This window comes from Magnolia sinica, chromosome 7 (assembly GCF_029962835.1).
Source record: "Magnolia sinica isolate HGM2019 chromosome 7, MsV1, whole genome shotgun sequence".
NCBI classification, from domain to species: Eukaryota; Viridiplantae; Streptophyta; class Magnoliopsida; order Magnoliales; family Magnoliaceae; genus Magnolia; species Magnolia sinica.
In genome coordinates, this window is record NC_080579.1 from 49,815,498 (window position 1) to 49,887,586 (window position 72,089).

Here is a 72,089-nt window from a genome sequence, read left to right on the forward strand (position 1 = left end):
TTGCTCATTGGTCACTACGGGGAGGCTCGTCACCCCAGCGTAGGCCCACAGCTCGACCATGGTGTCCCATACCACCATGTCCGGCTCATGAGTCTTAGCGGATCAAGGTACAACGGTTTACAAGATTTCATCGGTAAGTTTGGTACCCTAGATTCAAACAATAGCGTCCATACATGGTGAACATACATCAGACAATCGGGTTACTTGACGAACTCGACTAGCACAAGCACATGTTGGGTTGAACGACATAGAGTGCGCAAACACTCCATGTGGCCAAACCACTGCCGACAACTCTAATACAACTCGAGTTCGTCTAATCACGTCCTACGTGGTGAAAGCAACCTCAGCCACAATCTCTAGGCCGATTATTGATTTCCTGGACTATTCGTAGTCCCAAACACATTCCATTATGACAGATATTCATACCAACAATTTAGAATAGTAATGGAACAACAACTCAAATCATGCGGTATGTAAGCACTTGAAGAATATCAACTCAACATGGATTTACACACAAGTAATGCTGGAAGTTAAACAACAAAGAATGTAACTTGCATGAAGGAAATCATACACACTAATAGGAGTATTGAGAATCGCTTCTCAACGCCCGCAATTAGGTTAATATGCAGCACTTTAGATCATTCAGACATTTCTACAAACACTTAGAATACATAATACAACATACATGACGTATGTTGAAATACATGCATTTGGACAATTCCTTTTGCCAAGGAGTTGACACACATACATCTAGCATACATACACGACAAATAATCATGGCAAACATATGTGCATATTTTATACGTATACGGTACTTCCTACATATACATAGAATACACGAATCATAATATAACACATGCATATCAGGAACGCAAGATAAACATAGCATTTGACATGTGAAATCTCATCCATAGCAAGAATAAACCATTAGCTAACATTGAAAGCCTTGAAAACCATAACCTATACGATTAAAGTCTGCACCTTAAACCAGAAATGGAACACCGAACTGATTCAGACGATATGTCTTCGTCAACGGCGACAAGACAACCTAAGACAAGGATAGAAATGAGATACAACAACACAAAGACTATTCTAAGCTCTAACACAGATTAGGGTTAGGTTAACTTACCCAAGGATGAACTTAGAATCGCCGGAATAACAATTCAAAAGTGATGGTTTAAGGATGAAGGAGAACAGGAAAGAATCTAAGATGATTCACCAACTTCTCTCTCACTTTCTCTCTCTTTTCCTCTCTCTTTCTTAGCTGGGGTTAGGAAATTCGTATGGAAAAGAGAGCTAGGGTTTTAAGGTCTATATATAGGCCTAACATTGATGAAAATAACCCCAGGGCCAAGGTATACTTAGGTTATAACCAAAACAGGTCTCTCGATCCAACGGAGCACTTTCGGTGGGCCTTTTTCCACGAGAGGTCGGACTTAAGCTCACTGACCATGGATCTAGGTCAAGTTGAGTTTTCGTACCGATCAGATCTTCAGATCAGCCGTGGCGGACCACACTCAATTCAACGGTCACCGAAACTCGATCAGGTCCACAAGCATAAAGACATGCCTGGGCCATCTTCCCTGATCAGAGGGTGAAATTGGGTCAGAATCCAACGATCAGATTGCTTAAAATCGTCGCGCAAGCGACACGACTCAGATTTCATAAAATCTCATTAATATCTCACCGTTCTCACACTCTTCACTCCGGACTCAAACAAATCGACCCAGAAAGTCATCTGGACTTGATTTTTGAGGTGATGGCCAAGTCCATCATGGTAACCAAAACAGCCTAAGATCATTGCTATCGGACTTATGACGCGCGGTCCAGGTCTGATCCAGAACTTCTAAAAATTCCTAAGAGCAACTGGATTTAACAATGAATCCCAGATTTCAGAGTAACCTAGCGCTAATGCTTCTACAGGTTTTGAGTCATGCAGATCAAATTTAAAGTGCTTGATGCAAATTTCACAAGCAATCAAGTTTAACGCTAAGTAACCCACAATCAACTTCTAAAGAGAAAGGAGGTAGTACTCGAGTCTTGGCACAAAATTTTCCAGGTCATTACAATCTACCCCCCTTAAAGAAAATTTCGTCCTCGAAATTCATACCTTCTCATATTCCTCAAGGATCTAAGGGTAGCTCTTTCTAACCTCAGCTTCAGATTCCCAAGTAGCCTCTTCCTCACCATGATGCGTCTATAGAAGTTTCACAAGAGGGATGATCTTGCTACGCAATACATGCTCCTTCCAGTCTAGAATACGCGTCGGTCGCAGTACATACGTGGCATCCTCACTCAACTGCACCTGCTCCCAACTGATAATATGCGAAGGATCAGGAACATACTTCTTTAGCATAGAAATATGAAATATGTTATGCATGCCCACAAGAGGTGTGGGTAAAGCAAGGCGGTATGCTACCGCTCCCACTCGATCCAGAACTTGAAATGGACTAATAAATCTCGGCGTAAGCTTTCCCTTCTTACCAAACCGCAAAACTCCCTTCATAGGAGAGACCTTAAGAAATACATGGTCTCCAACCTCAAACTCAAGCAGTCGTCGTCTCGTATCAACGTAACTCTTCTGCCTACTCAGGGCTGTTAGAAGTCGACGTCGAATAATGTCAACTTTCTCTGAAGTCACTTGCACTAATTCCGGGCCAAGCAAACTACACTCGCCAACTTCTTCCTAGCAATGCGGTGCTCTACACGGGCGACCATACAACACCTCATAGGGAGCCATGCCGATACTCGCCTGAAAACTGTTATTATACGTGAACTCTGCATACTGGAGACAATCGTCCCAACTGTCCTTGAAATCTAAAACACAAGCTCGCAACATGTCTTCCAGGATCTGATTCACACGTTCCATCTGCCCATTTGTCTGTGGATGAAACGCGGTGCTGAACTTCAATTTCACACCCATCACTTCCTGGATAGGAGTCCAGAAGATAGATGTGAAACGCGTGTCTCTGTCAGACACAATCTCCAAGGGAACTCCATGCAGACGCACAATCTCCTTGATATACAATCTAGCCAACTCATCTGCAGAGTTTGTGACTCTGATCGGTAAGAAGTGAGCTGACTTCGACAATCGGTCGACGATCACCCAAATAGAATCATGTCCCTTCTTCGTTCTCGGCAACCCAGAAATAAAGTCCATAGAGATGAAGTCTCACTTCCATTCTGCTATGGGCATGGGTTGAAGCAACCCAGGAGGTCGGCGATGCTCTGCCTTGACCTGCTGGCACGTGAGACAACGAGACACAAACTCAGCAATATGGACCTTCATGTTGTTCCACCAATAAGATCTTCTCATATCCTGATACATCTTCGTGCTACCTGGATGCATCGCAAGCTTAGAACTATGGGCTAACTCGAGAATCTCCCGTCTCAAGTCAGGAATGTCTGGAACACATAACCGGCCATGAAATCATAGGCCCCCATCAGAACTAACACTCCAGTCGGAGTCCTCATCTGTACCAACCCACTTTCTCATCTTCGCCAAAAACTCATCATCTGCTTGAGCTGCAACGATCTTCTCATCAATAAGGGGCTGTACGCGAATGTGTGCGATAACCTCATACGGCTCTTCCACCGTAAGTTTCTGCTCAAAGTCTCACACAAACTCCAACATATCCCACTTTGCTATCATCAGCGGAGCCGCAAACTCAGTAGCCTTCTTGCGACTCAACACATCTGCCACAAGGTTCGCCTTGCCCGGATGGTAAGAAACATCGAACTTAAAGTCTTTCAATGTTTCCATCCATCGGCGCTGCCTCATATTCAAGTCACGCTGCGTGAAAATATACTTAAGGCTCTTGTGGTCATAAAAGAGCTCGAACTCCTCTCCATAGAGGTAATGTCTCCAGAGGTTTAATGCGAAAATGACAGCTGCTAACTCCAGGTCGTGCGTAGGGTAATTCTCTTCGTGTTTCCTCAACTGACGCGAAGCATAAGCAATCACCCTGTCCTTCTGCATAAGGACACAACCCAGGCCAACGCGACAGGCGTCAGTATATATAATATACTTAACCCCTTGCTCTGGCAATACTAGCACAGGGGCGGACGTCAACTTGTCCTTCAGCTCTTGAAAAGCTTTCTCCGCCCTTTCATTCCAAGCAAACTTCAAATCTTTCCGTGTCAACTGCGACAACGGTCTGGCAATCTTCGAGAAGTCTTGTATGAAGCGTCGATAATAGCCTGTAAGACCTAAAAAGATCCTTACCTTAGTAACTGAACCAGGCTACTTCCAGTCCTGCACTGTAGCTACCTTAGCAAGATCGACAGCTATCCCTTCCTTGGACACCACATGTCCCAGGAACTTGACTTCCTCCTTCCAGAAATCACACTTCTTGAACTGCACAAAGAGATGATTCTTTCTAAAAGTATCCAAAACTGCTCTTAAGTACTCCTCGTGTTCTTCCCGACTCGTAGAATAAATCAAGATGTCATCGATAAAGACAATGACGAATCGGAACAAGAATGGCCGAAACACCCTGTTCATCAGATCCATGAACACGGCCGGTGCGTTCGTAAGACCAAACGACATCACAAGGAACTCATAGTGACCGAAGCTAGTCCTGAAAGCGGTCTTCTGCACGTCCTCATTCTTGACGCGCAACTGGTGATACCCTGACTGCAGATCAACCTTTGAAAAGTACCGTGCCCCCTTCAACTGATCAAACAGATCATCAATCCTGGGCAAAGGGTACTTATTCTTCACAGTTACCAGATTCAACCTGCGATAATCAATACATAATCGCAAGGAACCATCTTTCTTCTTCATAAACAAGACAGGTGCTCCCCAAGGAGACACACTAGGCCGAATAAAGCCCAAACTCAACAAACCATCTATCTGCTTCCTCAATTCCTCCATTTCACTTGGAGGCATACGATAGGTGGGCAAAGAAATGGGCGCCGCACCAGGCATGAGATCGATAGTAAAATCAATCTCACGCTGAGGAGGTAATCCAGAAATCAACTCAAACACATATTCAAACTCCCGAACTACAGGCATGCTTTCAAACACCGACTCAGCCATACTCTCCAACAGAGAAGTATAATAATCAAAACGAACAGGGTAACTGACCTTAACTGGGAAAGTAACTGTCTTGCCCTCAGGTCCATGGATTGTCACTGTCCTTGCTTCACAATCAATCTCTGCTCGCATCCTCGTGAGTCAATCCATACCCATAATAACATCGTAATGACAAAGAGGTGCGACAAAGAAATTAACACAAATCGATCCACTTCCTAGATCAACCCAACAATCCATGCAACGCTTGTTCATAGCAGAGGAAATCCCCATAGCAGTAGTGAGCGTCACTCTCTTCATAGAAATAGTACTCAAACTCAGACACTTAACTGCTGCATACGAAATAAGAGAAGTAGTGGACCCTATATCCACCAACATAGAAACGGGACTACCTTCAATGTGTGCTGTAACCTCGAAGGATCTCGGCAACACGTCAGACATAGGCGTTTCAGCTGAGAGCGCATGAACTTGAGCCTGCTACTGACGATTCGGTGGAGGAACCATGGGCCGCTGAGGTGGCCTGAAGCTAGGTACTGCAGGTCTGAAGGATGGATGAGCTGACACTGAACGAAGAGGTGGAGGTGAAATAACCTGAGGCATCGGACGGCTAATCCTCTACGGTGGAGTAAAACCACTGGCCCGCATACGCGAAAAGCAAAAACGATCCAAATGCCCCATCTTCCCACAATACGAACAGCGAAGATCAGCTCGCATCTGCTGAGCGGGCGGCGCTGGATGCCTAGGAGGAGAATCTGCCCGCGGCCTCTTGCCGAGAAAAGGTGCAGGTCTGGGAACCGTAGGTGCTTGCATATGGGACGACCTGTCCCCATCCTGCTCTGCTCGCAAGGACATGCTCACCAACTCCGCATAGGAAGAAATGCTAGCACAGCATATCTTCGATCGGATCTTAGGCCTCAATCCCTCAGAAAAGTGCCACATCCTCATCGGCTGATCACCCTGAATCAAAGGAACATACCGACCTAGCTCAGTGAACCGGTTCTCATACTCCATCACCGACAGCCCTCCCTGGCGGAGGCGAAGGAACTCATCTCCTTCTCATGTCAATACGTAACCGGAAAATACTTCTCGTGGAAGCGTGCCTCAAACGCCTGCCACGACTACTCATATCCTTCCTCGACAGTGCAAAGAACACTGTCCCATCATAGACTGGCCTCCTTCTTAAACATAAAGGAGGCAAGCTCGACTTGCTCGACTTCAGAGCAGTGCAGTGGTCTCAGCATCTTAGAGATGCGATCGATCCAATACTCGGCCTCCTCGGGTCTATGAGAACCCGCAAATGTGGGAGGTCGTAAGCGCTGGAATCGCTCAAAAGTGCCGCTCGCACTAGCGCTCCCAGATGGGGGCATAGGTGAAGCAGGTGGAGTCACCCCCACTGACTGAGCAAAGATGCCAGCCATGAAAGACAGGAACTACTGTTGCTACTGCTGCTGCTGCTAAATCTGCTGCTGCTGCATCAATAGCATCATCTGCTCAAACCTATCAGAAGGTGGAGCAGAAGAAGATGCACGGCTCGGCTCAGGAACCGAAGGCGTGACTGGAGGAGCCATAGGTGTCGGCCCAACACCGGCATGAGACGGGCCCGACTATGGATCCGTCTGGCTATCGCTCAGGGGAGGAACCTCAGCAAGCGACTCAACCAAGGAGAGACGGGCCGAAGTCTTCGAACCCTTAGGAGGCATACCCTATATTCAACAGAGGATGCAACCTATAAGATTCTACGACCCACATAATCCATCCACACAGCATTCACAACACAACTTCAAAGATAAACAACATGCATTCCATTAAACAAAATTTGTCGCAATACAAGTAGTGCAGCATTACATGATTCACGACAGGAAAAGCATGAGAACTATAACATCTAAAACTTCAAATAACAACAAACAACTCCCAACTACAAAGCCAACAACGGCTACACACAGAAAGAAACAACAAACAAAGCAAAAGATGACTACAATGACAACTACTCGTCGGAATCAGGAAATGGAGGCGGGGCACCCTTATCCTGTAAGCAACACAGGATAGACTTCAGAGTTCGAGTCACCTTCTTAAACTTATACTTCACAAGGCCTCGAAGATCCATAATATCCCAGCGTAGAGCAGCCTGCCCTTCCTCAAGCCAAGCGATACGGGCATCCTGGCAGCCTGATCTGCGCTCTGCTCTGGTGCCACAGGAGGAAAGCTCTCACTCGTATCCTGTGCTTCAACCTCTTCCTCATCCTGCTCTGTTTCTTCTTCAATCTCGGCACCACCTTCAGCATAACTCTCATCCTCATCACTCTCTGACTCATCCTCACGCTCTGAGGCCTGTCAACGAGGACCAATCTCCATCTGCTTAAGGGTCATCAGATTAATGTGACGAACAGGAACCGGCTTCTCTGCTCCAAGCCTATAGCCAAACTCATGTGCAAGCTTACAGATAAGTCGGCCAAATGGAAGCGATTCGGTCCTCTTAGTCGAGCGAGAGATAAGGATAATATGACGCAAGATGTACGTCGGCACACATAACTTCGCTTCTTGCCCCACCTGATACAAAAAATCTACCATCAGGCGCGTACACTCGCTGTGATTGCTCCACCTTGGATATACATTGAACGTACACATGTGGTGAAGCAAGCGGAAGTCGTCCGTCATGTTGGTAGCTAGAAGACTTCTATTAGGCTGTCATTCGACCAGACGACCACACAAGAATCGGGTGCGACGATCCCTCTCGCGCATACTGTTCAAATTCTTCTCACTGGCATGCACCTCACCAAGTGACACATTCAGGAGTCGGGATATCAAAGCGACGTTGACCGTGGCCTCCCGACCGCTACCACAAGGAATCTTGAACTGCAGAGGCTCTAGCGAAGGATCACGAATATTGGCATAAAAAGCTCGAATAGTACTTGCATTCGTGCGATACTCACCCTCAAATAAGGGACACCAACCAGCCCCTTCCAGGCGCTCCAACAACAGAAACTCGTCAAACAGCCACGGATCAACATGAGCCTCAAAAAGGATGTTACGGCCTTCATAGACTCCATGTGATAGCTCCGCCAACAAGGTTCGTCCAATGGGAGCTCGAGGATCAAGGTCCCGCTTGGTCTGGAATTCACGAGCGGCGGTCGTGCTCGCGGAGGCACCTCTCGGCCTCCGTGCACGGGTTGGGCGGCTAGGCCCGGCTTCATCCACGGGTGCTCTCTTCTTCCCCATCAAAGAAAGAAGGGTAGAAACGGAAAATAAGGCCGTGACAAACTCAAAGAGGGCCATGGGAAATGAGAGAAAGAGAGAAATAGGAAGAATGGTGAAGCTTCCACACATTTGAGATCCTAAAGGAGGATTTGAGAGCCCAAATGAGAAGAAAAGGAAGGGTAAACAGCAATGGAGGGTGAGGTTTAGAGATGGGTTGGATGGGTGTGCACGAAAATGGAAGAAGAAGAAGATTTGGAAGAGATTTGGTGGAGTTTTGAGAGAAGCTTGAAGGAAAGGAGAGCTTGGGAGGGAGGATTGTGAAGGAAGTAGGATTTAGGGATGGTTTTAATCAGCAAACCGTGGAAGGGTGGGCCACACTAGGCCCCAAACTCATCGGCCCGAGCCGGCCCGCCCGGCCAGGCCCGCTGATCGGCGAGGACATCGCCAGTCTCTGGACCGTCCGGCGTTGCCTCGCCATTTGGGCGAGGTCCTCCTAGTCCCTTATGCTCTAAAAGAGGTGGGTCCCCCCTGGGCCCCACTGGAATTGCCCCGATCGGCCCCTTTGCTTGGTTCGACGCCTATCGGGCCATTCGGGTTGAAATCTGATACAAACAGAGATTTCTAGACAATTGAAGGGTTAAGGTGGGAAGCTAAACCATCTAGACTCATTAATAGATGGTCTAGAAGAGATTTCGGGTCGCTGTGTGTGATCAGGAGAGAGCACAAACTCGATCTCGGCGATCGTTTTCAGTAAACTTTCGCCGATAGAAGTAACAGAACATAAACACACAATCTACGATAAACTCGCACCCAAAAATACTAAAGTGGCGACAGCGTGCGGTGTGTGACCATAACCCAGGTCCGGTTTAATCCAACTCATGCTCTGATACCAACTTGTAACGCCTTGAAATTCGGGGGTCGAACATAACTCAGCTCCCGAGTTTCAAAACATCACTTATGCAACATATTTGATGATGGATGTATGTTGTCTGTATGAGTGCATAAAACATGGAATAGATTAAGCCAAACTGCAAATATAATTCGGGGATAAGTGAAGAACATAAGCGGAAGACTTATAGAATCATATGTGTACATATGCAATTCCCTGAAAAACATATACATACCAGGTCGTTTTACAAGTGTTACTATCAAAATTACAAGTATTAAATTACATCATTTAATCCCAAAAGACATCCTAGAATCCCGCGCATCAGAACTAGGCTCACTAGAACCCGTCTGAAAACTGCATAAAAGATAAAGCAGCCTCATCATCCTCAATCTCCTGCTCTGCCTCAGAGGTTGCCTCAACATCTGTAACATCAGCAACTAAGACAGAGTCTGGTGGGTGTTTAACACTGCCCCAGAACGTGGGAGTGAGTGATCAACTCAGTGGAAGAATAAAGCACAGGTTAACATGTTATCAATTCAATCAAGCAGTAATGGTAAAGCAGAACAATCAAACATATCCTAAGTACTCTTATTAATGCAAAGATGTATGTAGAATGATGCGTGCCCTTACACGTACACCATCAGCGTCTTCATCTTACGTTACGCATGACATCGCCTCAAAGTGCGCCACTCTACAAAGCACATGTAAATACAGTGTATGAACATGTTTACCAAGTTGTTATTAGTCCTTTTCATACAGTAAGATTGGGAAGCTAAGGTACCTTCCTCATATCACCATCCAAACAGTGATCCATTCTAGGGGCATCAGTCCTAGATCATCTCATACGATTATATGGTTTTAGGTCGTTGCAAAGGACTCGTCACCAATCAATGCACGCCTATCATATCTTCGTTACTACAATAAGGTTCGTCACCTCAATGCGGTATCCAGGCATGCTCGAGGTCACTACAAAGGGCTCGTCACCAATCAATGTAGGCTGACAGCACGAATATAGTGTCCCATACCACCACAATTGGCTCACGAGTTTGGTTGCTCATTGGTCACTATAGGGAGGCTCGTCACCCCTGCGTAGGCCGACAGCTCGACCACGGTGTCCCATACCACCATGTCCGGCTCATGAGTCTTAGCGGATCAAGGTACAACAGTTTAAAAGATTTCATCGATAAGTTTGGTACCCTAGATTCAAACAATAGCGTCCATACATGGTGAACATACATCAGACAATCGGGTTACTTGACGAACTCGACTAGCATGAGCGCATGTTGGGTTGAACGACAAAGAGTGCGCAAACACTCCGTGTGGCCAAACCACTGCCGACAACTCTAATACGACTCGAGTTCGTCTAATCACGTCCTACGTGGTGAAAGCAACCTCAGCCACAATCTCTAGGCCGATTACCGATTTTCTGGACTATTCGTAGTCCCAAACACATTCCATTATGACAGATATTCATAACAACAATTTAGAATAGCAATGTAACAACAACTCAAATCATGCGGTATGTAAGCACTTGAAGAATATCAACTCAACATGGATTTACACACAAGTAATGCTGGAAGTTAAACAACAAAGAATGTAACTTGCATGAAGGAAATCATACACACTAATAGGAGTATTGAGAATCGCTTCTCAACGCCCGCAATTAGGTTAATATGCAGCACTTTAGATCATTCAGACATTTCTACAAACACTTAGAATACATAATACAACATACATGACGTATGTTGAAATACACGCATTTGGACAATTCCTTTTGCCAAGGAGTTAACACACATACATCTAGCATACATACACGACAAATAATCATGGCAAACACATGTGCATATTTTATACGTATACGGTACTTCCTACATATACATAGAATACACGAATCGTAATATAACACATGCATATCAGGAACGCAAGATAAACATAGCATTTGACATGTGAAATCTCATCCATAGCAAGAATAAACCATTAGCTAACATTGAAAGCCTTGAAAACCATAACCTATACGATTAAAGTCCACACCTTAAACCAGAAATGGAACACCGAACTGATTCAGACGATATGTCTTCGTCAACGGCGACAAGACAACCTAAGACAAGGATAGAAATGAGATACAACAACACAAAGACTATTCTAAGCTCTAACACATATTAGGGTTAGGTTAACTTACCCAAGGATGAACTTAGAATCGCCGGAATAACGATTCAAAAGTGATGGTTTAAGGATGAAGGAGAACAGGAAAGAATCTAAGATGATTCACCAACTTCTCTCTCACTTTCTCTCTTTTTTCCTCTCTCTTTCTTTGCTAGGGTTAGGAAATTCGTATGGAAAAGAGAGCTAGGGTTTTAAGGTCTATATATAGGCCTAACATTGATGAAAATAACCCCAGGGCCAAGGTATACTTAGGTTATAACCAAAACAGGCCTCTCTCGATCCAACGGAGCACTTTCGGTGGGCCTTTTTCCACAAGAGGTCGGACTTAAGCTCACTGACCATGGATCTAGGTCAAGCTGAGTTTTCGTACCGATCGGATCTTTAGATCAGCCGTGGCGGACCACACTCAATTCAACGGTCACCGAAACTCGATCAGGTCCACAAGCACAAAGACATGCCTGGGCCATCTTCCCTGATCAGAGGGTGAAATTGGGTCAGAATCCAACGGTCAGATTGCTTAAAATCGTCGCGCACGCGACACGACTCAGATTTCATAAAATCTCATTAATATCTCACCGTTCTCACACTCTTCACTCCGGACTCAAACAAATCGACCCAGAACGTCATCTGGACTTGATTTTTGAGGTGATGGCCAAGTCCATCATGGTGACCAAAACAGCCTAAGATCATTGCTATCGGACTTACGACGCGCGGTCCAGGTCTGATCCAGAACTTCCAAAAATTCCCAAGAGCAACTAGATTTAGCAATGAATCCCAGATTTCAGAGTAACCTAGCGCTAATGCTTCTACAGGTTTTGAGTCATGCAGATCAAATTTAAAGTGTTTGATGCAAATTTCACAAGCAATCAAGTTTAACGCTAAGTAACCCACAATCAACTTCTAAAGAGAAAGGAGGTAGTACTCGGGTCTTGGCATAAAATTTTCGGGGTCATTACACACTCACTTACCCCATGCCATCAAATGATCTCACAAATGGTTGGACGATTTGGATACAACACATGTATCATGGTGGGTCCCATAGATTGTCAATGTGGATGGAACAGGTGGGACCCATGGAACTTGCTGCCCTGTACAGCAGCTGGTGGTGGGGCCCACTTATTACCGTGAACAGCAGCCGGTCCTCAGACCTGCTGACGTTTAGTAGGCAGCTATATCGTTGTCGTACATGCAGCTTGGCTGCTTTTAAGAAAGCAGAGGTGGGTCCCACGTAGGGCCCACCCTTATATATTTGTATATAATATAATATATATGGATATATAACATAGTACAGGCAGCTTTTGCTGCTATTTAAGAGAAGCAGAGGTGGGTTCCACGTAGGGCCCTCCCTCATAAATGTATATATATATATATATATAACATATATATTATAATATATAATATAATATAATATAATATATTAATATTATATATAAATATCACCACGTCCAGGCCTGGATGGCCTGGATATACACGTGCATCATGGTACCCCACAAGTGGGGTGGGTCCCACCGTCCACGGATGGTGGAGACCTCACACGCACCATGGTGGGGCCCTTCTGAATGGATGGACGAGGTGGGCGGGTCCCACGGACCCCGCCGTCCGTCCGTACTTCACTAGCAGCCACCCGTACATGGGATCAGTGCCAAGACCTCAGCGTTGAAAGGAGGTATCTTTCACTCGGAGCTATGGACCTGGTGTGGATAGTGTACCAAGGAAGGCCCCACACGGACGTGGTCCCACCGTTCAGGGGCAGTGGACGGTTTGGATCAAACACATATACCATGGTGTGGCCCATTTGGATGGACGGACAGTGTGGTGCAAACCATACAGCAATGGGCCCCATGTCCAGTGCACTGCACACGTGCAGGCACGCCAGGTGGGTCCCGTGTGTAGGCCACCCTCCTCATGCAATATTATATTATTTAAAAAAAATTAAAAAAATAAAAAGGGGTAGCTGGATGTACACCCTACCATCAGTTCACACTACACAGTTAACCACACCTCATTGCTAATTTACACTTCACGGTTAGCACACCCACATCAGTCCACACTCCACTTCATCATGGTGGACAATGTGGATAGAACATAGGCATCATGGTGGGTCCTACATGGATGTGGCCCACCTAATTAGATCAATATAATATCTATGTTTCCCTATCATCCGGGCCTAGGTGACCGTCCAGTCATACAGGCCCCAAATATGGATCAAGATGGCCCACTAATTGGATGGCATGGGTAAAATACACACATCATAGGTGGGCCATGATCATAGAGAGAGAGAGAGAAAGAGAGAGATCAGAGATAACAGAGGGGCCCCGCCACTATGGGCCCCTCGTGGATACAAGCATACATCAAAGTGGGTCCCACATATATGGACCGTTAACTCAAAAGAAATGAATGAAAGACAAAATCCAAGATCACTCACCGTTCCTTCTTCTCCCTAGGCTTTCTTTGCTCCTTAGCTTCGATCTTAACAGAGGATGATGGAGTTTTGATGGTTGAGATGGGAGATGAGAGGGTAGGAAGTGGGCCACACTAGAGTTTGTCCATAAGAGCTTGGGAAGCTCATACATGGGATATTTTTTTGTTGCTTGGAAAAGTGACTTGAGGAATGAGAGAGAGAGGGTTGTAAAGGGAGAGAGAGATGGGTGATGGATGTGGTAGTGATGGATGTGTAAGAGACTTTTTGACTTTTGTGGTAGATGGTGTAAGAAAAGTATGGGCTTGTAAGAAACTTTTGACTTTAGGGGTTACTTAGGGAAGGGTGAGAGGTGATGTGTACTTGACATGTACTTGACCCTTGATGAGATTAATTGATAGATTGAGGTGACATGTTGTAGAGATTCTCTTAGGTTTTTTACAACGCGCGGCTTTTTCCTCGAACCAAACGCGGGCCCACATCTCCTGACCAGGGTATCGGATCGGCGCGCGAGTCGCGGCATCGAAACTGCGGAGACGGCGCGGTCGCTAGGGTAAAAGTCTGGGGTTGAATTAACTCGGGTTGACGGCATGTGAATCAGGGTCATACGCAAATGTCGGTTAAGGGTCGAAGGTTACCGGAATTCGATCGGAAAGACCGCGGAAGTCTACGGAACGGTATAGTGTAGGATACGGGGCTTACAGCTCTCCCCTCCTAATAAAAATTTTATCCTCAAAATTTACACAATTATTGCAACTAGGCATAACTCATGAGGAAGAAGAAACATGACATTACTATATAAAATCAAAGATAACATACAAAATACAACACATAATCAATCATCAAAGAGATGGGCATAGCACTCTCGAATCTCAGTCTCGTGCTCCCAAGAAGCCTCCTCAACAGAATGGTGACTCCACTGAACCTTCACCAACGGAATGACCTTGGTTCGGAGGACCTGCTCATTCCGATCAAGGATACGAACTGGCTACTCAATGTAGGAAGCATCCTCACGAACCTCTAACGGCTGCCAATCAATAACAGGAACGATTTCTGACCCACACTTCCTCAACATAGAGACATGGAAAACGTTGTGGACGCCAGACAACTGAGATGGCAAGGCAAGTTGATAAGCCACGGTGCCAATGAGCCCAGTGATCTCAAAAGGTCCTATGAATCTTGGGGCAAGCTTGCCCTTTGCTCCAAATCAAACTATGCCCTTCATGGGCGAGACCTTGAGATTCACATGGTCCCCTACTCAAACTCCAAGGGATGACGCCGGCGATCAGCAAAACTCTTCTGCTGGCTCTGAGCTATTCGCATCCTCTACCTAATGATATCAATAGTCTCTGACGTCTCCTGCACAAGATCGGGACCTAGGAGACGGCGCTCTCCAACCTCGGTCCAACAACTCGGTGATCTGCATGGTCTACCATATAATGCCTCAAAAGGAGTCATGCCGATGGTTGCCTGATAGCTGTTGTTGTACGCGAACTCAGCCAATGGCAGATGCACATCCCAGCTACCTCCGAAATCAATCGCGCAGGCCCGAAGCATATCTTCAAGGATCTAGTTGACCCTCTCGATCTAGCCATCGGTTTGCGGATGGTACACGGTGCTGAGCTGCAAATCAGTCCCCATCACTCTCTGAAAACTCTCCCAACACTGAGACGTGTACCTCAGGTCTTAGTCAGAAACGATCAATACTGGAACGCCGTGCAGTCTCACAATCTCCTCAATAAATAACCTCGCAAGTCGGTCCAAAGGCCAAGTCGCACAAATCGCAAGAAAATGTGCCGACTTCTTCAGACGATCAACAACAACCTAAATGGCGTCATGACCGCGCTGAGTCCTCGACAAGCCCATAATAAAATCTGTCGACACGTGCTCCCGCTTCCTCATCGGGACACTCAACGAGTGCAATTGACCAGGGGGTCTCTGATGATCGGCCTTGACACGTTGGCACGTGTCACACTCAGCCACAAAACTGGCGATCTGGCGCTTCATCCCCGCCCAAAAATATTATCGCCTCATGTCACGGTACATCTTCGTCGAGCCAGGATGGATAGAAAATCGCGATCGATGTGCCTCGGTCATAAGATCTCTGCGTAACTTAAGAATATCCAGGACACATAACTGATCTCTGAAGCAAAGTCCATTGTCTGAACCAATCTGACAATCTGCCTGACTCTCAGATGCCGCCTCAGCCATATAACTCTGCAATGGCTCATCAACGTACTGAGCCTCGATTACCCTTACGGCAAGAGAGGGTTGAATCGATAGGCTCGATAACTGCACGATAGAAGACTGCAGGTCGAACTCAAAATCATACTCTGCGATATCCTCGAGCATCCTCCACTCCCGGACCATCATATGCGCCACCAGGCCACGTGGCTGACGGCTGAGAGCATCTGTCACTACATTCGCCTTACCCGGGTGATATTGAAGATCGAAGTCATGGTCCATCCAGCGCCTCTATCTCATATTTAACTCAGACTGCGAAAAGAGGTACTTCAACCTCTTGTGGTAAGAAAAGAGCTCGAATCTAACCCCATAGAGATAGTATCTCCACACCTTCAGTGCGAAGACAGCTGCTGCTAGCTCCAAATCATGCGTGGGGTAGTTCAACTCATGGACCTTGAGCTGACGAGACGCGAAGGCCACTGGTCTCTCATACTGCATCAGGACAGAACCTAAACCAATATGCGAAGCATCGGTAAATACAATAAATCCATCACTCCCAGAGGGAAGAGTGAGGACAGGAGCGGACGTGAGGCGGTCCTTCAACTCCATAAATGCTCGCTCGCGGGAGTCGCTCCAAATTAACTCTGCGCCCTTCCGAGTCAACCTAGTCAGCGGGGCTGTAATACGAGAGAAGCCCTCAATGAAACGCCTGTAGTAGCCCGCCAAACCAAAGAAACTGCGGATCTCGGAAGCATTCGTGGGCTGGCCCCACTGATGCACTGCCTCAACCTTCGAGGGGTCCACTGCGATGCCCTCCCTCATCACCACGTGACCGAGGAACTTCACCTCCTCCTTCCAGAACTCGCACTTCTCCAACTTCACATACAGCTGGTGTGCGTAGAGGGTCTGCAACGCAACTTCTAAATGCTACTCATGCTCCTTACGGGTCCTCGAATAGATCAGAATGTCGTCGATGAAGACTACAACAAACTAATTGAGATAAGGGTGGAAGACCTCGTTCATCAACTGCATGAAGACCGCTGGTGCATTGGTCAGTCTGAAGGACATGACCTGGAACTTAAAATGACCGTAGCCCATCCTAAAAGCTATCTTCGAAATGTCCACCTCTCGGACTCGAATCTGATGATAACCGGAACGCAGGTCAATCTTCAAAAAGAACTGTGCACCCTGCAACTAATCAAACAAATCATCAATCCTCGAGAGCGGGTACTTGTTCCTGATCATGACTTTGTTAAGCTCGTGATAATCCACGCAGAGCCTCAACGAGTCATCTTTCTTCTTCACAAAAAGTACTAGCGCTCCCCACGGTGAACTGCTCGGACGGATAAAGCCCAACTCGCACAACTCGTCCAACTGCTTCTGCAGTTCCCATAACTCTAACAGTGTCATACGATCAGGGCCTTCGAAATAAGTGCGGTACCGGGCATGTGATCAATCTGAAACTCGGTGAGTCTGCGAGACAGTAATCCTGAAATCTCCTGGAACACATCGGGAAAATCGCAGACAATCGGCATCTGATCAATACAAGCAGCAACAGGCTCCTAAACAGCGCAGGACATCAAGCAAGACAATGGCTCTCCCAGGGGCTCTGCAACGAACTGAAACTGCGGCAAGCCTGGTATACAGAATGTGACTGTCCTCGCGTAGCAGTCCAAGATGGCGTGGTACTCGGCAAGCTAATCCATGACCAAGATAACATCGAAATCTGACATTGGCAGCACATACAAGTCGGCAGGCAAGAAAATCTCTCCCACTAACATAGGGCAAGACGAACAGAAGTGGCCTAATACTGTAGTCTTCCCCAAGAGTATCGATACAATCAACCCCTCTCGAGCAGACTCTATCAGCAATCTAGTCGAACGACAGAATCCTTCAGATATAAACGAGTGCGAAGAACCAAAATCAAATAAAACCCAAGCGATGCATGCAGAGACTGGAAGTATACCCTCAACGACTCCTCCAGATGACTGTGGATCCTGCTGAGCCGCATAAAACCTAGCCCGAGCTAGCTGGGGAGGTGTTTGTCCCCTCTAAGCGTGCTGCTGCTGTTGGGGTCGCTGAGGCGGTCGAAACTGTTGTCTCTGCTGCTGTAGCCTCGGAGGCTGGGGCTGATGATACTGCTGAGGGGGCCTCGGTGGTGGGGGTTGCTGTCGCTGCTGGTGTGGGGGTCTCTACTGCTGTTGTGGTGGAGGCTGCTGTGGACCTCTCTGCTGCTGCTGCTGCTGCTAGGGGTGGGGACACTCCCATATACGGTGCCCCGTTGCACCACACACAAAACAGGTGTCGATGAACTGCCTCGGAGGTGGTGCTGGAGGTGCTACTGGGGCTCGGAAGGCTGGACGGCCTGTGCGGCTCTGCCATGGTCGACGCTACGAGGAATCACTAGAAGGAGCCTGCCTCTTCTGGTCTCTCCTCTGACCGCGATCAGACTGAGAACTGGGCCACTCAGCCTCATAAATCTGGGCCTTCCGTACCACCCCCTTAAAAGTCGGGAGCTCATGCCCAATAACACGACCTCGAAGGCCGTAACGCAAGCCGTCCTCGAAGCGGCGAGCTCTCCACTCCTCATCATCTACCAAGTATGGTGCAAATCTGGATAGCGCTACAAAACGAGCGGTGTACTGAGCCACCATCATATCACCCTGCACCAGGGCCTCGAACTCCAACGCTCGCTGTCGTCAGATATGATTAGGAAAGTACTATCGGTCAAACCGATCCACAAAATTCTCCCAGGTCCACACAAAATCGGCACCTACTGCTCGGAAGACTAATGTCCACCAATACTCAGCCTCACCATGGAGGAGAAATACTACAAATCAGACTCGCTGCTCGGTCGTACATCCCATCGTATCAAATATCTTCTCCACATTGGAGCGTCATCTTTCAGCTGCTGTCGGGTCTGGCTCACCTTGAAAACGTGGGGGATCGAGCCGTCGAAACTCTCAAAGGAGGGCACTCGCGCGCTTCTGCTCGGCCTGGGCATGTGAAACAACGAGGTGCCTGCCCTGCCCCTGAAGTGCGGCCATCACAGCCTGTAACATCTGCTGTAACTGAGAGGCACTCACGGATACGGTCGGATCCGCACCAGCCTCTAGTGGAGGAGCAGCATCCTCAGGATGGGCGGTAGGAACCTCTGGTGGTGGAGTGAGGATCGTAGGTGGTAGTACGGGGGTCTCAAGTGGTGGAGCTGGAGTCTCAGGTGGTGGTGCGGGAGTCGATCGGGTCACTCTCCTGGGCATCTTGTTATATAGGAAAGAGTAAAGGTGCCTATCAACTTGAAAGCTCTCGAAGGCACACTCGTTAAAGGTCTGTAATAAGAGATCACTAAGCTATCCGAACTCAGAACTTAGTCATTCATAGCAGACATGTAATGTTGTTCTTAGTTATTCCCAAGTTATGCTCTGATAAGTACGACGAAAGCAGAATATGTTACAGCTACAAAAGCATGCAAGTAGATGGTGCGGATGCAAGGTTTTATAGAAGAGTTGGGTAAGAAGCAAACAGATTGCAAGCTGTATAGTGACAGTAGAGTGCAATACACTTGGCTAAGAATTTAGCTTTTTATTCAAGGACCAAGCATATTGACATCAGATATCACTTCATACATTCGTTACTGGAAGATAGATCGATTGCTCTAGAGAAGATTCATACAAGTGAGAATCCTGAGGATATGCTGACCAAGGTGATCACATGGGAGAAGCCGAAGCTCTGTTCAGCTTTGATTGGTCTTCAGGCTTAAGGACGGGGAGGTGGTGCACACCGGATGTAGAAGACGGAGGTTTATGGTGATGTGTCTCCAAGTGGGGATTGTTGAGATGTGAAGTCACATCTGGATAGGGCCACTGACCAGTCGAGTGCCCTGCTCGACCAGTCGAGTAGCCCACTCGAGCAGTCGAGGACTGGCTTGACTCAAAGTCCAGCGAGCAAAATTGATTTTTAGTCTGAGGTGTTCGACCGGTCGAGGCCCTTACTCAACCAGTCTAGGGTCCGTTCGACCAGTCGAGTAGCCTGCTCGACTAGTTGAGGTTACGCAGATTCGTTTCTGGATTTTGCACAGACTACGGATTTTTTAGTCGGTTTTCGCAGAGGTGCGAAGGGGAAGTTACCTAAACTATAAATAGGTGTCCCTAGGGATTTTTTAGGGTTATGGGAAATAATTCTAAGGTGTGGGCAAAGGATTTTCTCTATTCATCAAAGGGGAAAAGGTTAGTATATTGTTGGTAATCTTCGTTTTCTTTATAATAGAAGTTTTGCACTATGGTTTTTTACCCTTGTTTGGGATTTTTTCACATATATCTTGTCTTGTGGTTTTTTTAGTATGCTTTGATTCTACTTATAGATTATATTTCTTTCTGTTTATCGTTTGTGGGTGAGACTAGAGATTGGATCTCTGTTCACTACGTTGGTGGCGTGCTATGCAACAAAGGCGTGCCTGTGCTTCCTGGGCTTCTTGATTCAGTTATTGTGGGCATTGTAAGACTGGTTATGGGCCGTGTGATTCTTCAACTTGGCCGTCTCTCTGAGAAATGAGAGGAGTTTGTGGCACTTCTCTGATTTTTGGAATATGATTAATACGCCATTGATCCCCCAATTTCAAAATTTTGCTTTTATTACAAGTACTCGTATCAACTATCAAAATCTCTGGAGTATAAATAGCGCCTACCTGGATGGTTGTGATTTTACTAAATAAATTACAGAAATAATGGGCAGCCAAACAAGAAAAGAATATAAAATACTAAAGTAGAATAACCAAACGGCCTGCATTGCATTTGAAACTGAACGTGTGTGTATGTATGGGAAATGGTACCATGAGGTCGACCTCATGGGAACTTCCCATGAGGTCGAGCTGTGTGGGCCCCACTGTGATGTGTGTTGAACATCAACACCATGGATTTGATGGGTCCCCTTTAGTTTATGGGATATCCCAGGAACTCAGGTGGGCCATACCATCTAAAACCATGTGATGATATGCTTAAAACATATAAAAGCACTTGATTGAGGCCAACTGAGTTCTGGATGCAGCTGAAACTTGGTCTGACCCCCTCATCCAAGCACACCTTGAGGGAAAATTGTGTTAACAGAGGATCTTTACATCTAATAGGGCCAATGTGGAACCGCCTGAAATCATGTTGGATCATTGGATAGGAACAGCCCAGTGTTCGTCGGACATGGCCCTAAAATAATCCGGCGATCACATTCCCATCTGATGAAGGGCGAAGAAAATGCTCAGTTAACCCATTTTCAGCTTATGCAGCCCCTTTATTGGATCAATGTGATCATCTTGTCAGGTTGATTTTGGGGCCACGTGCAATCCACGGTTGAAGCCAGGATTGGTGGAATATAATTCAGTTATGTCCTCTCTCTCTCTCTCTCTCTCTCTCTCTCTGTACTGCCTGCACTGCTGTTGAGAAAGATGTAACTGAATGAGAGTGAGAGTGAGTGAAAGAGAGAGAGATGAACATGCTGCATGCGTGCTACAACTCTCACACAAACGGTCATCTATACCACCACCACTCACACATAGCAAATGCCATGCTTTAAATACACATGCATACATTTATACACACATACAAATCTCAACAGCCTCTCCCACCCCCACTCTCCAAACACTTGAAACCATGGCTTCTCCTTCTCCCATCATTTCCCTTCTGCTTTTGCTTCTCATTTCGCTCCCCAACAGAGCTCATTCATCCGACTCCACCGACTGTGGCCCTCGTCTGCTGCTGCTCGCACCATGCACACCCTTCGTTCAGGGATCGAGCACGACCCCAGATGGCTCGTGCTGCAACAACCTCGCCGACCTCTACAGAGAGCAACCTATATGCCTGTGTGGGCTGCTCAATGACACCACATCTTTCCCTATCAACCAGACACTGGCATTGGAGCTGCCCATTGTTTGTAACCTTACAATTAGCAGCTCTAGTTGCCCTGGTATGTCTCTCACCTCCTTCATTTTGATTACATTCAAGGTTATTAGTAGGCTGGGCCAGCCTTTCAGAAATTTGGGCCACAGGTACATTGAAATTGGAGTCTTGGATTATTTTATTTTAATCATTCATTTATTTCCTAAAAGTTTTGACTGCCTGATCAGGGGACCAACAGTATATTTGGGCAAGAGCATATCCCCTTAATGATATTGAATGCCTTGGATATCTGACTCATACGCCACCTACGGTCAAATCAGTCACGGCAGCATGGGAGATATCATGCATCAAAATCATAGTCCAAAAAACCTGAAAACCTGACTCATTTCCAGCCTAATCAGGTTGACACAAAGATATAAATGGGTATTCAGTTTATTTTACTCTGTTTAATAATTAAATTAATAAAAACAAATGTTTCCAATAATCCTTATGCATTTGTAGAATACTATATAAAATAGCTAAAATAAACAAATGTGTTGTGGTTGGTGTTTTCTGGCAAACCTTTCCCAATCTTCTTGTGAAAAAACATACTCTCAATGATTCAGTTTGAGTCGACTTGATGAGTCTTGATTTCAGACTGGTTCAGACTCAGCTTAAAATCTCATCGACCCCAATCCACCCAATTGATAACATTTTTTTTTTTTTAAAGTCTCAATGGAAAGTTCATGTTGCTTGAAGAAAAATGGGTGGAATTAACAACATCTTGGTTTGTATGTTTTCCAAAAGAAACACTTGGATGAGATCATCCTTATCATCTGACCAATTGATATAGGAAAATGAAATTAGTCCATGTTGATTGTAGGAAAATAGGCCTAGACTTGTGATGAATTGCTAGAACAGATGGTCCATATCGATTTTAGGACAGTCCACGTCAATTGTTGAAAAATGAATCTAATCATCAATCTTGGTTGTTCATCATATGTCGATCTTTTGATTGCATGGGCTCCTTAGGAATTACTTATTTATCAGATCATCCAGCCCATTTCATCAGTTGACCAAAATCTCATGCTTTCTTATTGTCTAGTATACAGCCAACCTGAAGTGAGTTCAACACTCAATTCATAAAGGGTGTGTTAAGGACATGCTAATCGTCTTTTAAGGATCCCTTCAATAAATTTAGGGTGTATCTTTTTTGTCAATTTGTTTAGTAGAAAAGAAAGTGATAATGCCCATTCGGAGAGGTCCATTAACTCTATATGTCAATCTGGAGCATCCAAATTGAGCCCCACCTTGGACAGATTGTTGATAAGAATTCCCACCAACTGAACAATCCAAGTCATTCAATTTATAGACATTGATCCACTCAATTAGTCATGATGAGCAGCTTTCCCATGCAGACTTTTAGGGTATGGGTCGACAAGATCGAATAAAATCAGCATGGATGTGTAGCCTTTCAAGATGAAGATGAAGGTGGACCTATGGAGATCATGGAGAATTCATCATCAGATTGCTTAACGGATTTACAGATGAATTAACTGCTATCGACATGCATAAACATGTGTAATCACATCAAGAGGAATCTACTGTTAGATTGATTGATGGATCCACATATAGTTCAACTAATAGATTACTGATGAACAAGAAAAAGTTCCAAATGAATCAAAACATCAATTTATGGGCGGTTCGATAGAAACGATTGACGGATCAGTGAAAATGGAGCACTTGATCATTAAGAAGATGGATACTTTCATACTCATCTGGATAAACTCTATAAAAGATCGACACCCTTATACATTCTCAATAATAACTAGAGTGTACATATTAAAGGCCAATAGTGGCGATGACAATGTTGTGGTCAATGAATGCTAATAAAAAAATAATGAATGAAGCCACAATCAATATTGCATCGGTCCACAATTGCAAATCCATTGTTATAAAAGATGTAGAAGTCGACACCCAAAACATTAAATATCACAAATAAAATGAAGTTGATGTATAGGACAAAATCAAGGACAATCTCATGCATGGCTAGAATCAATAGAACTCAGGCAAGAAATCAATCTAGGGTCTAACATGCACTATAGGTGATAATGGTCATGCCCAATGCATTTGTCAGTTGACCTTGACTAAGTTTGCAAAATAAGGTCATTTTAGGGTTAAATTTAAGTCAAATTTTATTATTTTCAATAAATTATGATGTTTGCTACTTTATTTAGGGTGTGAAGGGCCCTTAAATCACTTAAAGCTTTTGTTTTGAGTCGCCTTGAAATTTTAAATAAATTAAATGTTTCTACTATTTTTAGTAAGTTAACCATTTTAGAAAAGTAGTAAACCTATAGCCCTCATAATTTTTAGTAATTTTATCATTTTATAAAAGTATCAAATCTACGGCCTTTACTAATTTTAGTTAAGTTCACCATTTTGGAAAATTAAAAAACTTATGACATAATTAAGTCATATTAAGTGCATAGTAAACAGAGTTCATCAATTATTATAGGGTTATATCTTTTTAAAGATCCATTTTTTAACCTAGTGGATTCAAGGTTTCTCGTGGATTTGAGGTTTATCATAAAGGAAGAAGGCAATAATCCCTTTTTCCCTTTTCCACTAGACACCAACTACCTCAAATATCCACTTGACTGCTATGTAAGCGTGATTTTCGATGAGTCAGCCTGATTTTTGATGAGTCAGCCTGATTTTCAGATGAAAGCGAAAACAATGGGTTCTTTAGAAAAAGTAACCCCTTTGGTACCTAGGTAAGGTATGCAAGCAAGCGTTTCCTAAATTAATGGACTTCTCCTCATCTTACATGAACCATTGGCCATTTTATTTTAACCGTCTGTTTGCAAGCCACTGAAGTGAAGTGGTCACATGACTGGATTCAATAGCAAGCGGGCCAGACAAAAGATGGAAGCCCCACAAGATTACGATATGGAGTTCAAGTCATAGGAGATTAAACACATGCTCTGCCTCCAAGACTCTAAATTACAGTGCCCCCCAAGTGGGAAATGCTCAACCATGAGAGTAAAAAGATGAAAATACACCTCAAAAACTGGATTCAAGATCTGCTAGTGGACGACAGCCATTGTAGTAGGAATCCCAAGATTTAGAAATCCTCATAAGACCATCACCGATCTTTTTAAAAAAATAATAATAAATAAATAAATAAATAAAATTGAGAAATGGAATCATACGTGAGAAGGTCATACCAGTAGAGAACAGACTTCACTCGTATCTATTTTAGCAATTGTATATTACTCTAAATATTACATAAAACAATCATTCCTAATATTAAATATCAAATCGAGTAACTCAGCTGAGATTTGGCCTAGTTTCATGAAAACTCATCAATGATTCGGCATGATTCGATCAAGTCGTTCATCAGCCACTGGAACCCACAACCTCAAGCAAAGGTATTAAACCACCCTACGAAAGTATCAATAACTGATCAAATGTTTAGTTTGGTCATTTCAATTACTTATCTCTATTTCAAATAAATATTGAGTTGATGCAAATAAAGACCTAGTTGTTTATTGGAGTCTACCTGCCCTTGTTAGATATCTCTTTAAATATAATGGCATAGCATAAGATAATAAAACACCTTTTCATATGAAAATGGACCATTTTCCTGAGGAAAAAGAGGACTATCATTTTCAATTAATAATGGTAATCTCACTTAATTTTTACTGATAAATTTAAATAAATCAATTTAAAGTTTGTTAGCTCTTGACTTTTTTCTGTTTCTCATTTTAACTTTTTAAAAAATGCCTGTTGGGCGTCACAAGATCACTATTAGGAGTTAGGTCAAGGTCGAGTGAAGTTCTAAACTTGACTGTTGACATATGAGTTGGTGTTGGTCGGATCTATTTTGGATGGCCCAACTTACCACACATTCAAAAGTTGGATCTGCAACAGGAGAGCAGCATGAGGCTGACTTTTGAGAGATTAAAGACCCAACCCATTTGATAATCAAAGCCATATTTTGGACCTGGACTAATGCAGGGATGGGCGTGATGAGGTCTACCACCGTCTTCCTCAAGGATAACTACTCCAAATCCACGGAGCTTCTCTAGACTCCTCACAGAGATTCCTTGAATCCACGAGGAAAAAATAGGAAAAAATAGAAATAAATTCTAATAAATTCAAAATGTCATTGATAGGTAATAAAAACAAATTTACAACCCTTTAAATAGTGATACCAAACCTTGGAAGAAGTTTTAGAATCAAACTCCAACTCAAACTCCCTAAAGTTCGTAAGTTACTATGAATAGTAAATTTACTACTTACAGTAACTGTCATATTTGGCTTAACCACGTTATTCTCCTAATATTTCTAAGCATGTTTCATTTAATCAAACTAAAACTTACTATAAATAGTAAAAATGGAAATAAAATGGATTTTCGACGGTCGATCTAACGGAATCTCGCAAATTCAGTGTGGGTACGTCGAGTAACTCATTCCGATTTGCGAGATACACCTATTGTAAGGTTCTAACGGTCTGGCTCACCTCCACCTCTGATTGGGCCTTCTCTGATCTATCCTGGACATGAAAGTGTCCGCGACCCACTCTACATCATGGACCCAGACCCGAACCTAGAGAGTCCTGCTTCAGACTGGACCCATTTGCAACCATGGCCCCTCTTTTAAGCATTTCCCTGAAATGACAGAAAATTTACAAACCTAGCCGAACTTAACCATGAACAGTTGTGTATTTAGTAAATGAATGTTAGTTTATGAAGGAAGGTCTATGTAATACTAATCAGAGACAGATGTTGGTATTTGTTCAAGGTTTGCTTGGTCTACCTCCAGTCTCCTCATCAGGATCAGCCGCCTCTCGTGGTTCAGGCGCAAATTCTACCGCTGGTATGGCATTAGATGGCACATAAATATTCCCATGGCAATTTCTTGCAAGGAAAGATTGAGATTTGTGTGAGATCTCTGCGATTCATCAGGTGGGCTCTGATCATGTTTACCAGAAAATGTTCAGAGAAATAATGACCAACGGTCCATATTTACCTACAAATGTGGCTCGGTGAGTGGACCGACCTCATTTTAAGTGCTCTGCCTGGTGAATTGTCCGCACATGAGCAGTTGGCACATGTGCTGCAAATCTCTAGCATCTTAATTTGAAAATGATATATCTATGAAGTTCATACAACCTGTTTAGATCAGGTTTGATAGAAAAGGCTCTCACCCAGTCTGCCCCACCGTTTGCTCATCCAGACCTCTCATCTACAAAGTCACCATAGTAGATGTTCATATGGAAAAATCTGACTCGTTTCCTTGCATCCATGGAAAGAAATAGAGTTGAATTGAGATTGTATTGGGGATAAGAGATTCTTCCCATGTTAACCCATGATTTAAATAAATTATTTTATTTTTTTAAGTTAAAAAGGTTTATCTGGATCATCACCTGCGAGTGGGCTGGCCTGAAAGCCTTCCCACCCAACCTCTTTTCTTATCTTCACGAAGAAAAATGCTTTGATTCAACACACATTATTGAACGCATGCACATGTGCAAGGTACATATTGAAACTACTGCTACTTCCTTGGTGGGCCCTACTATAAAAAGGAGTCAGGGTCAGAAAATAAGGCCACCGAGACCATTTAGGTGCTAGTATGAAATGGAATCTGATGCAACTGGGGATGCAGTCAATGAGAAAGAGCCAAATGCTCTCGTGAGATGTGGTCCACAGTGAAAAATAAAATAAAATCAAAAACACAAATTACTGTGTGTGGAATGATGATTTTGTCATTTTTACTACAAGCTATACATCTGATAAGATCACATGCCACGTCCTATACCCAAACCTTTGGTTATAGGAATTTCATGTCCATTAAGAGAGTGATATTTGAGGCTGATGATGGTGGGCCAGATACAAAAAGTCAGTTCTGGTATTATGTCATCATGGCTAACATAATGATGTAACCAGCATCTAACAAGTACATTCTTTCTTCTTCTTCTTCTTATTCTTCTTCTTTATTTTGTCTTTTTCAAATACAGTTTCTCCATCAGCGGCGTTACCTCCAGGAAGGATGAACACACATCATCTCAGCTGTGGAACAAAGGTGAAGGCCCCTGCTGCTGCTGCTGGTGGAGCATCACCATTGGTGGTGTTGGCCGCCACTACCGCTTTCGTGCTGCTGCTGTTGATCAATGTCTTTTGAATTAGATTCCCTCATTATTATTAGTATGCTATTAATATATATATATATATATATATATATATATATATATATATATATATATAGACTTGAACGTTTCAAACACTCTTTTTGACTTTCATTATATAAACTGATTGCCCCTTCCTCTACAGTTGGATGTTAAATTTCAATTTCGAAAACAAATGGTCGTTTTCAAACAGACGTGGCAGGCCACTCATCCAACGGTTAGGATCCTCACACATCCATTCCAGGACGGATAGAAAACGACACCCACTAGAATATGTATATATATATATATATATATATATATATATATATATATATATATATATATATATATGTATATTCAATTGCATTACTAAAGGCGAGAAGAGCCAAATTAAATCACAAAAATATTATTATTAGAATAAAGACATGATATGGTTGGGGATAAAACAAAAGGTGGACAGGTCCGGCCGTCCCTACACACACAACATCGTATTTGGATGCATGCGGGCGGGGCCCACCTTATGTTGCTTTCTTTAGCTACGAGAATGCGACCATACCATCCATCCCCTACAATACAAGGACCAAACAACAAATCGACCCATCCAGACCATCGCCCTCACTATTGCGTTTTAATAATGATTAGTGAGCGAGCCATCATCCAACTAGTTTCTTCTTCTCTGTTGAAGTTGATATGATCAGACTCGTCTAACCGAAATGAGGCAAATTCAAGGCACATACGGTGAAGCAACTCTCTGGATGGAATATTTGTGCAAAATCAAAATGGATCCATAAATCCTAGCCGTCCTTCAACTTGGGGTTAATTGAATGAATGGTGAAAATTTGTACTGTCATATTCATTTTCATCTTCGTTTTGCAATCTCAGTAACACATTGATACCCAATATGATGTAGCCAAAAATACCCCCAAAAAATAAAACTCCAAAAAAATTTAAAAAAAAATAATAATAAATCACAGTCGCCCATGCAATTATGAGGAGCCACTAGAAGAAGAGTGAAAATTGTACAAACTGCTCTTCAAATTCATCATCCCTGGTCTGAAAACTTATTACCAAAACCAATAACTCAAAAACAGCTCAATTGGTGTAACAGGTAATGCATGCACGTCTTCAGGATAAGGAGTGCCCCTACGATCTAACCATTTTCCATTGGCCAAAAACCGTGATTTCAATTAAATCTAACCTCATCACTCTTCCTTTATGCAGGCTGAGTGTTTCCATTACATACAAAATACAGAATCATACAACTCATTCGTTATGTTGTTGTTGTTGCTGTGATTGATGATGATGATGATGATGGCGGCATGTTTTACAAGAGGACCTGATAATATGATGATAACGACAAAACCTAAGCCAGGGACAATAAAATGGAGAACCCCAATCCCCTCAGCAGAATCCACTTGCATCTTACCATCCATCCTGCCATCAACATTCCGTGGGTTGAACGGCATTGAAGGGGGGATCTTGCCAAAACGAGCTTTACAATCCTCGCCCTTGAGCATCGAACAACCTTTTAGGGATTAACCAAAAAAGATGGGAGCAACCATCATCGAGACATGACCAAGCTTGTTAGACGTGGTATGGATGCCACAAACATATGATCCCCTCCATACTTGCAGTTCTCATGATCCAGTTTCATGGACTTTGGAATTGAAAAACCTTCACATTCAAGTGGTTCCATGTCCTCATGGCTGCTGCTGCCACTGCCACTCTGCCTGCCCTTGCCCACACTCTCTCTACCCCGCCTCCTCTTTTTCGATGATGAATTCCATTTCAACTGAGCAAATGAATAATCTTTGACGAGGTTAGCTGGCATTTCCACTCCCATCCCATTCTTCTCAGCCAAAGGAGATTCACTCCCAGGACTGACCTTGGATGTCGGTGCCATCTTGCCTGCAGGCGCCACGTTCTCCACATGCAGGTTGTTCCTGTCAAGGACCAATGCTTCAACTGGATAACCACTATCACTGAAATTCCTCCCTTGGTTGGGTGATATTGAACTCGCTAGGTCCGGCCTTTCCTTTATAATATTCCACCTGTCGCACACCCATTCCTGAGAACGTCTCAAATCACCACAAGCAAAGGTCGACGTCTGTCGCTCTCCTGCAAAAATAGAAAAGTTTATATATCAAAATGTGTTGGGTTTGAGCTTCATCTTTTCTTTCTTTTTTCTTTTTCTTTTTGTCATACCATGCCTATTTATCATAGAGTAACCATACACATCGAAAGTGATGATGCAAAAAACGGATCATCTCCTTTTTCAACCATTGCTTACGCAAAGTATGTGAGACGGGTTTCTTTGTTGGTGCTAGTACACAAGGGTACAGGTACATAGACCATCAAGCATGTCCATGATCAAGTCAGGCAGATCATCGAAAGACATTTTGTTCAATATATAGGAATGGCAAGGATCAGTTACAAATATTAATTACAATCATCATAATAAAATGGGATTTCTTACAATTACCAAATTATTATAAAATTTACATCCCTGTAACTTTTTGAAGGGTTTTTATTAAGCTACCTTATTAATCTTGGCTAATTTTCACTAAGATACCTTCCATTAGATTTCTCTAACAGGTTAGATTGAGTAAATGACAAGACTGCCCTCTTGTTGAGATTGCCTTTTTAACAAATAGTATTGACTAATCAGAAGTTAGGATTGTTCACCTGATCTCATTTCTGAATAATGGATTCAGTAACTTAGTTCTGATTTGAGTTAAAGATAAACTGGCATACTCTTCCAGTGTATTTACTCCCTCCCACAAAAACCTATTGTGGTGCACCCTCCCATCACAATTACAATAACAACTGTCACAGCTTGTTTTTTTTTCAAATAAAAACAATTTAAAGGATTGTTACAGGCCATTCTTTTCTGTAATGGCTACAGCTGTTATGACCCCATAGCAGTAACCACCATGACTATTACGTTATGGCCGTTACAACTACATAACCATTTTGGAATAACTTGACGACATATTTTCAGGCAGCAGCTAAAACGCCCAAGGTATGTTGGTTCGTATCATCTGTCTCATCCACTACATCCATCAAGTGTGCTCCTCAATTATAAGCCTAAGGACAATCAACCAGATACAGAACTCAGGTGGACCACACAACAGGGAATGATGAAGATGGAACACCAACCATATGTTTGTATGTGGGGCCACTATCTTCCATAAAACCCGTTTGTGGCTCACAATGATGAAAGGACGATGCAAAAATCAGCCTGATTCAAATCTCAGGCCAGCCACGCTGCAATTTAACATTTGTACCATTGGAGCTGCCCATATGAGCACTTTTTTGGGGATGATCTTCTGAATATTTGGTGAACAAAAGCATTATCATCTGATGGATAGAATGGATCCCACATATACAGCTTGGTTGCACCCAACACAGCTTGGGTGTTTTACGTGCCAAGTGAAACAGGTGTTGCAAATGATTTGGGTCTTGTGTCGAGGGGCTTTCCCCTTGACCTCCACCATGTGAGCCTTTCACCTAGAAGACATCATGATAAATAGGTGAAAGGCCTGGTTCATCATGTGGTGGGGATAAAGGGGCAAGCCCCTTGACATGGTACACAAATCTGAAACACCTGTTTTACTTAGCACGTAACTCACCTCTTCAGGACTGAGGATCTTTGAACACATTTTTTTTTGTTTAAATTTGGCACATCTACAGTGGGAACTTCTGGATAATAGGTTGGATTATCATGTGGTGGGGGCAGAAGGGCTGAACTGCACAAATAAGCGTTTGGCATTTCTTGTCCATAGCCACAACCTATACTACCAAAGCACGGTGAAAGCCAAATGTGCACATACCCACCTTACCACATGAAATTCATGAAAATAATCCGAGAGTAGTTCCATCGTACAAAGTCATGCCACCAAAAATTATATTAATTGGGTGATCCAATCTGTTCCCGGGAATGCAGAAATATGACCATTCAACTTCCACGACGTGGACACTGGTGCACGCGTACCGGCGTACGATCATCCGATTGAAGTAACTTTTTTGGTCATGTCCTGCACATGGAAAGGCCCCTGAATTTCACTGCCTGCATTGAATGTACAAGTATGCCACATCTGCATAGCATTGGTGCAAGTTTATGGTCCACAAGTCCAGCACAGTTTGGTACATTTTATCAGCAAAATACTCTGAGGACATATTAATGTGTTAGATAAAGCATAAGAACATTGTGGTAGATCTCACTGGACTGGGTCAGGGCATTGTTGGGCCAGCCTCGTGAGGCATCCGAAATCTCACGCATGCCCCAATTGTGGGATGGATTTATAAACAACAGCCTTATAACTTTTAATTCTTGTTTTCTGATAAAGCATTCTTGTTGGGAGGGTAGTTTCATCATTTACTAAAGAATAACCCACTTACTTGAACTATCCTTAGAGAAATCTAACATAGACCTTAACAAAAATTACTTAATTAATTAGCTAGCTTAATGAAAACCTTTTTAGAAAAGGTACCAGGATGTAAATACCATAATAACAAGGTAGTGGTTTATTTTAAAATAATAATAATAAAATATGGGAAATGGCATTGGCACTCTATCTGACTGATTTAAAAAAACCCAGGTTTATACCTTTGCTCATAACGGTACCAGCCTTATAGTACACTGTTGTATAACCAAAGCTAGCAGATAGGTTGATTATACAAGTTCAGATTTTTTTCTCATGGAGCCTAAGAACTTGTTTCTTCCTGTGTGATATAGGATTGGCCCCTTCCAATTCACCTCAAATGGGAACAGGAGCCAATCAAAACAAGGGCCACTTTTAACATATTCCTACTTTGAGAGAATGTTTGAGCAAAACCAACATCCGACCTTTTAAGATTCATTTCATTTTTGGACAAAATTAACACACGCACACGTACATGCACACAGGAGACAGAGTAAAGGTTCTTAACCATTCCAAACAGGCCCTAGGAGTTGGGACCAAGTTAGAAGAGTAGAGAATTCTATGTTCTGAATTAGTAAACCTAGCATTCAAAACCTTCTTTTAAGATTTAGATTTTAAATCTTGGAGATGGGCATCTATGTGAGCTCACAACCTTCATCCGGTTTCTCTGAGCAACCATGTCGATCATGGTCTTAAAAATCCGATATGACGCAACCATGTCCACATCATCCCCCTCCAATGCAATATGGGGTCCAAATTCAAAACATCCTTTTAAGATTTAGGTTTTAAATCTTGGAGATGGGCATCTATGTTCACAACCTTCATCCAGTTTCTCTGAGCATCCCTGTCGATCATGGTCTTAAATATCCGATATGATGCAACCATATCCACATCATCCCCCTCCAATATGCAATATGGGGTCCAATGTGGGGCAGATACAAACCTCTACAGCTGATGCAGGTCTGTATCAGCCTCCATTGGAAGGGAAATTGGAGAAGCCAATATGCCCATGATACTTGTATTTAAAACCTTGATGTTTACTACTACAGCTTTTCTAAGGATCATCTGGTATCATATTGTTTTTGGAATGGTATAATCATAGTAATCATGAAGTTCAAAAAACAATCATAGTAATCATTGTTGGGATATTAACTTACCTGGAAAATACACATGGATCTTATCTTCAGATTCTTTGCGGACCACAATCCCTTCCCACCAGCCATCATGCCACCATGCATCCACAGCAGTCCCAGCATCAAAGCCCCATGAAACTCTTCCCTTAGATGGTGGATGCGGACGAACAGTTGTCCTTCCACACAATCGGATGCCCAACTCATCAGGGGCTGCAACTCTCGATGCTAGAACCCATTCCTACATCAAACCATGCACTTATCAGATAAGAGGAAAATCCCATGCACTCATGGCCGTGAGATATAACAAAAAGATCATGTATTTACCTCCAGGTTTCCAGTTCCGTCTGCATCTAGAACATCCTGATAGCGAATTTTCACTTTATCTCGCTGCCTTTTGAGAATCACACCCTGGAACCAACATCCTCTAATTCCACTATCCTGTGAAAGCACTTCAACATGACAACCGACAGAGAGCAGCTGCTGAGGCTTCTGCTTGATAACCACCTTTCTTGGCAAACAGGTGGCAGGGTTGACACTTGGAAGATGCCTTTCACCTCCAGTGATGGCACTCAGACCATTGGAATTCTCAAAATCCATTGCTGTCTCTCTGGCAACCACTTTGTGGGGCCGATCAGACTTACCATTTTTCAACCCATTCTTCCTTTTGGGCCTACTTTGCACAGAATTGGCATGGCCATCCCCCTCCAAACTTAAACTGTCAGAAGAAGTTGACTTCAAATTACTCCTCGAAGACAACGTGTACATGTGCCTGAGTAATCCCTGGTTCCAGTAACCCTGTACCTGACTGATGTCAAACGGCTTGACATCATCGTTGTCAAACTGCCTGTAACATAAGTATGGTTCCCAGAGAGTGTGCGTTGTCTCGTTCAGGAACTTCTCATAATGCTGAGGATTGAGGACCGTTGCTATCCCATCTATGCATTCAACACTGAGATCTTGAAGACAAAGAGAAAAGAAAATCTCTCTGTCATTAAAATCAGGAGGCAAAACAATACCAACCTCATCAATTTTGTGAAACCATCGTACCGCAGCCATATTGTTGGCTCTTGAGTCCTCATACAAATCTTCTAAATATGCAACCAATCTCTTATTCTCTTCGACCATGACATATACAAAGTCATGAACCTGAAGGGAGAAGGTAAAAGCCAACAAGGAACAAAACATTAGATAACAATAATATAACAAGCATGCTCCAATCATATGTCATACCAAAAGGGAGAAGGACAAGAGGAATTATTTGGAATGTGCTTACAGAAATTCGAAATCCATTCCGACAATAGGACTGATAATGCCTTCGCCGTTTCCTACATGTCCATGAAGAACCTATCCACGAAAATTCTTTAGAATGGTATCTTACTTTCCTCGAAGAAACACCCTGAATAAACAATAAAAGAAATGAAAAGGAAAAAATAAATGAATCAACCTGCTTCACAAGGTAATTTGACTCCTACATTCCAGAACGGTAAACAAACATTGAAAATGTCTGGCAGTGTTTTAAATAGCGGTAGTGTGATGCGTAGCACTCAGTCCTTTATAGCGTGTCGCGTAAATACTTAGCGTGTAGCGTAAGCTACACAATACTTCTATTTTTAAATTTAAAAATTGGACAAATATAATAAATAGTAAAAAAAAAGTAAAAAATATAATAAATGCCTAAAAAATGATTCATTTTATCAATTATAAGCATGTTCAAAAAATTTATTAGTTATCAATTATCAAAAGACAATCCACATATATAAGCCAAATCAAATAATTATCACATCAACAACTTTCTACGCAAACCACTTTAATTAATGTCTAATTGAAACCACAAGTCACGATTATGAAAAGAAATAAAAATCTCATAGGTTAAAGTATCAAGTACAATACAAGTGTCACATTTCTCAACATTAGAAACAAAGAAAACCTGAAAAAATAATAAAATAGTAAAATAGTAAAAAATTACATTGTAGCTTACACTACAGACGCTACGTGCTACGTAGCTGTATCGTACGCTATGACCCCTGAAGCGTACGCTACAGGGGATTTACGCTATTTGGGACGCTACGTAGCGTACGATACAGGCGCTATTTGAAACAATGACTTCTGGTAAACGGATGACCTTGTTCTCTGCCTACCTTAGAGGCTGGGACATCTTCAGGGCAAGCATCTTCATCATCTAAAACCCTATAATCTGAGGTGGAGGACCGATAAGGAACAGAACCTGAAAAAATAAAACAATGTAACAATTCAAAACAATGAATTTAGGCACACTAGGAGAACCTAAACAATATCAACTGCGGACACACAACAGTCCCATTTCAAAGTTTAAAAAATTAAAAAAATTGAAAAAAAAAAACCAATGAAAAGGCTGGATCCTTGCATGAGAGCAGGGTTAGCCATAATTCTAAAGCATACATGCTTCACTAAAATTCCATCTCACAGAATGGAAAAACATGTGATGAGAAATAAAGCAACATGAGATCAACTAGCTCATTGTGATTGATGCATGAGAACTGAAATTTGGTGTGATAGAACTAATTAACTGAAGCATTTAGAGATAAACAGTCGTCAGAGTTTACATATCAGGGGTTCAAACTCTTAAAAAAATAACAACATGCTGTGTTTATCACAATACGAAACCCACAATCATCACGGAAACCCCGACATAAGACTGGCCAAATCTGCAGTCATATCCTCAACTAACCTGGTCACAGCACATATGGATGAACTTTGCAGTCAAGTCATCTGGAAATTCAATAGGTCGCCATATCAACCCATTCTGTTTCAGGGCCTGCACAGTTCATTGATTCAAGAAATTCCCTCTAAGAGATAGCAATGGAATTGTGGGAGTACAGGCCATCAAACTGTGCAGATTAAAGAAAAATGCAGTTGGCACATAATGCAACACAATATGTATATGACAGAACAGTTGTCCCAAGGACCAAGGAACAAGGAACAATCCTAAAAAAATATATGCATACAAGTCAGACAAATTCATATAAAACTACATTCTTCAATATTTTCTAGGATGAAGAGATTGTTGAGAACACAGCTGCTAATTCCATTCAAATGGACACTTGTTCTTCATACTAGAGTAGAAGATAACAAAAAGGAGCCAAAAAATAATTTTAACAACAGTGGGTTTCATATGCCCCCACCTCAATTTGAGTGTCTTTTTTATTACTTAAAATAGCTTGTTAAGTCATAAGACATGCAAGCCAAAATGGTTGGTTTGCTTAATCACAAAATTCTCCACAATTTTCCACCAAAACCTTCTAGCTCAACCGCAATGGAAAGAGAGTGCCAAAACAGGACAACATGTACCTTCACTGGTACAAAATTATTCGGCCAAAATGAACCGATGTAGACAAAAACAAGCTCGAACAAAGAGAGGAAAGTTCCGGCACCGGTTCCTTTCTTGATTACAGTAACATCGTGAAAACGGTTCTTAAAGAAACAAATAAAAATGCCAGCATAAAAAACAAAAGAAAAGGAAAAAAGCAGACGGTTGTGATTTTCAGAAGAACAAATTATAAACCACCCATTGCACTCAGGGAACCTTATCATGTGCAGCCCTTGAAAGCCCTACGAATCTCAAAAGGGCCTTAAATTCTTCAAATCCTGGATGATTTCCAGCTGGTAAGCATGAAGAATGAGCCAACCCTAGTAATTCAAGATTCAACAGAACTGACTTCCGACTGTTCAGAAGAAAAAAAAAAAAAATGGAAAAGATTCCAGCTTTCAATATAGGATTTATGGCTATGGGAAATGGCCATTAAAAGGCCAAACATGGCAGAAATATACTGGCAAAATAAACCAAAACCTGGCCAATATCTGCCAGTGAGAGATCCAGGTTCTCAAGATCAGACGGAGCAGATCTTGTGGTTAGGGTTTTGAGTATATGCCGGGAGCGATTTTGCCAGCAAAGCTCCTTACATTTGTTCCATTTTCTGAGGCGGCTGAACAAGATAGGTTTCCCCGTGCAACAAACACAGGTTAGGCACCCCCTCTCCGAAGTTGGTAAACCTTTGCAGCAATCCCATGGAAATACAGAGCAAACTCTCCTCATAAAATCACTCCATACCTCCTTTGAAATTTTTTATTTATTTATTTTTTTTAATCCTGCAAAGATACAACAAAAATCGGCGCTATTCAGACCAGAAACGATTCTCATCATGATTTGGGACAGCTATTGATTCTAACAAAAACCAAAGGCTGGGAAGCGTGAAAATCCCCAAAACCATTTTCCAGATTTCTATCCAAACTCACCAGAACACAAATTTAAAGTCGTTTGGCAGCGTGGATTCAAAATCCTGTGGAATCGGTTGTATTTTGCAAATCAGCTTTGAAGTGGGAATGCAAAAAAGGGCTCTTTTGAAGAATTTCAGAGGAATCCAAATCCAAATCCTTCAAAATCGATGTTAGGAAACGACCAAAAAAAAAAACCGAAATCCCCACAAATCGTCAGAACCCACGCTGCCAAACGCCCCCGAGAAGAAAAGAAAAAGATAAACCTTGCCGGCCAAAACAGAAAAATGAATAAACGAAAGACGTCATCTTCAGAAGAATCGAGGAGAAAAAGAAATTCCGAACGCTAATCTCACCAACCCATCATCAAATCCAATCAAACCCCATCATCAAAATAACAAATCTAGATATCTCAGAATCCCATTCCCCGGAAAAGCACACAGATCGAAGGAGAAAACGAACAACAACTGAATAAAACCCCCTCCAAAGAAAAAGAAGAAGAAAAAGAAAAGAGACGATGAAATTGCAGACGATGATCATGATGGAAGATGGCCCACCTGGTGTAACGAAGGATGAGAGCCAGTCGATGACTTCTCTTCTGGATCGAAGCTTGAGGGAATGAACGGTCGTCCTTGGGAGAAAGGAGTTCTGAACGGTGTAGGTCATGTGCCTGAGGCTCCTCTCCTTCCCCAACACCGCCAGATCAGAGGAACCAACACCGTCCGATCTCTTCAGATAGTAATGCACCTCCCGCCTCCCTTTCTCGTTCGATACAAGCACCTCATCCCACCCGGCGTACAACACCGCCTTCGCTTCTTCTTCCATCCTCTTCTTCCCTAAACCCTAACCCTAAAAATGGCTCTTCTCTACAATAAATTAAAGAAAACACAAATGAATTACGAGAGAGAGAGAGAGAGAGAGAGAGAGAGTAGAAATGCTGGGGATTTGAATGGGAGGCGGCACTTTCTCTCTCTCCCCTCTCTATATTATATTTTCTCTCTCCTAGGGCAACGAGATTGGATAGAGATTAACGGCGTGGATTTCGTCCACAGCGTCAAGGCCAGCCGAACCGCCTCGAAACTGCGGGGATTCTGATGGAAGCGGATTGGCTGGTGTACGTGTCGTGCGAAGACGAGCACGGACGCTCCTCGAGCGAGCTCCGAGTTGTACGAACGGTTCAAAGGATATCAAAGTTAGATGGCCCCACAGTGATGTATTTATTATATCTACACCGTTCATCTATTTTTATAGATCATTTTATAGCATTATCAAAAAAATGAATCATATCCAAAGATCATAAGGACCACACCATAGTGGAGATAATGATGTTCACTGTTAAACAATTCATAGGGCCCACCATAACATTTATTTTCCATCCAATCTGTTCATAAAGTCAGGAAGACCTGAATAAAGAGGAATAACAAATTTCACATCGATGCAAAACTTTCGTGACCCCAAAAAGGGTTTCAAAGGTAGACGTTCAATTCCTTGTTGCTTTTTGCAGTGTGGTCCACTTGATAGTTAGATATGTCTTATTTTTTGTCTCAATTCCTAAGACGATCTCACCAAATGAATGGACAGTTTGAATATAATACATACCTCGTGATCAGACCCACGGAACTTACTAACGCCAATACAGCAGTTATATAGCTGGTGTGAGGTACATCAGCCAATCCGCTTCCGATTCTGATGGGAAAGGGCCAACTGGGATTGCCCTTGTAAAAGGCCTTTAATTACGGAATAGCCTTCCCTACGTCGCCTGTCTTTTGGAATCGATCTTCTTTCCTTTGCCCTCTCCTTTCTCAACACTCGTCTCTCACGTGTCGTACGTGTGATCGAGCCTGGGCATACTTTATGTATGGCCCTCTGGGCATACGTGACCCGCTCAAAGATTGGGTTGTTAACGGTTATCAAGTGGGCCACACCGGGGACAAAGAGGGGGAACATGTGGAGGAATATGATGGGACGCGAGTTGCGTTGAAACCTTTTAACCTGTTACTTGGGGACGCGGTTTGGCTAGTGAGGTGGCTAGTTGTCGGTCCTCTGTGGGCCCCACCATGATCTATGTGTTTTATCCACACCGTTCATCCATTTTTACACATCATTTTAATACCTTCATACATAAATGAGGTAGATCAAAATCTCAAGTAGACCACACCATGGTAAAACAGTAGTGATTGAATGTCTAGTATTAAAAACCTCCCAAGGCCTGCTGTAGTGTTTATTTGACAGCTAACCCGTAGATCAGCTCATACAAACGTGGACGAAGGTAAAAAAAAAAACAAATATCAGCTTAATCCAAAACTTTTATAGCCCCGAGAAGTTTTCATAGGAAGTTTTCAAGGTGAGAGTTCAATCAACACTGTGAGGCGCACTTGAGATTTTGATCTACCTCATTTTTTGTTTTATGCAACAAAATTATCTGGAAAAATAGATGAACAGCATGGATGAGACACATACATCATGTTCGGGCCCACAGAGCACCAAATACTAGCCAATTGGTGAATAGCAAGTCCGTTTCCGTTACTGGGAGACGGACGCAGATTAGTTACTACAGGTGTACACGAGTCGAGCCGAGCTTTGCCTAGCTTGTGCTCGACTCGGACGGCATGAGTCTTAGCTCATGCTCAGCTTGGCTTGGCCATCGAGCTTGGAATAGCAGCTCGTGCTCGGATCGACCAACAGCTCGATCCAGTTCGAGCCGAGTTCAGGCTGAGTTTTGGAGTCAAGTTTCGCTACTCAGACGGACGCTACTCACTGGGGAAAAAAGGAGAGAGGGGAGGAGATGACTCACTTTAGGAAAGGAGATCGTCCGAATAGATGCTTGAAGGAGGAATTTTGTCAGGCAGTGGAGAACAGCGAGAGTATTGGGTGAACGGACGGCCAATTTGGCGAAAGAGAGGGAGAAATGGGTTAGGGTCAGGTGATTGATTTAGGTGAAAGGGATGAAGAAATGGGTTAGGGTTGTTGGGTTGGGCGAAATGGGTAGGGTCAGATGAATAAGGGTTTTTTTTTATAAAAACCCTTATATATGTAATTAAAACTTGATCCGAGTCGAGCTCAATACCAAGTCGAGCCGAGTCAAGCTAGGTCCAGCTTGGACTCGACTCAAAATGTTCCGAGCTCCCAAAAAATTGCTCGACTTGGTTCGAACACAGTTTCGATTCGAGTCGAGTCGAGCGAGTTAACGAGCTAAGTCTACTTGTGTACAGCTCTATTAGTTACTACCCTAACCTTTTCTGAGCTCGGAACATGCCAGGGTCCTAAGGGGCCCACCATGATGTATGGGTTTATCTACACTGTCCGTCTTTTTTTTTATGTCATTTTAAAATATAAGCCCAAAAGTGAGCGGGATCCAAAGCCGAAGTGGACCGCACATATGGCTTTAAATGTCCATCGTTAAAATTTTATAAGGAGAAGCACAAACTTTAGATTAAGCTGATATTTGAGTGTTTTGCTTCCATCCAAGTCCATCTAACCTTATAAACAGGTTGAATGGCAAATAAACATCACGGTGGCCATAGAAAGGTTTCAATGGTGGATGTCATTATCATCATTGCTTTCCGTTTTATGGTCCACTTGAGCTTTGTTTTTTTGTATTATATGGAAAACTGGATAGATGGTGTTGATTAAAGCATACATCAGGATGGTTCCAAGCTCTAGGAAGTATAGGAAGGATAGTTCCATTGTGCAGATTGGGTACCACCCCTTGGACCTTGAGCTTGGAACAGTCAAGTAGCTCTGTACGGCCCACTGTGATGTGATATGTGCTTTATCCAAGCCGTTCATCCAGTTTGACAAATCATTTTAGAGCAAGAGCTTAAAAGGATGCAGATTGAAGGCTTGAGTGGACCACACCATAGGAAGCAGCAGTAACAATGACCCCCATTGTAACTTTCTTATCGCCCACTTATATTTATTTGTTATCCAATCTGTTTATGAGGTCACATGGATGCAAGGGAAAACATAAATCTTAGCTTGATCCAAAACTTTTGTGGCCCCAAGAGGTTTTCAACAGTAATCCTCAATGTTTTTATGTGGTGTGGCTCACTTGAGCATTCAATCTACCTTATTTTTGGGCTCATCGCCTAAACTAACTTGTCAAAATGGATGGGCAGCATTGATAAAACACATACATTATGGTGTGGTCTTCACAAAGCCCAATCTCTAGCTAGGTCTTGTGAGGGTAGGACCCAATTTGCCCTGCTCAATCCAGGTCCTAGAGCCTGGGTGGCACAAAACTATGGGGCCTACTGCATATCTGTGTGACATCCACTCTCCATCAATTTCTTTGACTCGTGTGTTAGAATAAGATTCAAAACATGAGGCATATACAAAACTAGGTGGACCACACCACAAATGGGAATTGAATGCCTAACATTATCAGGGCCCACCATGATATCTAGGGGGCATTTGGGTGGTTAGTTTAGATAAGCTACTTTTATCATAAGTAGCTTATCTTGGTTTCTATTTAATCAGTAAATAAGTATGTTTGGTAAACAACATACTTATCATTTAAAAAGGTTAAAAAACATATTTGGTTTATAACATCATGAGTAATTATTCTGAAAGTTTTTTTGGTCTCCCTCACATCCACCATTCATCATGTGGGGCCAACCTTTGATGTGGATAGTTCATTACATGGGCTCTGATGTTTGTCATCCATCATGCAAGGGCAACCTTGGTTGTGGGCCATTCATCATTAGGGGCCGACCTTTAATGTGCACAATGTTGTGAGATGTTTTCAATTTATACATGTAACAGGAGTTCAATTGATCGACAACCTTGGTTGATCAATCGAGTGAACCCCGAATTATACAAATTAATCTCTGGATAATTTTAGACAGTCTCGATTAATCGATAGAATTTAAAAATACTTATAACTCTCTGGATACTTTTTGAGCATGTTCAAGTAATCGAACATATGAGGCTTGATTGATTGAGGACTACTCGTTCAATGCTTAGATCGACGGTACACATGATTTTACGTAATTGCGCAATTAGTTTCATATTGCGGGTGTAACACTATAAATATGGGTGCAATTATAGGATTAAGGTATTCTAATCAAGGCCTCAACGTTTCTAAGGTTTGAAGAGGAGAAAATGAGGGTTTCTGAATTGTAAGTTCTTGTATCTCTTGTTATAACGCCCTGAAAATCGGAGGTCGAGCATCGGCCCAACTCCTGAGTTCTAATGCATCACTTATGCAACATGGATAATGATGATTAAATGTTGTCCGTACTAGTGCATTTAACATGAATGAGATTATACCAAAACAATATATCATACTCCAAAAACAGTTACATTATGCAAGCGGAAGATTGTGATAAGTATATAAAGTATGTAAGTGATTGTGAGTCTCCCAAGTATGATCATGTTACCAGGTCGAATAGTTACAAGTATTATTTCAAAATACAAAATGTCAAAATGTGGTGGTCTACTACAAAGTATTAGCCCTGAAGCCCCGTCAATTCAGAACGGTCTACGTAAACCCGCCTGAATACTGCATGTATGAGAATGCCTCCTCATCATCCTTAAAGTCTAGCTCCGCCTCGCAGGCTGCGCCATCACCTGAAACTACAACAGGGTCTGGTTGGTGTGTACAACACCGTCCCGTAACGTGGGAGTGAGTGATCAACTCAGTGGAGCTATAAAGCAAAGGTTAACATGTTATCAATTCAGTCAAGCAGTAATGATAAAACAGCACATTCAAACATCCCTAAATACTCTTATTAATGCAAGAATGATATTAAATAATCATGCATGCCCTCGCGTACTCTCCCTCAACGACTTCATCTCACGATCGCAGCATGCAACCCTTCCTAGTGCTTGACCTGCTACGCCAAACGCACACATAATGTGGTACATGGACGTGATTACCGAGTTCTTATTAGACCATTTTTTCATATAACAAGATTGAGAAGCTAAGGTACCTCCCTTATATCGATTCCCAACGATGATCCATTCTAGGGTCGTCAGTCCTAGTAAATCTCATACGATGTTACGGTTATAGGTCGCTACAAAGGGCTCATCACCTCGATGTATGCCTGGTTTATACTCTTGTTCACTACGGTGGGCTCGTCACCTCAGCACAGTCTTAGAGTATGCTCGAGGTCACTACGAATGGCTCGTCACCTAGACGTAGGCCGACAGCTCGAATATAGTGTCCCATACCACTGTATTTGGCTCACGAGTTTGGGTTCATCACTGGTCACTGCGGGGAGACTCGTCACCCCAGCGTAGGCCGACAGCTCGACCACGGTGTCTCATACCACCATGTCTGGCTCATGAATCTTAGTGGATCGAGGTACCAAGGTTAAAGGGGTTCTTCCATTGGTGAGTTTGGTACCTTAGATTTAAGCAGTAGCGTCCATATATGGTGAACATACATCGGGTCAATCGGGTTACTTGACGAGCTCGACTGGTACGAGCGTACATCGAATTGATCAACATGAAGTGCACGACCACTCCGTATGGGCTAACCACTGTCGACAACCGAAGTACGGCTCGGACTCATCGAACACGTCCCGCGGGGCGAAAACAACCTCAGCCACCAAATCAGGGCCTGTTACCGATTGCCTGGACTATATCATAGTCCCAAGCGCATTCAACTTCAGCAGATAATCATATGAGAAAATCAAGGCAGCAATGAATCAATAATTCAATTCATACAATCATTTGAACATATGAGGAAATACAACTTAAACATGAATTCACACATATACATTTCATACCTAAACAGACATTATAGCATAAATACATGGAGGAAATCATACACATAATTAAAATAGTTGAGAATCATATCTCAACAATTATATAAAGTACAATTTACTAACTACTAGTTCATTCAGACATTTTTACAAACACTTAGACTACACTTTTTATCATACATGACGTATGTTGGCCATAACATGTATTGGGGCAAATCCTTTCGCCAAGGAGTTGTTACACATACGACTAGTATAAACATATAACAATTAATCATGACAAATAAATTTTCAAATTCCATATGTATACGACCCTTTCTACAAATACATGGAATACATTAAACTCAATATAGCTTATATATATCTGAAACGCGAAATAAACATCGTATTTGGCATGTGAAATAGCACCTACGTCAGTAATAAATCATTAACCGACATTGAAAGCCTTGAAAACCATAACCTATATGTTTATAGTCCGCACCTTACGCCGGTAAACACGTAACGGATTCGTTTTAGACACTTAGTCTTTGTCAACAGTGGATTGGCAACCTATAGCATGAATTAGGTTAGCTATTTCATAACTTATACTATCTGAAACCCTAAAACAGATTAGGGTTAGGTTTTCTTACCCAAGTACGTTGTCGAAAACGCCGGATTAGTGATACAGATAGGGTAGCTAAGTGCATGGAGCAACGAGATCAAATCCCAGGATGAATCTCCAACTCTCTCTCTCTTTCTCTCTCTTTCCTTTCCTTTTCCTCTCCTCTCTTTCTTAGGGTTTAAAATTCGTATGGAATATAAGAGAGAGGGTTTAAGGCCCTTATATAGGCCCAGAACTGATGGGAATGACCCCAGGGCCATGGTATACTTAGGTTATGTCCAAAGATCGGTTGTTTCGATCCAACGGAGCACTTCTGGAGCCCCCTTTACTTCGTGCGGTCGGACTTAAGCTCCTTGACATTGGATCTAGGTCAAGCTAAGTTTTTGCTCCGATCGAGTTTACAGATCGACCATGACGGACCAATTTCAGTTCAACGATCACGTCACTCGATCAGGGCCACAAGTACATTGCCATGTATGGGAAATTTCTTCTGATCCGAGGGTGTATTTGGGTCAGATTCTGACGATCTGGATCCTTATATTTGGCCCACAAGTGACACGACTCAGTTTACTTAAATTCAGATTTTATTTCTAAAGATATTCACGTTTCTCACACACTTTGCTCCGGGCTCAAGTTGTGCATTTCTAGACACAATTAAGACTTGATTTTCGAGGGGGTTGTCAAGTCCAGTAATGCCGTCATAGCTATAGAGTTTTGCGGTTATCGGACTTTCGACGTACGATCCAGGTTCGATATGGAGTTTCGGTGTAACACCCCATACTCTACAGTACTCGGGTGTTACCGTATAACCAAACTTAGTACAAATACAAGCCAAGCTTAAGTAAACGTTCACGTTCATACTGGTTTAAATCCGATCGTTGAAATAGTTCCCATCCATATGTGGACCCATCCCTACAAACACTAGTTTCCAAAAATGGAAACTGTTTTGGCAGGCCAGCTTGGCAATCCGCGTACCCGTGCATCTTTCCATCTCAACCGTCCCTTAGAGGGCTATCTCAGCCATCCATTTGCTTATGGTTTTCCAAACAAAACTATGTTCGGTTTCGATTTTGCCCACCATATTTGGAGGCGGTTTCGGCCAGAGAAGATCCGGGCCACTTGTTGATCCGATGGTCTAGAAAGGGTTAGGGTGAGCATAAGAGGCGTATGGATTGGGGAACAGTAGCTCACCCTCTATTTTCATAGCCACAACCATGAAACCAGCCATTTCCTCCCTTGCTCGAACCCACCATGAAAACCTTCCTGGAGCTTCACTCCAACCATTCTCTAAGCTCCTCTGAGCTCACACACACCACCTACAACAATCAGTTCAAAGAAATAAACCCCCGTTTGTAATCTGCCATTAACGCTTGCATCTTCTTCCTCGGCGTTTTACCACACCGGGTCGACGCAGTTCGGGTCAGATCTTGCTAGATGTCCGACTATTTCAACTGGACCTTTAGTAGGTGAAAAGAAAAGAAATGGAGGAAGAAACAGAAGGAAAGAGAGTAGAGAGAGGGTTGACGTGGTGCAGCTGCACCACGTTGCTGACTCAAACCGAGTCGAGGCTGGACTGAGTCGGGCTGGGTTTGGCTCACTGTTGGACGTCCCAGCAGGGAGAAGAAAAGGAGAGAAAGAAATGAAAGGAAGGAGAAACGAGGGAGAGAGGTAGGGTGAGGATTGCTGCTGTTGTTGCTGTTACCGTTGCCACATCCCAGTGAGCCTCGCTGGATTCAAACCAGCTGGTGGGCCGCACCCTACACCACCTCAAGATTGTGGGCTGCACCTGAGAGGAATCTCAGTGGGCCTCACTACATATCGCAATGGGCCCGCCTGATGCAAATCTTAGTGGGCCGCATCACTCAGGCGCTGGGCTAGATGGTGGCGGAGGACCGGCCCTTATATGGGCTCTAAAATGGGCTGAAGGCAGGCCTTATCTAGGCCCTGCAACAGCTGAAAATCCATCTTTAATATAGCTAGAAATCAGCTTGGAGGCAGCTGAAATCCATTCAGACGGAGGGCTGGAACCGGTCCTCCTGTCAGGCTGAAAATACCTTCAGATGGGTCGAAATTTAGAGGGAAACCAAGCTCCCAGATGGGCCAGAAAATGGACAAAGGACAGGCCTACAATGGGTCGTAAAAGGAGTGGAAAACAGAGTCTCAGTGGGCCCTAAGATATTTCTGAAATTTGATCTCGGTCGGGCCCTCAAAACACCTTGGTCGCTGTTGAGTTGACTCGGCTGAAAGCGAGTCCAACCGAGGCGAGTCGGATTGAGCCAAGAAATTCAGGTGAATTGATTCTAAGTCTCTGTTGAAATATTAGTGGAATCATATTACCATTATCATCATTATGGATGTTATTGTCATAGCCATTATAATTAGAAATATTTTCATTTCCATTATGAGATTAGTGTAGTTCTTGTTAGTATGACTATTAGTATTAGCCCTTATTACATTATTGTTAGTAAAGATCTTATTATTACAACTTGTATTATTTAAGAGGCTATTAGCCGTTATAAGGATATTAGATGATGTTAGTGTATTTAAATATGAACTTGCACGTCATCATTATTAGTATTGACTGATTTATACTTCTACTATGAGTATTAGACAAGAATAGTCATTAGTAACTGATCTATACTAATATTAATTGTGGCAGACAAGAATAAAATAAAATAAAATAATAATCATTACTAAATACTAGTGTTTGTTTTGTCACTCGTAAATATTATTATAAATAGTGGATTTTAATGTTAATTATCATCATAATGATTTTAGTAGTATGGTAGCTAATATAAATTATAACACTGACGCTAATAGTTGTCTTGTAATTAATAAGTTTATATTGTAGTTAATGGTGCACCAACTGGAGCCTAAATCCTAAAAATATAAGCCTAGGACTAAACTCTAGGAGGAAAACCTAATCCCACATCAAAACCCTAAAATAGGTGACTCAAACCCTAGGCTATGATCTTAAACCTAGGTAGGGGGTGGGACTTGAATTTAATGATATAAGCTCATGATTTATGGTAGGGTTCAATTCTAAGGGCGCAAGCACTTAACGACACTAGAAGGTGATTCAAAGTATAAGGTGATGATTCTTCCCCTTGAGCTTTTCATCTTTTCATTAGCTTAAGTTATAGTTTTTATTAAAAATTATAATTAATCTCTTTCTTATAATCACATGTGTTAGCTGGTGGAAATTGAATTGCTATATTGCTTGTTTAATGTTCATCCTATATATTTGTTCATGCTTGTAGATTATTTGTATATTGCTTATGGACTTTAAACTGGTACATTAGTGGGAAACCCCCACCTATAAATGTACACCCATACTTGAGATGTAACCCGACTGGTTGTGATTAAAATGGACCTTCGACTTTATGGTTATTGAGTGGTGGTCTAAATGGATCATTGATGTGCACCTACCATCCAAGGTTGTTGTGTCCAATGATTTTCAATTATGGGCTTTTATCACATGATTTTGATACTCGCCCTATGAGGCCTATTTTAATAATTGCCCTATGTGGTTTGTTTGATATCGCCCTATGTGACTTTGTTTTGGTATTTTCCCTATATGGGTTCGATGTTTTATATTGTACAACAATGCGATAGTAAGCCCCATATACTGTAATATGATTGGCCACTAGTCGACAGGTTTTCATTAAACATCCCAAGATGGTAGCCTCATGGGCTGGGGATGGTAGTCATGGGATACTATGCCTGAGCCGTCGGCCTACGCTAAGCCCTGCGCTCCCCATAGTGACCGTGAGCTTATTTTAAAATGGCTAATTGCAATTGGACTAATAATGGGCTGGCAAATCATGCACGCATAGCATACTACGACGGCTTGGATCATTATACCCATATGATTACGCCGCGTGTTGCGCTAATGACCAGTCGATCGATTTATGATGATGACTTAGATCACTCATGCCCATGCGATTACACCGAGTGTTGCATTGATGACTAGTCACATCCTTGGGTGACGACCCCATTGCCTGTCTGGATGTTTTTCCTGGGGCACAGACCGTCTGAATGTTTTACCCGGGTCGACGATTGCATTCATACATCCATGCATCTAATAAGACTGCATTTACTCTGTTTTGGTTGTCTAGACGTTTTATACTATTTTTTACCTAATGCGGCAGTGTGTAATCTTGAGGGGAATTCATACTGAGTTGGCCACTCATCTATCAAATATACAATCGTACAGGTAGTACAGGTGGCTTTAGTGATATGTATTTCAGACTTGATGAGGAGCAGGGTACGATCGCCAGGGATGCATGGCTGTATTTACTTGGAGGAGCTACGTGATCTTGCGGCTTATGTTTATATGCTTTCTGTTATTCTTCATGTATTAAATCATGTAAATCTTGTACTTGTTTAAATTCAGAGACATTGGTTTGTATAGGTCATTATGGGTAGCTCCTTGTATATTTGAACGATAATGAAATTTTCCTTTATGTCGATTTGTCCACACTACGCTCATTTGCTTACTCTGATGAAGGAAAAAAATGTACACTCGAATTTGACCATCCTTTAAAGTTAACACTCGGGCTTTTAGGACACGGGTCATATACTCGGGTCCTGAAAAGTCGGGGCGTTACATTCGGTGTGCTCCCGAGAACAACCTAGTTTAGGGATAGATTCTAGATTCCAGGGTAATGTAGCGTCAATGACTCTGCACGTTTCGGGTCTTGCAGATCATATTTAAAGTGATTAGTGCTAATTTCACAAGAACTCTAGTTTAGCATTTACTAATCTTAACTTAATTGCTAAAGGTTCTGGTCCTAGGTGATTTCCGCCTGAGGTGGTACTCGGGTCTTTGTACGGATTTTTCCGAGACGTTACAATCTACCCCCTTTAAAGAAAAATTTCATCTTCGAAATTAGTACTTTTTCGTACTCCTCAAGAATCTGAGGGTAGTTCTTTCGAACCTCGGCTTCTGTTTCCCAAGTAGCCTCTTCTTCTGTGTGATGCGTCCACAGTACCTTCACAAGTGGGATAACCTTGCTACACAGTACCTGCTCCTTCCTGTCTAGGATACGGGTCGGTCGCAGTATATATGTAGCGTCCTTGCTTGGCTGTACCTGCTCCCATCTGATAATGTGGGAAGGATCGGGAACGTATTTCTTCAGCATGGATACATGAAATACATCGTGCACGCCTACGAGTGGTGTGGGCAAAGCAAGGCGGTATGCTACCGCCCCCACTCGATCAAGTATCTGGAATGGGCTAATGAATCTAGGCGTGAGCTTCCCCTTCTTCCCAAACCGGAGGACTCCCTTCATTGGGAAAACCTTCAAAAATACATGGTCCCCAACCTCGAACTCTAACGGTCGTCGTCTCGTATCGGCGTAGCTCTTCTGTCTGCTCTGTACTGCCAAAAGTCGGCGCTTGATAATGTCGACTTTCTCTAAAGTCGCCTGAACTAACTCTGGGCTATTCAGGCTCTTCTCGCCAACCTCTGCCCAGCAATGCGGTGCCCTACACAGACGCCCATACAGTGCCTCGTAAGGAGCCATGCCAATACTTGCCTGGAAGCTGTTGTTATAGGCGAACTCTGCATAAGGAAGACAGTCATCCCAACTGTCCTTAAAATCCAGCACACAGGCTCACAGCATATCCTCCAACACTTGGTTTACCCGTTCCGTCTGCCCGTCAGTCTATGGGTGGAACGCGGCACTAAACTTCAACTTCACACCCATTGCTTCCTGGATACGAGTTCAGAAGATAGATGTGATTCGCGTGTCTCGGTCTGACACGATCTCCAATGGAACTCCATGCAGACGCACAATCTCCTTGATGTACAACCTAGCCAATTCGTCTGCAAAGTTCGAAACTCTGATAGGGAGGAAATGAGCCGATTTCGTCAACCGGTCCACAATCACCTATATGGAGTCATACCCCTTCCTCGTCTTCGGTAGCCCTAAGATGAAATCCATAGAGATGAAGTCCCACTTTCATTCAGCAATGGGCATGGGCTGAAGCAGTCCAGGAGGTCGGCGATGTTTGGCCTTGACCTGCTGGCACGTGAGACAGCGTGATACATACTCTGCTATGTGGGCCTTCATGTTGTCCCACCAGTACGACCTTTTCACGTCGCAATACATCTTCGTACTGTCAGGATGCATTGCTATCCTTGAATTGTGAGCAGTCTCGAGAACTTCCTTGCTCAAGTCAGGAAGGTTCGGGACGCATAGACGACCCTAGTAACGTAAGCCCCCATCCGTACCAACTCTCCATTCGGCGTCCTCATCGCTGCTAACCTGTTCTCTCATCTTCGTCAATAGCTCATTGTCTTTCTGAGCCGCGATGATCCTATCATCAATAAGGGTCGTACCCGAATATGTGCGATGCCCTCATACGGCTCCTCCATCATAATTTTTTGCTCAAAGTCTCGCACAAACTCTACCATGCCCACTCTACTATCATCAGCGGAGCCACAAATGCCAATGCCTTCTTGCGGCTCAACGCATTTGCCACAAGCTTAGCCTTGCCAGGATGGTAAGAGACTTCGAACTTGAAGTCTTTCAGGGTCTTCATCCATCGTTGCTGCCTCATATTCAAATCCCTCTGCGTGAATATGTACCTAAGGCTCTTATGGTGGCAAAAGAGCTCGAACTTTTCTTCATAGAGGTAATGTCTCCAGAGCTTCAGTACAAAGATGACAGCTGCCAACTCTAGGTCATGTGTAGGGTAGTTCTCCTCGTGTTTTCTCAACTGTCTCGGGGTGTAAGCAATCACCCTGTCCTTCTGCATAAGGACACAACCTAGACCAACGCGAGACGCGTTGGTGTATATAGTATACTTAACCCCTTGCTTTGGCAATACAGCACAAGGGCGGACGTTAGCTTGTCCTTCAGCTCCTGAAAAGCTGTTTTCGCCTTCTCATTTTAGGTGAATTTCAGATCCTTCCGTGTCAACTGAGATAGCGGTCTGACAATCTTGGAGAAGTCCCTAATAAATCGACGGTAGTACCCTGCCAGACCAAGAAAGCTCCTCACCTCAGTAACCGAACCAGGCTGTTCCCAGTCTTAAATCGCGGCTACCTTAGCGAGGTCAACTGCTATCCCTTCCTTAGACACCACATGTCCCAGGAACTTGACTTCTTCCTTCCACAAGTTGCACTTCTTGTACTATGCAAACAACTGGTTCTTCCTGAGCATATCGAAGACTGCTCGTAGGTACTCCTCGTGATCTTCCCAACTCTTGGAGTATATCAGAATGTCATCTATAAACATGATGACAAATCGGAACAGAAACGGTCGAAACATCCTGTTCATTAGGTCCATGAACACGGCCGGTGCGTTCGTAAGGCTGAACGACATAACGAGAAACTCATAGTGCCCAAAACTGTTGCTGAAGGCCGTCTTCTGCACGTCTTCATTCCTGACGCGCAACTGGTGATACCCTGACTGTAAATCGATCTTCGTGAAGTACTGCGCCCCCTTCAACTGATCAAATAGATCATCTATCCTGGGTAAAGGATACTTGTTCTTCACCGTCACCAGATTCAACCTGCGATAATCAATACACAATCGCAACGACCTATCCTTCTTCTTCACAAACAACACGGGTGCTCCCTAAGGAGACACAGTCGGCCGTATGAAGTTAGCATCTAACAGATCGTCGATCTATTTCCTCAGTTCCTCTATCTCACATGGAGGCATGCAATACGTCGACAATGAAATAGGTGTCGCACCAGGCACAAGGTCAATAGTGAAGTCGATCTTGTGCCGAGGAGGTAGTCCAAGTATCTTACTGAACACGTCCTCAAACTCTCGAACCGCTAGTGTGTTTTCAAGTATCGGGCCGTCAACATTCTTTAGTAAGGAAGCATAACAAAGAACTCGAAAAGGGCAACTGACCTGCATGGGAAACGTAAAGGGCGTGCCCTCAGGCCCGCGAGTTGTCACTAGTCGGGTCTTGCAGTTAATCTCGGTCCTCACTTCAGTTAGCCAATCCATACCAAGGATGATGTCGAAATGGTATATCGTGGTGACAATCAGGTAAATACATATCGTCCTGCTCCCTAGATCTATCAAGCAACCCTCACACATTTTGGTGGCATCTGTAAAAGTCCCTGGTGCTGCGATAACTCATACCCCAATCATTGGGGTTGTATTCAGCCCTAAGCGCTGGACTGCAGAATATGATATCACGGATATAGTGGATCCCGTATCCACCAACAGAAATATAGGGGTACCTTCAATGTGGGCGGTGAGCTTAAAGGCCAAAGGTACGGTAGCTGTAGAATCAGGCGCTTCTGCTGTGAGTGCATGGACGTGCGCCTGCAAAGATCGGTTGGGCTGAGGAGCCATAGGTCGCTGAGGCAGCCTAGATCGAGGTGTGGGTGGCCAGAATGATAGATGAGCTGGTGCCGACCGCAGAGGTGGTGCTGATATAACCTGGGGATGCTGGCGGTTGATCTCTGGGGTGGTGAGAAGCCGCTATCTCTCATCTTGGTGAAGCAGTTCACCTCAGTGTGGCTAGGCCTCTTGCAGTAGGCACACCACACATTAGGTCACCTCACTGGGGCAGGTGGGGCCATCAACCTCTATGGTGAGTCTGCGCGCGGCCTCTTACCGAGGAATGGTCTACTCGAAAGATCAGGTCGCGGCCTGGGAGCCATAGGTGCTCACATACAGGACTGCCTGTCCCCATCCCGCTCAGCCCGCATAGGCATGCTCACTAGCTCAGCATAGCTGGGTATGCTAGTGCAACACATCTTCAAGTGGATCTCGGGTCGTAGGCCCTCAGAAAATCGTTGCATTCGCATTGGCTCATCCGCCAGAATCAACGGGCATACCTGCCCAACTCCGTAAATCTGTTCTCATACTCTGCCAAAGGAACTCACTCTCCTTCTCATGGCGATAGGTGATGGGATAGTATTTCTCGTGGAAGCGAGTCTCAAAGGCTGCCCACGTCCATATGTGTCCGACCGCAACAGTATGGAGGACACTGTCCCACCATAAGCTGGCCTCCTTCTTGAACATGAAGGTGACCAACTCCACCTGCTCAGGCTCTGCGTAGTGGAGTGGCTTTAGCATCTTAGAGATGCGGTCAAGCCAATACTCAGCCTCCTCGAGTTTGTCAGTACCCGCAAAGGTAGGGGGCCACAAGCACTGAATCGCTTAAAAAGGCCGCTAGCACCAACATTCCCAACAGGGGGCACAGGTGATGTAGGTGGAGCCACGCCCATGCCCTGGGTAAAAATCCCTGCCATGGTGGTAAAAAACTGTTGCTGCTCTATGCCTGTTGTACCTGCTGCTGCTGTATCAACAACATTATCTGCTCCAACCTATCAGTAGGGGGAAATAACTGAGGTCCAGATGGCGTCGAAGAGGACGCACGGCTCTTCTCTGGAATTGGTGGTACAATAGGTGTAGGCCCATTAGTGGGGCCAGTGGCTGGCTGAGAATCCGGCATGGTGTCAGAGGGAGACGGGCCCGAACTGGGGTCTGTATGGCTATCGCTTAGGGGAGGTGCCCCGTCAAATGACTCGCCAATAGTGAGACGTGTCGTACTCCGTGCGGCCTTAGGTGGCATTCCCTATACATAACATGGTGCAATCCAGGTCAGATTCAGCATGCCCACTAACTCAACCACATAGCATTCACACACAGTTTTAAGAAACTTCATGCATTTCATTTACCAAAATTGTCACAATTACATGAGATATGACTTTATATGAATCATGACAGGAAATGCATATGAGCTATTACAAGCAAGGGTGCAAACATTAAAACAAACTAACAACCACAAACACACTTTCTACCTACAATACTACTAGGCCCATAAACATTAAAACAACAGACATCCCTAAACAGCAACAAAATAAGCTATTGGGCAACGACATGGATGACTAGACATCTAAGTCTGGCGACGGAGGAGGGGCGCCCTTATCCTACAGGTAGCACAAGATAGCTTCAAGGTACGAGTCACCTTCTTAAACTTGTGCTTCACGAGGGCTCAGGTATCAATGATCTCCTGTCGCAGGGTAGCCTGGCCCTCCTCAAGTCGGGCTAAGCGGACTTCCCTAGAAGCTCGATCAGTGTCATGCTCCACTGCCGTAGGAGGGGAGCTCTCATCCATATCCTGAGCCTCTACTTCTTCTTCCTGTTCTTCCTCTATCTCTTCCCTGCTTTCTTCCTCGCTTCCATACTCCACACTAGCCGTCTCGTCCTCACTCTCATCGAGTCGGGCTTGCCGCTGTTGTGGCCCAATTTCCATCTGATTGAGAGTAGTTTCGTTGATGTAATGGGTCGGCACCGGCATTTTCGCCCCGAGTCTATAGCCATACTCACGTGCAATCTTGCATATGAGTCGGCCAAATAGGAGCGAATCAGACGCTCTAATGGAGCATGCGGTAAGAACTATTTGTGGTAGAACATGCGTAGGCACGCACAACTTCTCTCCCTGCCCCACTTAGTACAGAAAATCTACCATCGGACGGGTGCACTCACTGCGGTTGCTCCACCTGGGGTACATGTTGTACGTGAAGATGGGGTGGAGCAGGCGGAAGTCGTCAGTCATATTGGTTGCTAGGAGGCTGTTGTTTGGATTCCAGTGGGCCAGTTGTCCACAAAGGAATCACGTGCGACGATCCCTTTCATGTGCACTCATCAAATTCTTCTCTCTTGCATGGGTCTCGCCAAGCTGCATTCTCATGAGTCGCGCTATCAAGTCAGCATCAATTGTGGCCTTCCGATCTCTACCCACTAGGATCTTGAACTGTAAGGGCTCCAGCGTAGGCTCTCGAATGTGGGCGTAGAAGGCTCGGACTGTGCCCACATTTGCGCGGTACTCACCCTCGAATATGGAACCCCACCCGGCCTCGACCAGGCGGTCCATCACCAGATATTGCCCAAAGAGCCTCTCATCCACATGAGCTTCAAAAAGGACCCTGCGACCATGAAATCTCCCATGAGACATATCCCTCAGAAGGATCCTTTCGAGGGGAGCCCTGGGATCAAGCTCCCGCTTGGTCCTTATCTCTCGATCGACGCTTGCACTTGCGGTGGCGCCTCTCGGTCTCCTTGAACAAGTAGGGCAACTAGGCCCGACTTTATCCACAGGAGTCCTTTTCTTTCCCATCATAGAGAGAATGGTGAAAATCAAGAAAAAGGCCGTCACAAGCTCGAATAGAGCCATTGGAGTGGAATGATATGTGGGAATAGGATGGGTTGTTGGGCTTAGAGGTATATGAGACACAAATGAGAGATTTGTGCACTCAAATCGAAGGAAAAGAGAGAGATAGGAGCGGGTTTTGATGGAAAACGATGGAGGGGTGTGTGTATTAAAGGAAAATGGGGAAATAGTGGATGGAGGGGAGATTTGAGAGAGAAACAAGAATTTTTGAAGAAAAAGGAGAGCTTGGAGGGGAAGGTTATGAAGAGGGGAAGTATTGGGAGGGGTTTAAACCAGCCCAATATGCATCAGTGGGCCACACAATGCCCTAGAGGCGTCGACCCGAACCGTCCCGCCTGGCCAGGCCCGTCAGGCGGCGAGGTCCTCGCCGACCACTGGATAAATCGGCGATGGCTCACCGGTGGGGGCAAGGTCCTCCTGCCCCCTAGACACTAAAAACGTGTGGGTCCCATCCTGGATTCCCCTGGAAGTGTCTCCTTTGGCCCTCGACTCCCTCTTGAGTCGTTTCGGGTCATTTCGAGTACTTTCTGATATACATTCGCATTTATCGATTGTTGAAGGCTGGGATGGGGTAAATCATGGTCTAAACCCGTCGATTGACGGTCTAGGGGTGATTCGGGGTTGTCTCAAGTGATCACGGATGTGTACAGACCCGATCTAAGCGATTGTTTTTAGTAAATTTCGCCAATTGGCGAAACTGGGAAACCTAAGCTTGTCTCTACATTTTTCTCACACCCACCTAGGTCTAAATGTGTCAGCACACATCGTGTGACCATAACCCAGATCAAGTTTTATCCAAATCATGCTCTGATACCAACTTGTAACGCCCTGAAAATCAGGGGTCAAGCATCGGCCCAACTCCCGAGTTCCAACGTATCACTTATGCAACATGGATAATGATGATTAAATGTTGTCCGTATTAGTGCATTTAACATGAATGGGATTATACCAAAATAACATATCATACTCCGGAGACAGTGACATTATGCAAGCGGAAGACTGTGACAAGTATATAAAGTATGTAAGTAATTGTGAGTCTCCCAAGTATGATCATGTTACTAGGTCGAATAGTTATAAGTATTATTTCAAAATATAAAATGTTAAAATGTGGTGGTCCACTACAAAGTATCAGCCCTGAAGCCTCGTCGATTCAGAACGGTCTACGTAAATCCGCCTAAATACTACATGGATGAGAATGCCTCCTCATCATCCTCAAAGTCTAGCTACGCCTCGCAGGCCGCGCCATCACCTAAAACTACAACAGGGTCTGGTTGGTGTATACAACACCGTCCCGTAACATGGGAGTAAGTGATCAACTCAGTGGAGCTATAAAGCAAAGGTTAACATGTTATCAATTCAGTCAAGCAGTAATGATAAAGTAGCACATTCAAACATCCCTAAATACTCTGATTAATGCAAAAATGATATGAAATAATGATGCATGCCCTCACCTACTCTCCCTCAGCGACTTCATCTCACGATCGCGACATGTAACCCTTCCTTAGTGCTTGACCTGCTACGCCAAATGCACACGTAATGCGGTATATGAACGTGATTACTGAGTTCTTATTAGACCCTTTTTTCATACAGCAAGATTGGGAAGCTAAGGTACCTCCCTTATATCGATTCCCAACGATGATCCATTCTAGGGTTGTCAGTCCTAGTAAATCTCATACGATGTTACAGTTACAGGTCGCTACAAAGGGCTCGTCACCTTGATGCATGCCTGGTTTATACTCTTGTTCACTACGGCGAGGCTCGTCACCTCAGTGTAGTCTTAGAGTATGCTCGAGGTCACTACGAATGGCTCGTCACCTAGACGTAGGCCGACAACTCGAATACAGTGTCCCAAACCACCGTATTCGGCTCACGAGTTTGGGTTGTTCATTGGTCACTACGGGGAGGCTCGTCACCCCAGCGTAGGCCGACAGTTCGACCATGGTGTCCCATACCACCATGCCTGGCTCATGAGTCTTAGCGAATCGAGGTACTAAGGTTAAAGGGGTTCTTCCACTGGTGAGTTTGATACCTTAGATTCAAGCAGTAGCTTCCATACATGGTGAATATATATCGGGTCAATCGGGTTACTTAATGAGCTCGACTGGCACGAGCACATATTGAATTGATCGACATAAAGTGCACGAGCACTCCGTGTGGCCTAACCACTGTTGACAACAGAAGTACGGCTCGGAGTCATCGAACACGTCCTGTGGGGCGAAAACAACCTCAGCCACTAAATCAGGGCCTATTACAGATTGGCTGGATTATATCATAGTCCCAAGCGCATTCAACTTCAACAGATAATCATATGAGGAAATCAAGGCAGCAATGAATCAATAATTCAATTCATACAATCAGTTGAACGTATTAGGAAATACAACTTAAACATGAATTCACACATATACATTCCATACCTAAACAGACACTATAACACAAATACATGAAGAAAATCATACAAATAATTAAGGTAGTTAAGAATCATATCTCAACAATGATATAAAATACAATTTACTAACTACTAGTTCATTCGGACATTTTTACAAACACTTAGACTACACTTTCTATCATACACGACGTATGTTGGCCATAACATGTATTAGGGCAAATCCTTTCACTAAGGAGTTGTTACACGTACGACTAGTATAAACACACAACAATTAATCATGGAAAATACATTTTCAAATTCCATACATATACGTCCCTTTTTACAAATACATGGAATACACTAAACTCAATATAGTTCATATATATCTGAAACGCAAAACAAAAATCGTATTTGGCATGTGAAATAGCACCCACGTCAGTAATAAATAATTAATTAACATTGAAATCCTTGAAAACCATAACCTATAGATTTATAGTCCGCACCTTACGCCGGTAAACATGTAACGGATTTGTTTTAAACACTTAGTATTTGTCATCGGTAGATTGGCAACCTATAACACGAATTAGGTTAGCTATTTCATAACTTTCACTATCCGAAACCCTAAAACAGATTAGGGTTAGGTTTTCTTACTGAAGTACATTTCGGAAACGCCAGATTAGTGATACAGATAGGGTGGCTTAGTGCGTGGAGCATTGGGATCAAATCCCAGGATGAATCTCCAAATCTCTCTCTCTCTCTCTTTCTCTCTCTTTCCTTTCCTTTTCCTCTCCTCTCTTTCTTAGGGTTTAAAATTCGTATGAAATATAAGAGAGAGGGTTTAAGGCCCTTATATACGCCCAGAACTGATGGGAATGGCCCCAGGGCTATGATATACTTAGGTTATGTCCAAAGATCGGCTGTTCCGATCCAACGAAGCACTTCTGGAGCCCCCTTTTCTTTGTGCGGTCGGACTTAAGCTCCCTGACATTGGATCTACGTCAGGCAGAGTTTTTGCTCTGATCGGGTTTACATATCGACCGTGGCGGACCAGTTTTAGTTCAACGGTCACGTCACTTGATCAGTGCCACAAGTACATTGCCATGTTTGGGAAATTTCTCCTGATTTGAGGGTGTATTTGGGTCAGATTCTGACGGTTTGAATCCTTATATTTGGCCCGCAAGCAACACGACTCAGTTTACTTAAATTCAGATTTTATTTCTAAAGATATTTACGTTTGTCACATACTTTGCTTCGGGTTCAAGTTGTACATTTCTAGATACAATTAAGACTTAATTTCTGAGGGGGTTGTCAAGTCCAGTAATGCGGTCATAGCTATATAGTTTTGCGGTTATCGGACTTTCGACGTGCAGTCCAGGTCCGATATGGAGTTTCGGTGTGCTCCCGAGAACAATCGGATTTAGGGATGGATTCTAGATTCCAGGGTAATGTAGCGTCAATTACTCTGCACATTTCAGGGCTTGCAGATCATATTTAAAGTGACTAGTGCTATTTTCACAAGTACTCTAGTTTAACACTTACTAATCTTAACCTAATTGCTAAAGGTTCCGGTCCTAGGTAATTTTCGCCTGAGGTGGTACTCGGGTCCTTGTACGGATTTTTCTGAGACGTTACACTTGTACTTGTCATTTTCATAGTGATCGTTCTCGCTTTGTGTCTTAGTTTTTTCCAGCAAAAGTTTTTCCATATAAAATTTATGTATACTTGTGCATGCTTTTAGTGCAGTTGTTATTGTCGTGTGATCCAAATTTGGAATTTGCTTTCACGGGATTTAAGTTTAAATATGAGACATGATGAGTAAGGGATCAAATGTTAAGTATGAAATAAAAAAGTTCATCGATAAAAATAACTTTAAACTATAGAATGTGAAGATAAAAGGCTTTCTAGTTCAACAAGGGGTTGTAACATGTGCTCCTTAATATATAGAAGCATCCAACATTTATGAGTGATGAAGAGTAGGAAAAATTGAATGAGATTGTGAAAACCTCGGTCCAACTATGTTTGGTGGATGGCATCTTATATAATGTCCTTGATCAAAAGACCACCGCATGACTTTGGAAGAAGTTAGATAACTTGTACATGATGAAATCACTGTCGAATCGTCTGTATTTAAAAAAATAATTTTATACTCTGAAGATGGCAGAAGGATCGACTATTAATGATCACATCAGTACGTTTAACCAAATACTTTTCAAATTGACGAGTATGGATGTGGAGATTGGTAAGGAAGATCAGGCTCTACTTCTGTTGAACTGTCTTTTAGAGTCTTACGATAGTGTAGCTTCGTAGACACTATGTGCCACAATAGATAGACTATTGATGTCAAAATTGTCATCTTAGCGCTTCAATTAAAGATGTTGAAAAAGAAGAATATTGGTGCATGGTCATCTACAGATGCGTTGGTAGCTAGTGGAATGAATTTTGAGTGGGAGAAGGGAAACTTGCGATCACGGTCCAAGTCGAAGGGTAACGGAAAGATGAAGTGCTAGAACTGTGGGAGACAGGAGCATATAAATAAGTATTGTCAAAATCCTAAAGCCTAGAATGGAAAAAAAATCATATAAAACATCAAAGGAGGCCAACACAACAGAATCTCGCGAAGAGGTGGACAGTGGTGACATTTTGACCGCATTCAAATCTGGCTATCTCAGTGATGAGTGAATTTTGGATTTGGGGATCTCATACCACAAGACATTTCAGTGAGATTGGTTCACCAGTCACAGTTAATGCAATGGTGGACAGGTGTTTGTGGGTAATAATGACATCGTTGTAAGGTTGTTGGAATCAGTATAGTGCGCATTAAGATGTTTGATGGAACGGAACGCATTCTGACGTATGTGAGACACGTTCTTAAGCTAAGGAAGAATTTGATATCCTTACGAGATCTCGATGCACTTGGGTGTAAATTTATTAGGTTTGATCGTGTCCTAAAAGTTTCAAAAAGGGCACTTATAATGATGAAAGCGTAACGAAGTGGTATTCTTTACAAGTTGATTGAGAATAACGTATTGAGTGAAGCAACAATGCCCGTGGAGGAGTCTACATTGGCACATTTGTGGCATGTATATCCAACCCATCTAAGCTAGTACGAAATGAATGTACTTTTTTATCGATACTTGATTCTTGTTTTTAAAAGTGTTGATTTAATTATATGCGAGTATTGTATATATGATAAGTAATCACGATTATCTTTCAAGTTGGGAAAAACATGTTAGTAAAGGGATGTTTGATTATGTGTATTTTGATGTATTGGCGTTATCACCCTTAGTTTCTGGAAGGGGGGTCATCATTCTTTGTATCATTCATTGATGACTACTGTAGAAAGGTGTGGGTATACTTCAAGATAAATAACCTAAGGACTCCTTTAAATAGTTTTGGAACTTAAACTTTTGTACCGCTTTGAAAAAGTTCGTAAACTGCCTCAAATTTACGCACTCAGCGCATCTTTGATTGCAAACTTCGAAGGCATCAAAGCTCCTTCGATGGCACCTTCAATGGCATCGAACTGTCTTCGATGTTATCGAAACTCGTCCAGAATTGTCCAACGAGTTGAGCTCGAAATTCTTAAATTGTCTATGCCATCGAAGTGACTTCAATCTCATTAAAGTATATTTTTGGAATTATTTCCGGACTGTCTTTTTAGACTCGAATTTTCAGAATATGATTTTCTTGGCCAATTTTCAGGATTCCTTTTCTTTACTTCAAATATTTGATTCTCTTCATTTCTCACTTGGTTTCCTAGAATCTTTGGCATGTGAATTCTTCATTAATGACTTTCAAATATCCAATTTTTCATTATCTTCTTTTGAACTCTAAATTCATCTTTTTAAACGCATATTCATCGTAATCTTCCAAATCACCTCGCATGACAAAAACGTATATAATTAAATCAAATTAACACTTAGATGTTAAGAAAACTAATGTGATTAAGGGGTTAAATATGCAATATTTGAGTCTCAACAATCATTCATTGCATGTGATCTAAACCAACCAAATTGATAATCTAAGACATGTAATTTAAACTATCCAAATGGTGAATCTAAGCCATAAAAATTGTAGGACATATACAACATGCAATTTAAACCAACCAAATTGTGGATCAAACACATCCATATGATGGATCATCCATGAGATCCAATCTAAACATTCAAACAAATGATTGATTTAAGCCATCCATATGATGTGACATCCACAACATTCTATTTAAACCATCCAAATGGTATATCTAACACATCCATGTGGTGGGTCATTCACAACAATTGATCTAAACCATCCAAATGATTCGTCTAAGCCATCTATGTGGTGAGTCATCCATGATATTGAATTTAAACCATCCACGTGGTCAATATAAGCCATCCACATGGTGGCCCATCAGTAAAATGTAATATACACCATCCAAAGGGTGAATATAAGAAATCTAAACAAGAATCCATCAACGACATGTGCTCTAAAGTATTTAAATGGTGGATCTAAGCTCAACAAGGTGGACCATCGACCCCATGTGATTTAAATGATCCAAGTGATGGACATAAACCATCCATATGGTAGGCCATCCATGCCATGTGATCAAGGCAATACCATGGTGGAATTAACCAATTAAGTGGTAGGCCATCTAAAACATATGCTCTAAATAATTCAAATGGATTATTTAAGCCATCCATGCAGTGAGTCATCCATGGAATATGATCTATAACACCCATATGGTGGATCTAAGCTATGTATATATACATACATACACATATATAGAGGAATACTCACCTACGCACCTTTTTTGGTGAGAACTCATGCATACCTTTACACGTGTTATGGGCATAAAATCCAAATGTTCCATGTGACGAGTCACCCCATGAAATCCTCATGGCCCAAATTTTAGTCTAATCCAAAACTCTAAGAGATGCAAATCCAGGGAGAAAATTATTTCCCTCTTCCATAGCCCACCAGAGTTTTGGATCAGGCTAAAATTTGGGCCCTTAGGGTTTCATGGGGTGTTGTATTAGGTGGACCGTTCGGATTATTGTCTATGGCACGTGTGCAAAGGTGCGTAGTGAGCATTTTTCCATATATATGTATGCACGTACGCATGGTTAGCCATCCACGACATGTGGGTTCAAGTGCCTATGTGGTGTGTGTATGTGTGTGTGTGTGTGTGTAAAAGAAAAGTCATCCACAAGTGATCTACACCATCTAAATAATGGACCATTCACAACAAGCATGGGATTTACACCATCCAAATCATAGATCTTGCAGCCAATCATAAGATGGGTCATCCATGACATGCAATCTAATCCATTAAAATGGTGGATCTAAAATTTCCATATAGATGGCCATCAAGCCATATGATCAAAGCCATCAAATGATAGATTTAATCCATTTACATCATGTGTCATCCACAACGGGTTATCTAAACCATCTTAGGAGCCAAGGATTCCAAGGAGCTAGAGAAGAAGGCAATCAGTGGGTGATCCTATAATTTCCACTGTTGATTTTATTTAAGGGCCCACTTGTGGTGGGACCTATTTGATATGTGTTGTAAATGGAGAGGAGCTCATAGTGGCGGAGCTCCTCCCTCACACACACACACCGTCTCTCTCTCTCTCTCTCTCTCTCTCTCTATCTCTCTTTCCCATCTTATGGCCCACCATGATGCATTTTTTTATCCATGCCGTCCACCACGTGGACCACGCCACTGTCCATCTGGGGGCCCACCTTGCTGCCCAGTTTCAGGTGGGCCTAGACGAAGAGAAAACATAAATATTAGCCTGCTCCAAGGCTAGTGGGCCACGCTGATGTAGACCCCTCCTGATGATTGTGTGGATTCCACCTCCAGCAATGGACGGTGGGGATCCACCTTGAAAAATGTGTGTTTGATCCTAGCCGTCCATCCTGGGTGGGCCTGGATGAAGGAAACCACAAATACCACCTTGATTCAAAACTCTGGCGGGCCACGCTGACATGGACCCACCCTTATATATTGATTTTATCCTCACCATCCATTTATGGATGGTGAGACGGAAGTGGATTGGCCAGTGCTCCTCACACCAGCAATATAATTGTTGTATGACGTCAGCAAGTGGGTCCCCTTTGATGTATGTACCTCACCCACCGTCCACGTGGACGGTGGGGCCTGCATGTGATGTGTGCGGGGTCCACACCGTCCAGATGGATAGGACGGTGGGACCTACCAGATGTATACATTTTATATTCACACCGCCCATTTGCGTGGGCCCCTCTATATGATGTATGTGTGGTATCCGCACCGTCCAGACCTTGGACGGTGGGACCCACCATGATGTATACACTGTATATCCACACCGTCCAGACCTTGGACGGTGGGGATTGGATTGACTGGTGTACCTCACTCCAGCTACCTATTTGCTATAGTAACGTTAACAAGTTCTGACAGTCTGACCATGAGGTAGAGTTATATCCAGACCGTTCTTCTATTTGAGGTGTGGGCCCACCCCACACGTGTGACACGTGTGGGCAGGTGGGACCCACCTTGATGTATCTGTTCTATATCTACACCCGTCCATCTGGACAGGTGGTGTGGGGCACACCGAGATGTGTGTGTCTATATTCACATCATTCATTTGGATGGTGCTGTTTGGAGCTGACCATGATGTATGTGGCTTACATCCATGCTGTCCGTCCGTTTTGGGCTATGTGGACCCCTACCTTGTTGATGTGTCGTATATAACGCTGTCCATTTGCATGTGGGGCCACTGCAACATATGTGTTTTATCCATCCCGTCCATCCATGGACCCCACATGATGTATCTGTTCTATCCAAGCCATCCGTCCATGCGTTGGATGTCCAGCTAGTCACCATTATGTGCGCATGTTTAATCCGAGCCATCCGTCCACATGTGAGGCCCAATGTGATACGTATGAGGCCCAATATGATGTATTTATGACCCATATATGAGGCCCATTGTGATGTATATTAGGCCCATGAAATGCGACCCACTTGATGTATATGAGGCCTATGTGATGCAGCCCATGGTGATGTATATGAGGCCCATTGTGATGTATTTGAGGCCCAGATATGAGGCCCATTGTGATGTATTTGAGGCCCAGATATGAGGCCTATTATGATGTATTTGAGGACCATGGGTTATGACCCATTGTGATGTATTTGAGGCCTAGATATGAGGCCCATTATGATGTATTTGAGAACCATGGGTTATGACCCATTGTGATGTATTTGAGGCCAATGGGTTGTGGCTCATTGTGATGTATATGAAGCCTAGCCCACTTGATGCATATCAAGCCCATGTGATGCGGCCATTGTAATGTGTATAAGGCCCATGTGATGTGGCCCATTGTGATATGTAAGGCCTATATGATGAGGCCTAATGTGATATATGCGAGGCCCATTATGATGTATGAGACTCTTGTGTAAGGCTCATCATGATTGCATAAGGCCCATTATGATTATATGAGGCCCATTGAGATTGTATGTGGCCCATTATGTTGTGTATGAGGCCCTTGTGTGAGGCCATGGGCCCACTATATGTTGGCTCTATATGGGCCACTCCTTGGGAGCAATGTTGGTTGAATGTCCACATTGATGGGCAATGATGGTTAAATGTCCACATTGTGACCTTCCCTTAGGCCTCGTTAGGCCCATCCTTGACATAAGGAGAGTACATCATCATCATATAACATGCTTAATATAGCTCCACGATCCATGCCCATATGCATCATATGTATGCCTATTGTGAGGAATGGTTGATCATAACATTGCCGTTGAGCTAAGTTATTTAGGGGGACTCCTTAAGAGACAAAGTTGCCCCACATGATCGTGCGGCACGTGTAGGTTTGATGCATAACTGGATGGTATGACTCATGCATCTCCCATTTGTGTAACATGATCAATTGGTGCCCTAGCGATATCAGGGTTGTGGCCTCCATAGGTTCATCGTGGATGGCTAGATGGAATACCATAAATATTTGGTTCTAGCACTGTGGGCACATAGGATGTCCTTGGATGAGAGTCCCAGAATCCTCTTGGTATCGGAGGTTCCTCCAACGTCTAGACCAAGTGGATACATGAGCGCCCGAGTGCTGAATACTAGTAAGCGGCGTCTCCCACTATGTCGTGGTCAGTTGGGAGAGGGTGTGGCCTTATTCGCCCGAGCGAGGGGGCTGTAAGCTAGGCTGAGTATGACTAACTCGTAAATAGGTCCGCTATCAATGAGTTGGGTAGGTATTGGCAGACTACTGGCTAAGCAGATAGTGAGGTCTTTTCCACTCGCTGGTTGTGCGGCTAGGGAGGCGGCAGCCATTGTGGAGTATACTAGACCCTAGTGATATCCCAGAGATGAGCTATACTGATATGTGGACTTACTGAGTAGGAGTTTCGTACTCAGCATTTGACCTATTCATTCATTCATTCACTATCCACTCGGGCTGGTGGTGCCCAATCAAGTCATTATGTGTACCTTCACAGTGGCCAGGATTTCGGTTGAGGCACGCGACCAACCTGAGATAAGGAGTTTACCACATTGAGTTTGGCTATCCAAATTTAGGTATGGGACTGGTTTGGATAGAAGTCCCTTGTGATGGACCCTACAGCCTGTGATACTACGTGCTATCATCCCGACTTCACACTCCAACTTGGTCATTTCATTTGTATCGCATATTGCATTACATACTCAGCACATAGCATTTGGTTTACTATGCTTCTGTATTGCATATCCTGAATAAGGTTGATGGTATTATGGACTCGCCAGGATCTGCATATTGCGTTACATCTGTGACATATGACATTTGGGTTGCTATGTTTTTGCATTTATATGGCCTAGACGAGGCTGATGGTAATCGTGGTTCATCAGAAATTGTATATTGCATTGCATCATCGGCATATGAAATTTAGTTCACTATGACTCCACGTTCGGATAACCGATCTGCATTGCATACTATGATATTGTATGACTTATGGATTTACTAGTATTTCTGCTTACTCTGATATTTGTGTGCTTGGCACTTATCTTGCGCACACACTTACACCATCCTCTAAGCTTTCTAAAAGCTTACGCACAATAGATGCGTGCAGGTGGCGTTAGGTTGCAGCAGCGTTGAGTTTGGAGTGTGCAGCTGTCGTCTGGAGCTTTGATTTTTGATATATGTATTTCCCTTTCAACACTGTATTCAACAGTTTGTATTAGTGGATATATGATGATGATTTTGCCTTTGTGATTTAGGTGAACTTGTGGTTATGCTTCTTACGAGATAAATGTATGTTGAAAAATCCTCCTTGTAGAATCCCAGGATCGGAATCTGGTGTATGGGCACTGGGAGTCGAGAATGAGGTACTACGGAGGATGTCAGCACTAAATTCGACGATCAAAAATTTTGTGAGCTCGGTTTTCGAGTTTGAGGCGTGACATCTAGGATCCTATTATTCTCTACAAGAGAGAGAGATAGAGAGAGAGAGAGAGAGCAACTCCCGCTCATTTAAAAAATGACACATTTATATACGAAGAGATACAATCCCATCATTCTCTATAAGAAAGAGGGAGAAAGTGAGTAACTATCTAATCCAAGCCATCAATTCAATTCAAGCCATTCATTTCATCTTGATGATCTAACTATGGAAAGGCAGTTCTCTTATAATATGTTAGTCATGAGAAAGAGAAGATAAACAAGTTGTTTGATGTTTTGCCTATGATAGTATAGTCATAAGGGGGTTCTCTTATGGTGGGCTAGTAGTGAAAATGAGAAGATCTATAATGTCTTTGATATTTTGCCTATGACGATGTAGTCATGGAAATGTGATTCTCTTACGATGGATTAAATAATGAAAAGAAGAGATATGATGTTTCTAGTGGAGAAAAATCTTAGTGGTAATGCAATGTATTTTAGAGAGATGTGTGAAAGAATGCAAAATGGTGATGTGCCATTAAGGTGAAGATCGTTGGGTGTGATAACCCATTACCTTAGCTTTAAGTAATGCCATTTTTCTAAAGGAAAAATGTCTTTTCACTGTCTATAAGTTAAGGCATGTTGTAAAAGCTAGAGAGATGGTCATTTCTCTTTGGATTGTAGAAGGGTTTTCCCTTATATTAATTAATAAGAGTGAGGGAGAGAGGGGAGATGTTTTTTCTCAAGGGGAGAGTTTTTCCCAAGGATTTTTTTTTTCATGTATTGTCAAAGTTGAGAGAATGGGTAGGATGGTCATTTCCAAAATTTATCTTAATTGTTTGAAGAGAAGAGGTGGGATGGTTTTTTCAAAGGTTCTCTTGGGATATGAGAAGAGATGAGAGATATTTCATGTATGTTCATTGTACTTGAGCATTGTTCTCTACTCGCCTGATTTTACTAGTGAAGTGATTTGTCAGTGCTTCTATGCAAATGTTGTAACACCCTTAGAATTTTGAAAATATTAATTAAATTTGAATTTGAATTTCGAGAGAAAGAATCATATCTCTCCCCCCTACCTTATCCCTAACCTCTGTCCCTTTCATCTGTAACTTCTCCCTGTATCTCTCAACTTTTTAACAAGCCCCTCCTTTTAAGGAGGGTGTCGCAAGAGGAGTTCTACTCCAACTCAAACATAAGCTTCTTGGTTCCCAAAGAGATCATATTTTATCATTACCATTCAACACTTTATGTACAACCAAAATAAGGAGAGATTGGGACGTGTGAAGCTTTTTGCTAGTTGGTATAATACTTCTTTTACTAGATTCTTTCATTTAAAAAGTAATATGGACCATATCTATGCGATGGATGGCATAGATCAACCATCTGTCTATTGTACATGCATACGTAGTGAAAATTCAATTCGCTGCGAAGCTAGCTTCGGGCACGGGGATTATTCTTTACCAATGACAATAAATGTTTTAATATCTTTAAGGTTGATCGATTTGGGTTAGTTTTGATAATATAAGATCAAATTTACTTGAGTAAGACGGTGAATGGCCAAGATCAGGCATTCGCTCATTATATTGTCAGATTAAGGGTGTTCAAAAAAGATTAGCCAAATTTTTGTGTGAGTGTTGTTATCACTTGGCATAGGGGATCAGGATAAGTCATCAAAATGTGTGTGGTTAGATCCACACTGTTTATCTAAATTCTAGGGGCAAAACATGACAGGACCTCAAGAATTAGATGATCTAATCATTCAGTGGGCCACACCGATCTGATTAATATGTTAGATCTATTATTAATTTTGAATCATGTCGAATCCCTCAAACATGTGATATTCGATTGAATTAGATCGGTCCAAACTTGGGATCAAACTACACTAAGATCTTCAATTATCTAATCAAATCATTCGATTAGTGGACCATACTAATTAGATTTTGAGTTATAAATAATATGAGTAGATCATATCAAGCAATTAGTGGGCCTTCTTTGGTGATTGATCGAGAAGGGACTAGTGATGGGTGTAAATCTATCTAGATTACCAAATTGGATGCAAGACCTCCAAACAAAAGAAATCCCCACCTTTTTTTATTTTAAATTGTTGAAACCGGTCAAATGGGTGATTGTCAATCAAATTTCGATCGGACCTCAATTCGATCGAAAGTGTAGAAATTTGTCCAAAGACTTAAACTATAATTTTTTGAATTTCACGATTCGATCGATCAATGGTTGACTCAATTGATGGACCATCGATTAGACTCGATCGATCGAAGATGCAAAAAATGGCCCAGTGACCAAATTGTTCAAATTCCTAATTTCTTGATTCGATCGATCAGTGATCGATTTGATCGGAGCACCATCAATCGGATTCAATCAATCAACAAACTCCCGGGCCACTTTGTGAAATTTGAAACCTTAACATTTTGACTAACTAAGTTGTGATACATGTAGTTTACACTAATTGGACCATTTGTGAAATGATTGGATCAAACAATAATGTTGTATATATGATTGTTAGGGTTTCTGAACTCAAGCCAATATGATTACTTTATGGATTCTTCACTACCTAACACAGGTGAGTAACCCTTACATGCCTCATGTTCATTGGAATTAAAATAGATTATTTGTAATTTTTGAATGACTGATGTATTGTTGTAATGGATTGTTACGATGTTCTTAATTTAAGTAATGTTAATGTATGTTATTGTGTACCACATGCTAATATGTGCTCTCATGATAAATTACATGAATTATGGTAATCTATACTTTGAATTCACATGTGAATATTTTGATAAGACAAGTAACTTGAGTAGTTATGAAATGATGAAAGCATACATCATCCATTGCATTGTCGATCTTGGGGGACCTCCCTAGGAGAATGTCGATCTTGGTAAAATTGTTACCAGATGCGGGCCATGTCCATGCCTATCAAAAGGTGGAAGCCTACCCAACGAGTGGATATGGGTTGACGATTATCCAACTTAAGCAAATGGACAATCATCCCATCTAATGCATTCATATACCATTTGCATGCATACCACCGTGCGTTTTATGTTACTATACTATTTTAATTTATTGCACATGAACTATGTTGGGTTTTCTCACTAAGCTTGACCAGCTTATATTTTTATTGATGGAAAAATCGTGCAGATGAAATAATGGCTAACGAGATGACACAAGAACCAGACAATGTTGCCAAACTTGAATATGACCCATATGAGATGTGGTCATACCTGACAGAAGAGGAACCGGCTTCATTGGACCATTCCTAATTATTTGATTTCCATTTTATTTGTTAAGAGTAGTAAGAACAATATCCATTGGATGATGATACTAATTTAAGGATTTTAAGTATTTATTTATTAATTTTGAATTATTTTGTAATTGAAATGAGATTTCAATGGTAAACTGTTTTGATTGGGAGATGGTATCATGTTAATGCTACTGGAATGGTTGTGAATGTTTAAAAGTGCATGGTTGATTGGTGCTAAGTATTACATGCATGAATGTCAATTGATGGACCCAGATGGAGCACATAATGAACAAAATCAATGAACAAAATCATTGACTATGATTAAGCTATTCAGTTAATGGTACTACGTACACTTGGTGTACGAGTTATGAACTGAAACTCGAGTTTGAGGGTGCACACTCTATACTTAGATTTTAGGGCATGATAGTTTGGTATCAGAGAGATCAAGTTTGAAAGGTAGGTGACCCATAGGTTATGTTTCCCATACTTGCATAATTTGTAGGTCCTTGAAATTAGAAACCCTCATACTTAGGATATCCCTGCGTAGTTGTTGTAACTGATGAAGAACTTAGAAATGTAAGTTGTAATCCCCTTATTATGAGTTTGAATGAAAATTGAATCTATTCAGGTTATACCATAACCTAAACATATATATATATATATGGACCTTTAAATAATTTTAAAGATATTTTCATTAACAATGTTTTACTAGATAGCAATGGGAAGTAAAAATTAATCAACTTAAAAATTTCATAACTATAAAAATATAACTTTGATTGAGGCAATTCAAAATCCTAATCATAACCAAACAAGTCTAAATTAAGGGAAAAATAACTAGAAAATGCGAATTTGATAGTTCCGATTCTAATTTATGGAATTAGTGTAGA

The 72,089-nt window shown here is 42.8% G+C and overlaps 2 protein-coding genes across 2 annotated transcripts; one reads left to right on the forward strand and one right to left on the reverse strand.

Annotated features, from left to right (window-relative positions):
- Positions 1-21,383: 21,383 nt before the first annotated feature.
- On the forward strand, positions 21,384-28,211 carry LOC131251337 (non-specific lipid transfer protein GPI-anchored 10). Its single transcript, XM_058252021.1, has 3 exons — positions 21,384-21,837; positions 26,559-26,633; positions 27,775-28,211. The coding sequence occupies exons 1-3, from the start codon at positions 21,525-21,527 to the stop codon at positions 27,936-27,938; spliced, it is 552 nt and encodes a 183-aa protein (XP_058108004.1). The 5' UTR covers positions 21,384-21,524; the 3' UTR covers positions 27,939-28,211.
- A 730-nt stretch (positions 28,212-28,941) lies between these two features.
- LOC131251336 (uncharacterized) lies at positions 28,942-38,817 on the reverse strand. The gene is made up of 6 exons (XM_058252020.1): positions 38,290-38,817; positions 35,620-35,705; positions 34,755-34,877; positions 33,806-34,627; positions 33,506-33,719; positions 28,942-30,042 (listed from the first exon to the last, which is right to left on the reverse strand). Exons 1-6 carry the CDS (start codon positions 38,555-38,557, stop codon positions 29,486-29,488), a joined length of 2,070 nt encoding a protein of 689 aa, XP_058108003.1. The 5' UTR covers positions 38,558-38,817; the 3' UTR covers positions 28,942-29,485.
- Positions 38,818-72,089: the final 33,272 nt, after the last annotated feature.

Bases quoted from the DNA above. Each gene is read 5' to 3' on its own strand.
- LOC131251337 (XM_058252021.1), top strand. From the start codon at position 21,525: ATGGCTTCTCCTTCTCCCATCATTTCCCTTCTGCTTTTGCTTCTCATT. The intron at 21,838-26,558 runs GTATGTCTCTCA...TATTTGTTCAAG, and splicing joins TAGCAGCTCTAGTTGCCCTG to GTTTGCTTGGTCTACCTCCA. The intron at 26,634-27,774 runs GTATGGCATTAG...TTTCAAATACAG, and splicing joins AGGCGCAAATTCTACCGCTG to TTTCTCCATCAGCGGCGTTA.
- LOC131251336 (XM_058252020.1), bottom strand. From the start codon at position 38,557: ATGGAAGAAGAAGCGAAGGCGGTGTTGTACGCCGGGTGGGATGAGGTG. The intron at 34,628-34,754 runs GTAAGCACATTC...TTCTCCCTTCAG, and splicing joins GGAATGGATTTCGAATTTCT to GTTCATGACTTTGTATATGT. The intron at 33,720-33,805 runs GTAAATACATGA...GGTTTGATGTAG, and splicing joins ACGGAACTGGAAACCTGGAG to GAATGGGTTCTAGCATCGAG.